The sequence below is a fragment of the Coregonus lavaretus genome, assembly GCF_964263955.1.
Source record: "Coregonus lavaretus genome assembly, chromosome: 22".
NCBI classification, from domain to species: Eukaryota; Metazoa; Chordata; class Actinopteri; order Salmoniformes; family Salmonidae; genus Coregonus; species Coregonus lavaretus.
In genome coordinates this window covers 3,132,916-3,205,004 of record NC_140009.1, presented here as the reverse complement: position 1 = coordinate 3,205,004, position 72,089 = coordinate 3,132,916, and the positions used below count along the sequence as shown (strand labels likewise).

The 72,089-nt window shown below is 44.9% G+C and overlaps 1 protein-coding gene and 1 long non-coding RNA gene across 5 annotated transcripts; one reads left to right on the top strand and one right to left on the bottom strand.

Moving 5' to 3' along the window:
- Positions 1–26,564: 26,564 nt before the first annotated feature.
- On the bottom strand, positions 26,565–68,267 carry LOC311149600 (transcription factor E3-like). 3 transcript variants are annotated; one of them, XM_084186775.1, is made up of 10 exons: positions 67,757–68,267; positions 57,051–57,164; positions 53,961–54,201; positions 53,402–53,626; positions 50,438–50,533; positions 42,287–42,410; positions 40,975–41,031; positions 40,782–40,857; positions 39,982–40,129; positions 26,565–32,616 (listed from the first exon to the last, which is right to left on the bottom strand). In XM_084186775.1, the coding sequence occupies exons 1-10, from the start codon at positions 67,903–67,905 to the stop codon at positions 32,158–32,160; spliced, it is 1,689 nt and encodes a 562-aa protein (XP_084042901.1). In that variant the 5' UTR covers positions 67,906–68,267; the 3' UTR covers positions 26,565–32,157. The 3 variants fall into 3 exon arrangements, with proteins under 3 accessions (XP_084042901.1, XP_084042902.1, XP_084042903.1); XM_084186776.1 differs by having other exon boundaries at positions 42,293–42,410; XM_084186777.1 differs by lacking the exon at positions 67,757–68,267 and adding an exon at positions 60,030–60,471.
- Positions 38,773–40,004, top strand: LOC311149604. 2 transcript variants are annotated; one of them, XR_014615024.1, is made up of 3 exons: positions 38,773–39,480; positions 39,580–39,929; positions 39,965–40,004. It is a non-coding gene; the product is annotated as an uncharacterized lncRNA (long non-coding RNA). The 2 variants fall into 2 exon arrangements; XR_014615025.1 differs by having other exon boundaries at positions 38,787–38,850; positions 38,886–39,929.
- Positions 68,268–72,089: the final 3,822 nt, after the last annotated feature.

Sequence of the window (72,089 nt, the reverse complement as noted above, 5' to 3'; positions counted from 1 at the left end):
AACACATTACAGCCTAGTAACACATTACAGCCTAGTAACACATTACAGCCTAGTAACACATTACAGCCTAGTAACACAGTACAGCCTAGTAACACATTACAGCCTAGTAACACATTACAGCCTAGTAACACATTACAGCCTAGTAACACATTACAGCCTAGTAACACATTACAGCCTAGTAACACATTACAGCCTAGTAACACATTACAGCCTAGTAACACAGTACAGCCTAGTAACACATTACAGCCTAGTAACACATTACAGCCTAGTAACACATTACAGCCTAGTAACACATTACAGCCTAGTAACACATTACAGCCTAGTAACACATTACAGCCTAGTAACACATTACAGCCTAGTAACCACATTACAGCCTAGTAACACATTACAGCCTAGTAACACATTACAGCCTAGTAACACATTACAGCCTAGTAACACATTGTCACGCCCTGGCTCTGGGGACTCTAGTATGTTGAGCCAGGGTGTGAGTTTTCATGTGTGTTGGTTCTAGTTGTTGTATATCTATGTTGGCCAGGGTGGCTCCCAATCGGAGACGGCTGTTGCTCGTTGTCTCTGATTGGGAGTCATACTTAGGTAGCCGTTAGGCATTCATTCATTGTGGTTTCTTGTTCCGTGTTGGTTTGTGTATGTAACCAGGGACGTCACATTTTCGTTTTGTTGTTTTGATCGTGTGATCATTATATAAATAAATATGTTCGCATTCAACGCTGCGCCTTGGTCCTCCTCTCTCACCGACGATCGTGACAGAAGAAACCACCAAGAATGGACCAAGCAGCGTGTCCAGGAGCCATCACCAGGGAGATCTCTAGCAGATCTCCTTCGCCTCCTCGACTGGGTCAAGCCGGGTGAGGAAGAGAAGGGCTTGACATGGAAGCAGAAGGGCGAAAGGCTGGCGAGGGACATGGAGACCTGGTCCACGGGTAGGAGAGACGCCCAGAATTTTTTTAGGGGGGGGCTAACGCCGTGGACGACGGGCCAGCAGGAGACCGCGGCAGAGCGGCCCAGCGGGTTGGCAGAGGAGGCCGCCAGGTTACGGGGGCCACTGGTCGAAGAGGGGATGGAAGGTGTAGAGGCACGGCGAGAGGTACTGGGGTGTGTTACCAGTCCGGTCCGGCCCATTTCAGATCCCTGCGTAGGACCAGTGGTGTGTGTCCCCAGTACGGTCCGGCCTGTTCCTGCTCCCCGTACCAGGCCAATGGTGTGCGTCGTCAGCCCGGCTCGGCCCATTCCTGCTCCCCGCACCAAGTCAGTGGTGCGCTTCGTCAGCCCGGCTCGGCCCGTTCCTGCTCCCCGCACCAAGTCAGTGGTGCGCTTCGTCAGCCCGGCTCGGCCTGTTCCTGCTCCCCGCACCAAGTCAGTGGTGCGCTTCGTCAGCCCGGCTCGGCCCGTTCCTGCTCCCCGCACCAAGTCAGTGGTGCGCTTCGTCAGCCCGGCTCGGCCCGTTCCTTCTCCCCGCACCAAGTCAGTGGTGCGCTTCGTCAGCCCGGCTCGGCCCGTTCCTGCTCCCCGCACCAAGTCAGTGGTGCGCTTCGTCAGCCCGGCTCGGCCCGTTCCTTCTCCCCGCACCAAGTCAGTGTTGCGCTTCGTCAGCCCGGCTCGGCCCGTTCCTGCTCCCCGCACCAAGTCAGTGGTGCGTTTCGTCAGCCCGGTTCGGCCCGCTCCTGCTCCCCGCACCAAGTCAGGGGTGCGTTTCGTCAGCCCGGCTCGGGCCGTTCATGCTCCCCACACCAAGCCAGTGGTGTGCGTCGTCAGTCCGGCACAGCCCGTGCCTGTTCCACTGGTGCCTGGTTCAGCACGGGTCAGCTGCTTCACGCCGGAGCTAGAGCAATCCGCTCCACCAGTGTGCAGTCCAGCTCCGGTCAGCAGGGCCAGACCGGACCAGGGGTACTTTGGGGGGTTAGAGAGCGAGTGGGGATCATGCCCGGAGCCGGATCCGCCGCCAAGGCGGAGTGCCCACCCGGTCCCTCCCCTGTGGTATTTGGTTGGCGCGGTCGGAGTCCGCGCCTTTAGGGGGGGGTACTGTCACGCCCTGGCTCTGGGGACTCTAGTATGTTGAGCCAGGGTGTGAGTTTTCATGTGTGTTGGTTCTAGTTGTTGTATATCTATGTTGGCCAGGGTGGCTCCCAATCGGAGACGGCTGTAGCTCGTTGTCTCTGATTGGGAGTCATACTTAGGTAGCCGTTAGGCATTCATTCATTGTGGTTTCTTGTTCCGTGTTGGTTTGTGTATGTAACCAGGGACGTCACGTTTTCGTTTTGTTGTTTTGATCGTGTGATCATTATATAAATAAATATGTTCGCATTCAACGCTGCGCCTTGGTCCTCCTCTCTCACCGACGATCGTGACACACATTTACCATTATATCAGACAGACACACTATCCTGGAAGATATTATATCAGACAGACACATCAGACAGACACAGACAGACTCATTATCCTGAAAGAGATTATATCAGACAGACACAGACAGACTCATTATCCTGGAAGAGATTATATCAGACAGACTCACTATCCTGGAAGAGATTATATCAGACAGACTCACTATCCTGGAAGAGATTATATCAGACAGACTCACTATCCTGGAAGAGATTATATCAGACAGACTCACTATCCTGGAAGAGATTATATCAGACAGACTCACTATCCTGGAAGAGATTATATCAGACAGACTCACTATCCTGGAAGATATTATATCAGACAGACTCACTATCCTGGAAGATATTATATCAGACAGACTCACTATCCTGGAAGATATTATATCAGACAGACTCACTATCCTGGAAGATATGATATCAGAATGACTCACTATCCTGGAAGAGATTATATCAGACAGACACAGACAGACTCATTATCCTGGAAGAGATTATATCAGACAGATTTACTATCCTGGAAAATATGATATCAGACAGACTCACTATCCTGGAAGAGGTTATTTCAGACAGACTCTGTAACACTCTGGCTCCAGGGACTCTGATTGTTGAGCCAGGGTTGTTATTTTCATTTAGGGTGTCTTTTGTTTTGGTGTTGTATTTCTAGGTTTGCCTTTCTGTTGGTTGTATTTCTAGGTGTCATTGACTCCCAATCGGAGGTAACGAGTGTCAGCTGTTCGGCTCGTTATCTCTGATTGGGAGCCATATTTATTTCTGTATGTTTTCCTGTGGGGTTGTGGGTTTTTGTTTCCGTTACGGTGAGTGCACCGTGGAACTTCATTGATCGTGGTTTATTGTTTTGTCGTGCTTTTTACTTAATAAAGTCTACGATGTTCACTCAACACGCTGCGCGTTGGTCTCATCCTTCACACGATCGTGACAGAAAAACCCACCATACCAAGACCAAGCAGCGTGTACAGGAGCAAAGAGACTGGACATGGGTGGAGGCGCCGGGTAAGGAGATCGAGAGGCTGGCGATGGCCCAGGTGGGCAAATCGTGGTCCTGGGAGGACATGCTCGGGGGCAAGGGACCTTGGGGGAAGATCAAGGCCCTGGCAAGAGAGGAGCATCGGCGGCAGCAGGTTTTTCGTCGGAAGGACGAGAGGCAACCCCAAGAAATTTTTGGGGGGGGGCACATGGCTTGGGCAGCTGGGCAGCAGGAGGCTGCCACAGGGAGTATAGGTGAGAGGGCTAACGGAGTACGGGAGCCATTGGCGAGAAGAGGCAGGGATGTGTGTGTGGCACGGCGTGAAGGACTGAGGTGTGTTGCCAGTCCGGTCCGGCCCGTTCCTGATCCTCGGTTGAAGCCAGTGGTGTGTGTTCCCGGTATGGACCGGCCTGTTCCTACTCCACGCACCAGGGATACGGTGCGCTTCGCCAGCCCGGCCCGGCCTGTTCCGGCCACTCGCACCAGGGATACGGTGTGCGTCGCCAGCTCAGCCCTGCCTGTTCCTACTCCACGCACCAGGGATACGGGGTGCGTCGCCAGCTCAGCCCTGCCTGTTCCTACTCCACGCACCAGGGATACGGTGCGCTTCGCCAGCTCAGCCCGGCCTGTTCCTACTCCACGCACCAGGGATACGGTGCGCGTCGCCAGCCCGGCTCGGCCTGTTCCGGCCACTCGCACCAGGGATACGGTGCGCGTCGCCAGCCCAGCCCGGCCTGTTCCTACTCCACGCACCAGGGAGACGGTGCGCTTCGCCAGCCCGGCTCGGCCTGTTCCGGCCACTCGCACCAGGGAGACGGTGCGCGTCGCCAGCCCAGCCCGGCCTGTTCCTGCTCTCCGCACTAGGCGTGAGGTGAGTCCCCAGGGTCCAGCATGCCCTGTTCCGGCTCCCCGCACTAGGCGTTATGGGAGTCCCCAGGGTCCAGCATGCCCTGTTCCGACTCCCCGCACTAGCCCTGAGATGCGTGTCCTCAGCCCGGTACCTCCAGTTCCGGCACCACGCATCAGGCCTACGGTGCGTCCCCAGGGCCAAGCATGCCCTGTTGCTTCTCCCCGCACTAGCCCTGTGAGGCGTGTCCTCAGCCCGGTACCTCCAGTTCCGGCACCACGCAACAGGCCTACGGTGCGCCTCAGACGGCCAGAGTCTGCCGTCTGCCCAACGGGGCCTGAACTGTCCGTCTGCCCAACGCCGTCTGAACGGCCCGTCTGCCTTACGCCGTCTGAACTGCCCGTCTGTCCAACGCCGTCTGAACTGCCCGTCTGCCCAACGCCGTTTGAACTGCCCGTCTGCCCAACGGCGCCTGAACTGCCTGTCGGCCCAACGCCGTCTGAACTGTCCGTCTGCCCAACGCCGTCTGAACTACCCGTCTGTACAGAGCCTACAAAGCCGCCCGTCTGCCATGAGCCTTCAGAGCCGTCCGCCAGATCGGAGCCGCTAGAGCTCTCCGCCAGACAGGATCAGCCAGAGCCTTCCGCCAGACAGGATCAGCCAGAGCCTTCCGCCAGACAGGATAAGCCAGAGCCTTCCGCCAGACAGGATCAGCCAGAGCCTTCTGTCAGACAGGATCAGCCAGAGCCTTCCGCCAGACAGGAGCAGCCAGAGCCTTCCGTCAGACCGGATCAGCCAGAGCCTTCCGCCAGACGGGATCAGCCAGAGCCTTCCGCCTGCCATGAGCAGCCAGATCCGTCAGCCAGCCATGAGCAGCAGGATCCGCCAGAGCCAGCCAGCCAGGATCCGCCATTCAGTCCGGAGCTGCCCCTCAGTCCGGTGCTGCCACTTAGTCAGGTACTGTTCCTTAGCCTGGTGCTGGTCCTTATCCCGGTGCTGGCTCTTAGCCCGGTGCTGCCCCTTAGCCCGGTGCTGCCCCTTATCCCGGTGCTGGTCCTTAGTCCGGTGCTGCCCCTTAGTCCGGTGCCGCCCCTTAACCCAGTGGGGTGTAGTTGGGGGGTGGTAATGTGTAGGAGGCTAAGTAAGTGGGTAATGACTATGGTGGGGTGGGGACCACGACCTGGGCCAGAGCCGCCACCTGGACAGACGCCCACCCAGACCCTCCCCTAGACGGTATGCTGGTGCGCCCGGAGTGCGCACCTTTAGGGGGGGGTACTGTAACACTCTGGCTCCAGGGACTCTGATTGTTGAGCCAGGGTTGTTATTTTCATTTAGGGTGTCTTTTGTTTTGGTGTTGTATTTCTAGGTTTGCCTTTCTGTTGGTTGTATTTCTAGGTGTCATTGACTCCCAATCGGAGGTAACGAGTGTCAGCTGTTCGGCTCGTTATCTCTGATTGGGAGCCATATTTATTTCTGTATGTTTTCCTGTGGGGTTGTGGGTTTTTGTTTCCGTTACGGTGAGTGCACCGTGGAACTTCATTGATCGTGGTTTATTGTTTTGTCGTGCTTTTTACTTAATAAAGTCTACGATGTTCACTCAACACGCTGCGCGTTGGTCTCATCCTTCACACGATCGTGACAGACTCACTATCTTGGAAGAGATTATATCAGACAGACACACTATTTGTCACGTTCGTTGAATGACGGGTCAGACCAAGGCGCAGCGTGATATATGTAGATGTTTATTAACTTATAAACACAACGACAAAACAACAACCGAAACGTGAAGTCCAAGGTAGAACACACAACATACCTTACACGGAACAAGATCCCACATCTACACAGTGCCAATAGGCTGCCTAAGTATGGTCCCCAATTAGAGACAACGAGCGACAGCTGCCTCTGATTGGGAACCACACCGGCCAACATAGATCTAGACATCCTAGAATACAACATAGAATATATACAACAAGGAATATACACACCCTGACTCAACATATAAGAGTCCCCTGAGTCAGGGCGTGACACTATCCTGGAAGAGATTTTTCAGACAGACTCACTATCCTGGAATATATTTTATCAGACAGGCTCACTATCTTGGAAGAGATTATATCAGACAGACTCACTATCCTGGAAGAGATTACAGTGGGGAAAAAAACGATTTAGTCAGCCACCAATTGTGCAAGTTCTCCCACTTAAAAAGATGAGAGAGGCCTGTAATTTTCATCATAGGTACATGTCAACTATGACAGACAAATTTAGAAAAAAAATCCAGAAAATCACATTGTAGGATTTTTAATGAATTTATTTGCAAATTATGGTGGAAAATAAGTATTTGGTCACCTACAAACAAGCAAGATTTCTGGCTCTCACAGACCTGTAACTTCTTCTTTAAGATGCTCCTCTGTCCTCCACTCTTAATGGCACCTGTTGAACTTGTTATCAGTATAAAATACACCTGTCCACAACCTCAAACAGTCACACTCCAAATTCCACTATGGCCAAGACCAAAGAGCTGTCAAAGGACACCAGAAACAAAATTGTAGACCTGCACCAGGCTGGGAAGACTGAATCTGCAATAGGTAAGCAGCTTGGTTTGAAGAAATCAACTGTGGGAGCAATTATTAGGAAATGGAAGACATACAAGACCACTGATAATCTCCCTCGATCTGGGGCTCCACGCAAGATCTCACCCCGTGGGGTCAAAATGATCACAAGAACGGTGAGCAAAAATCCCAGAACCACACGGGGGGACCTAGTGAATGACCTGCAGAGAGCTGGGACCAAAGTAACAAAGCCTAACATCAGTAACACACTACGCCGCCAGGGACTCAAATCCTGCAGTGCCAGACGTGTCCCCCTGCTTAAGCCAGTACATGTCCAGGCCCGTCTGAAGTTTGCTAGTGTGCATTTGGATGATCCAGAAGAGGATTGGGAGAATGTCATATGGTCAGATGAAACCAAAATATAACTTTTTGGTAAAAACTCAACTCGTCGTGTTTGGAGGACAAAGAATGCTGAGTTGCATCCAAAGAACACCATACCTACTGTGAAGCATGGGGTTGGAAACATCATGCTTTGGGGCTGTTTTTCTGCAAAGGGACCAGGACGACTGATCCGTGTAAAGGAAAGAATGAATGGGGTCATGTATCGTGAGATTTTGAGTGAAAACCTCCTTCCATCAGCAAGGGCATTGAATATGAAACGTGGCTGGGTCTTTAAGCATGACAATGATCCCAAACACACCGCCCGGGCAACGAAGGAGTGGATTCGTAAGAAGCATTTCAAGGTCCTGGAGAGGCCTAGCCAGTCTCCAGATCTCAACCCCATAGAAAATCTTTGGAGGGAGTTGAAAGTCCGTGTTGCCCAGCGACAGCCCTAAAACATCACTGCTCTAGAGGAGATCTGCATGGAGGAATGGGCCAAAATACCAGCAACAGTGTGTGAAAACCTTGTGAAGACTTACAGAAAACGTTTGACCTGTGTCATTGCCAACAAAGGGTATATAACAAAGTATTGAGAAACTTTTGTTATGGACCAAATACTTATTTTCCACCATAATTTGCAAATAAATTCATTAAAAATCCTACAATGTGATTTTCTGGATTTTCTTTTCTCATTTTGTCTGTCATAGTTGACGTGTACCTATGATGAAAATTACAGGCCTCTCTCATCTTTTTAAGTGGGAGAACATGCACAATTGGTGGCTGACTAAATACTTTTTTCCCCCACTGTATGTCATACAGACTCATTATTCTGGAAGAGGTTATGTCAGGCAGACTCACTATAATGGAAGAGATTAAATCAGACAGACACACTATCCTGGAAGAGATTATATCAGACAGACTCACTATCCTGGAAGAGGTTATTTCAGACAGGCTCACTATCTTGGAAGAGATCATATCAGACAGGCTCATTATCCTGGAAGACATTTTATCAGACAGACTCAGACAGACTCACTATCCTGGAAAAGTGATTATCTCAACAGTACACAGTATGGCTGCATTTATAGCTGTGGTAGTATGGCTGCATTTATAGCTGTGGTAGCATGGCTGCATTTATAGCTGTGGTAGCATGGCTGCATTTATAGCTGTGGTAGCATGGCTGCATTTATAGCTGTGGTAGCATGGCTGCATTTATAGCTGTGGTAGCATGGCTGCATTTATAGCTGTGGTAGCATGGCTGCATTTATAGCTGTGGTAGCATGGCTGCATTTATAGCTGTGGTAGCATGGCTGCATTTATAGCTGTGGTAGCATGGCTGTTGAAATCATTGAAAGCTTATAACTGTAATCACAATGTTACCATGGGGATATATTCAGTAGCCTAAATCCTCAAAATACATTGAATATGATAGTTGTAGATGACAAAGGTAGACAATAATGTGGTGGTCATTGAATCATTTCATTTCATTTGAGCTTGTGTTGTGAATATGAATAAAGGGACTTAATTAAATTATATTGACCTGTATACCTATGGGGAATCCTTTGAGTTTCATGGTAATTCTAATTAATTAGCCAGCGTTGAGTCTAACCTTTAAAATTGCACTTCTTTTAAAAGAGAGTGCATTCAGCATTGATTGGAATGTACTCGTACCATCTTACCGTAGTTGTAAGAAAAAATAACTAACTTTCTCCAGAAAACAACTTGTTGCCCTTCTAACCCGTCACAAATACCTTTCAAGGTATCAATAATTCCCTCCTTTCTGATAACAGAAAAGGTCTCCATGAAATCTGTCTGTAGGCCTACCTAAAACCTTGTTGGTCTGCCTTTATCATTTAGCCTATGTAAACATGGTCTCTCAACACGTTTTCAAACTGCTGTCACACTGCTGTCACACTGCTTTCACACTGCTTTCACACACGTTCAAGTTCATGTTGAGTGACTTTCATATTCGTCGAATTTTCATCATGTCTCTTCTACGAAAAAGAGGACAAATAACAACAGTCCAACGATATGCTTCTGCATCGTAGTAGCCCACAGGCCATTTATTTTGTATCTATCAGCAGCAGTACACATGTGGACCAACAGCGCCCCCTGCTGGCGTGGTCATATTATTACAGGAGAAAAGGTTCCTGCCAGGGTTAAGGAGAGCGGAACCATTGAGAGGTCCCTGCACAGGCAGGCCAGGGCTTATTTCCTGCACATACATACATATATATATTCATAAATAAGGTGACAGATGGGACACTATAGCGTTAGCTTTAGATAGACGGTTACAGTTAGGGTACATTTACCAAAATTCCCAGGTTTTCCAGATATTTCGGTTGGGAAATTGTTTAGTATCAGGAGGGAATAAACAGGAAACCTGGAAATCCTGGTTGGAGGATGCTGGTTGGAGGATGCTGGTTGGAGGATGCTGGTTGGAGGATGCTGGTTGGAAGATCACTGGTTGGAGGATGCTGGTTGGAGGATGCTGGTTGGAAGATCACTGGTTGGAGGATGCTGGTTGGAAGATCACTGGTTGGAGGATGCTGGTTGGAGGATGCTGGTTGGAAGATCACTGGTTGGAGGATGCTGGTTGGAAGATCACTGGTTGGAGGATGCTGGTTGGAGGATGCTGGTTGGAAGATCACTGGTTGGAGGATGCTGGTTGGGAGATCACTGGTTGGAGGATGCTGGTTGGAGGATGCTGGTTGGAAGATCACTGGTTGGAGGATGCTGGTTGGAAGATCACTGGTTGGAGGATGCTGGTTGGAAGATCACTGGTTGGAGGATGCTGGTTGGAAGATCACTGGTTGGAGGATGCTGGTTGGAAGATCACTGGTTGGAGGATGCTGGTTGGAAGATCACTGGTTGGAGGATGCTGGTTGGAAGATCACTGGTTGGAGGATGCTGGTTGGAAGATCACTGGTTGTAGGATGCTGGTTGGAAGATCACTGGTTGGAGGATGCTGGTTGGAAGATCACTGGTTGGAAGATCACTGGTTGGAGGATGCTGGTTGGAAGATCACTGGTTGGAGGATGCTGGTTGGAAGATCACTGGTTGGAGGATGCTGGTTGGAAGATCACTGGTTGGAAGATCACTGGTTGGAGGATGCTGGTTGGAAGATCACTGGTTGTAGGATGCTGGTTGGAAGATCACTGGTTGTAGGATGCTGGTTGGAAGATCACTGGTTGGAGGATGCTGGTTGGAAGATCACTGGTTGGAGGATGCTGGTTGGAAGATCACTGGTTGGAGGATGCTGGTTGGAAGATCACTGGTTGGAGGATGCTGGTTGGAAGATCACTGGTTGGAGGATGCTGGTTGGAAGATCACTGGTTGGAGGATGCTGGTTGGAAGATCACTGGTTGGAGGATGCTGGTTGGAAGATCACTGGTTGGGGGATGCTGGTTGGAAGATCACTGGTTGGAGGATGCTGGTTGGAAGATCACTGGTTGGAGGATGCTGGTTGGAAGATCACTGGTTGGAGGATGCTGGTTGGAAGATCACTGGTTGGAGGATGCTGGTTGGAAGATCCTGGTTGGAGGATGCTGGTTGGAAGATCCTGGTTGGAGGATGCTGTTTGGAGGATGCTGGTTGGAGGATCCTGGTTGGAGGATGCTGGTTGGAGGATCCTGGTTGGGGGATCCCGGTTGGAGGATTTCAGATTTCATGTATATTCCCTCCTGATACTCTGAATTTCCCAACCACAAAATATTTGGAAAACCTGGACATTTTGGGGAAATTGTTTTGCAAGCCAAGTTACAGAGCATTATGGGTACTGTAGTAGATCATTGCTACAATACCTAGGAGAAACAGTGCCACTGTGACCCCTTGCGACCCCAAGGCTTTTCAACATATGTCCCTGACATAAAGGTCCTCATCAGCTTTCACCACGGTGATGTTACCATGGGATTTTCTCGTCCCCACTGTCACACCGAGCCAGAGCAGAGGAAGTCCAGTCTCAAAGCCTCAGGAGGCAGCCCAAGTATAGCCTCTTGACCCAGCGGTTTGCGTAGTCCTCCTCCCTCACCGGGTCCAGCACCAGCCTGTCTAGCCTGGGGGAGATGTTCTGTTGTTGTTGTTGTTGTTTTTCATGTTTGTACGCTACCTAAACCTTATTTTTTTTGCACTGTACATGTTATTATTTATGCAATTAACTGTAATGTGATGTAATTGTTTCTTCTTATTTTCCACAGGCAAATAAATACATATTAAAATAATAATAATAATAATAATTAACCTGTTGGCATCCCAGTACAAAGTCATCTGAGGTCACCACCCTCAGGGTATAGCGCCAGGACACCTGGAAAGAGAAGCGACCCATGGCCTCCATCACCTCACCCAGACAGTCCAGCTCCACCCGCTGACCAGCCAGCGCCGTAACGGAGGAAGAGGAGGAGGGGGAGGAGGAGGAGGAGGAGGAGGAGGAGGAGGAGGAGGAGGAGGAGGAGAAGAAAGGTGAGGGTAGAGGTGGAGCGGAAGGGGAGAAGAATAATAAATAATTTAAGGGCAGAACCACAGGAGATAGCATCTACTATACTGATGAAAGCCTCTGGTTACCGATTAAACCCTCTGGAGAGTGATGAAACCCTCTGGAGACTGATGAAACCCTCTGGAGACGGATGAAACCCTCTGGAGACTGATGAAACCCTCTGGTTACTGATGAAACCCTCTGGAGACTGATGAAACCCTCTGGTTACTGATGAAACCCTCTGGAGACTGATGAAACCCTCTGGAGACTGATGAAACCCTCTGGTTACTGATGAAACCCTCTGGAGACTGATGAAACCCTCTGGAGACTGATGAAACCCTCTGGTTACTGATGAAACCCTCTGGTTACTGATGAAACCCTCTGATTACTGATGAAACCCTCTGGTTACTGATGAAACCCTCTGGTTACTGATGAAACCCTCTGGTTACCGATGAAACCCCTCTGGTTACCGATGAAACCCCTCTGGTTACCGATGAAACCCTCTGGTTACCGATGAAACCCTCTGGTTACCGATTAAACCCTCTGGAGACTGATGAAACCCTGTGGAGACTGATGAAACCCTCTGGTTACTGATGAAACCCTCTGGTTACTGATGAAACCCTCTGGTTACTGATGAAACCCTCTGGTTACTGATGAAACCCTCTGGTTACTGTTGAAACCCTCTGGAGACTGATGAAACCCTCTGGAGACTGATGAAACCCTCTGGAGACTGATGAAACCCTCTGGAGACTAATGAAACGCTCTGGAGACTGATAAAAACCCTCTGGTTACTGATGAAACCCTCTGGTTACTGATGAAACCCTCTGGTTACTGATGAAACCCTCTGGTTACTGATGAAACCCTCTGGTTACTGATGAAACCCTCTGGTTACTGATGAAATCCTCTGGTTACTGATGAAACCCTCTGGTTACTGATGAAACCCCTCTGGTTACTGATGAAACCCTCTGGTTACTGATGAAACCCTCTGGTTACTGATGAAATCCTCTGGTTACCGATTAAACCCTCTGGAGACTGATGAAACCCTCTGGTTACTGATGAAACCCTCTGGTTACTGATGAAACCCTCTGGTTACTGATGAAACCCTCTGGTTACTGATGAAACCCTCTGGTTACTGATGAAACCCTCTGGTTACTGATGAAACCCTCTGGTTACTGATGAAACCCTCTAGTTACTGATGAAACCCTCTAGTTACTGATGAAACCCTCTGGTTACTGATGAAACCCTCTGGTTACTGATGAAACCCTCTAGTTACTGATGAAACCCTCTGGTTACTGATGAAACCCTCTGGTTACTGATGAAACCCTCTGGTTACTGATGAAACCCTCTGGTTACTGATGAAACCCTCTGGTTACCGATTAAACCCTCTGGAGACTGATGAAACCCTCTGGTTACTGATGAAACCCTCTGGTTACTGATGAAACCCTCTGGTTACTGATGAAACCCTCTGGTTACTGATGAAACCCTCTGGAGACTGATGAAACCCTCTGGAGACTGATGAAACCCTCTGGAGACTGATGAAACCCTCTGGTTACTGATGAAACCCTCTGGTTACCGATTAAACTCTCTGGTTACTGATGAAACCCCTCTGGTTACCGATGAAACTCTCTGGTTACCGATGAAACTCTCTGGTTACCGATGAACCTCTCTGGTTACCGATTAAACTCTCTGGTTACTGATGAAACCCTCTGGTTACTGATGAAACCCTCTGGTTACCGATTAAACTCTCTGGTTACTGATGAAACCCCTCTGGTTACCGATGAAACTCTCTGGTTACCGATGAAACTCTCTGGTTACCGATTAAACTCTCTGGTTACTGATGAAACCCCTCTGGTTACTGATTAAACCCTCTGGTTACCGATGAAACCCTCTGGTTACTGATGAAACCCCTCTGGTTACAGATTCACAAAACCTTCTTAAGAAGAAATGTCTTCTTAACTGCCATTTTTTCCTTAACTATAGACTTAAAGAAGAAAGTTACAGTTTTTCTCGATTGCTAAGACACATTTCTTGAAAGCTGCTCTCCTTTTCTCTTAACTGTGAACACAAAACCCAATTTTCAAGCTACATTCACAAAACCTCAGACTCTTCTTGCAAAACCAAACTTTCACCTCAAAACAGTTCAATCTGTGCTCAAAACTGAACTATGTTGTCAAATCGTGCCCCGAGTCAATCAAAATAAAAAACACTACTGAACAGTCACTAAACACTACGTAGAAAAATAGAAAACACAATGCTCAGGACATGAAGCTGGAGAAATAAATGTTTATTGTTCACTGTAGCCTAAATGCATGTTGCAAAACAAAAAAAACTGCATTTAGCATTTGTACAAAAAGACAAAACAGAAATCTTGTGCATTTACATGTAGCACTTGTAAAAACAAACAGAAATCTTATGCGTTTGCCACTTGTGTACAGTAAGCCCATGTAAAAATTAAGTACAAAAATATACAAATAAGTGCATTAATCAGCCACAGCATCATGTCTCCGTACTGGGTCAGGCCACAGGACTTCATCCACATCACAGGCAACATTTTGTCTGGCCAGGCAACGGGGGAAAAAACACCTGGCATGCCGTATCCAGGCTTGGCATGCCTCCACACCTATGTCACCACAGGCAAGTCCCATGGCTTGCAGGAGATTTACCCTGGTGTAAAGTTGGCGTTCATATACCTTCCACCGCCATGAGGAGAAGAATTCCTCAATGGGGTTTAGGAAAGGGGAGTACGGTGGAAGGCAAAGATTGATAAAACCTTGGTTCATATTGTACCACTCTCTAACCTGGAGGGCTCTGTGAAAACTCACATTGTCCCAAACAACAACATAGATGGGATGCTCATCCTGCTGCCCTAACAAAGCATCTCGCATGTGATTGAGGTAAATGAGGAGCTGGTGAGTGTTGTAGGGCCCCAGGTTGGCATGATGGTGGACAACCCCATGATTGCTGATGGCAGCACATAATGTGACATTGCCACCACGCTGCCCAGGAACACCAACAATGGCCCGATGGCCAATCACATTACGGCCTCTCCTTCTCCTTTTGGTGAGATTAAACCCAGCTTCATCCATGTAGATGTATTGATGGGGTCTTTCCATTGCATCCAGTTGAAAAACCCTCTGTAGAAATAGATATAGTTTTGTAAGTGATACGGAAAAAGTGATTTAGGCCACTACAGTAAATCACTACTTAGAGTAATCAACATTGAATGTGTCTGGATATATGCCAACCTGTACATACTGGAATCTTTGCTCTTTGACTCTGTCTGAGTTGCGATCAAAGGGCACTCTGTATAGCTGTTTCATGCACAGTCTGTTGTGCTTGAGGACACGATCAACAGTAGAGAGGCTGACACTGTTGATACCCTCAAAATTTTAATGGTCCTCAATGATCTTCTGCTGAATTTTGCCCAGTTTAATGGCATTGTTCTCACGGACCATATCAACAATTAGGGTCTCTTGGTGTGGGGAGAACATACCTGTCCTCCCACCCCCATGTGGCAGTCTTTCAATTCTACAAAAAGAGAACATGGAGTTACAAAAAATATACATGGAATACTAGGCCTACAAACAGTTAGACCAACCCTCCATTACAATACTACAGTACATTGGTACAGTGATGTACTGAAACATATATTTACTTACAGTATACTGTGGTACAGTATATAGTATGTCATACAGTAATTGCTGTCAACATTTACATACTGTACTATAATGTCAAAAAAAGGTAATTACCTGTTCTCTTCTCTAAATCTTCGGATTATGGTGGACACAGTGAATCTACTGATGTTTGGTTGTACCCTTTGTCCAGCCTCCCTCATGCTCATACCATGGACAAGAACATGGTCAATCACAGTAGCTCTGATTTCATCAGATATTACTGTTCTTTGTCTTCGCTGACCACCTCGACCTCCTCTCACACGAACTCTTCCTCTCAGATTTCTATCCATTGTAGGGCCTCACAAACCAGTGCTCTCTGAACTGGCTTACTGTATATGTTCCCTCACATCATTAGCCACAAGTGTGATCAATTTTGAGTTGTTGTGTTCAAGTGGTGACACCTGTGCTCTAATTGTGTTTGACTTTTGTCACATGTGCTCACCATTATGCAGCACGGGTGCATCACAATGAAAATGTGTTGACAAGTTATGTCTAAACAGGTGAAAAGTGCTTATGGTTTTGCCAAAAGAGTGATTGATTCAATCAGTGGGTTCAGGCAACTGAGCATTTGGTTCAGACAATAGGGTTTAGTGTTTTAGCAATTGAGAAAAACTGTAAGCAAAGTTGCTTTTCCTCAAAAAGGTTATTGGACATTTTCTTGCTCTATTTCTTATGTTTCTCCTTAAGCAAAAAGTTAAGAAGAAGTTAGATTCCTGAAAATAAAGTTATTGGAAATGTTCTTAATTCCAAGATAGCTAAACCCTTGTCTTAAACTCAGGGCAGTGAGAAAAAAATAAGCTCATGAAAGCAATTGAACATGTTTAATTCCCTCACAAACTTCATCTGAAAGTTTCCGTATTGATTATTTTAAACCCAAGAACATGTTTTAGAACAGTAATCTCAGTAAGAAATATGCTACCATGATTGTCATTGTTAGCTAGATAGCTACCTAAAACAATTGCCTAGCAACAAACAGCTTAAGAAGATATTTCAGAAGTTCCTAAGAAAATCATACAATCTTAAGATATTGTTGAGGAATTGCACTTATGAACTTCTTTATTTATGTTTTCTTAAAATGCTTCTTACGTTTTTTTGCGTAACAGAGGGGCTTTCAATCTCCAAACTCTCCACTAGAGAGCAGCATTGTATAAAAGACTTCATAACACCTGAGCAGAACTGATGCATGTTCAGGGAATACGTCACATGTAAAAAAAAATAATAATAATGAATACAGATAAATGTAGCTGAATGAGATGTTTCATCTTGAATGAGGTATTCAGTACAGGCCTAATAATGGTTTAAACTGCCCACATAACACACATTGCGAAACACAAATATGTAAGCCTAGTCATAAGGAGTAGTTTTTATATGAAAAGTTATGTTCAAAGTTTTGGAAAATATAGGCTAAGCCTAATCAAATGCCAAGTGCATCAAATATTCAACAGCTGTCTAGAAAGACAAATCTCTTAGTTACCTTTAATGATTCGAACACATTGACTGTTATTCATTGTGTCTTCAGTAGTTTCAGTAGCGGTAGTTTCTCACTGTCGGAGAGAAAGCGAAGGTGCTCTTTCTGATGACGCTGGATCCGGTCCCCGGTCTCGTCTTTGCTGCCTTCTTGTGCTCGCGAGAAGACGGAAACTTCACAGTTTATGAGTCTTAAATCTGACATGAATGTGTTCAAGTGCTTTTGAAGTCGGATAATTTCTTCAACCAACCGAACGCTGCTGGCACCCGCCCACCCGACTAGAATCACTACTCTCGGCGGGTCTGACCTAGAGTATGTGGACAACTACAAATACCTAGGTGTCTGGTTAGACTGTAAACTCTCCTTCCAGACTCACATTAAGAATCTCCAATCCAAAGTTAAATCTAGAATCGGCTTCCTATTTCGCAACAAAGCCTCCTTCCCTCATGCTGCCAAACATGCCCTCGTAAAACTGACTATCCTACCGATCCTTGACTTCGGCGATGTCATTTACAAAATAGCCTCCAACACTCTACTCAGCAAATTGGATGTAGTCTATCACAGTGCCATCCGTTTTGTCTCCAAAGCCCCATATACTACCCACCACTGTGACCTGTACGCTCTTGTTGGCTGGTCCTCACTACATATTCGTCGCCAAACCCACTGGCTCCAGGCCATCTATAAATCACTGCTAGGCAAATCCCTGCCTTATCTTAGCTCATTGGTCACCATAGCAGCACCCACCCGTAGTATGCGCTCCAGCAGGTATATCTCACTGGTCATCCCCAAAGCCAACACCTCCTTTGGCCGCCATTCCTTCCAGTTCTCTGCTGCAAATGACTGGAACGAACTGCAAAAATCTCTGAAGCTGGAGACTCTTATCTCCCTCACTAACTTTAAGCATCAGTTGTCAGAGCAGCTTACCGATCACTGCACCTGTACACAGCCCATCTGAAATTAGCCCACCCAACTACCTCATCCCCATATTGGTATTTATTTTGCTCATTTGCACCCCAGTATCTCTATTTACACATTATCTTTTGCACATCTGTCATTCCAGTGTTAATACGAAATTGTAACTATTTTTCACTATAGCCTATTTATTGCCTTACCTCCATAATTTACTACATTCGCACACACTGTATATAGATTTTCTATTGTGTTATTGACTGTAGGTTTTGTTTACCCCATATGTAACTCTGTTGTTGTTGTTTTTATCGCACTGCTTTGCTTTATCTTGGCCAGGTCGCAGTTGTAAATGAGAACTTGTTCTCAACTGGCTTACCTGGTTAAATAAAGGTGAAATAAAATAAAAAATAAAAAAGATTTTAGCTAGTTTACCGTTGCTTATAATAAAGTTAGCTAGCTTGCTTAACATTGACAATACTGTAAGCCTAGTCATAAGGAGTATTTTTAATATAAAAAATTATGTCTGTAGGTAATTGTCAAAAACGGATTTGTTGTGGTTGGAAAGGTGAAAGGTCAGGTGATGAAACTTCACAACTCGGAACCTTGGGTATCAACATTTTCTCAGACTTTCACACTTGTAATTACCAGTTGGGGTGTTGTTCGAGTGAAACTTCCATGTTGGGAAACGAGTATCTACGATAATTCCGAAAGCACACGAAGGCACCAAAACTATTGCCCAGTCCGTTACAACGTCTCTGTCAGTCCAATCGCAGCTGGCTTTGGAACCAGCCTATTGTTACCGACAGAATGTAGAGGAACGTCAAATTTATCCGATAGTTGAAAAAAATAGAATAATCACCCTAAGGTCTAAGACTGGCACACTTCAAGTTCAGGTAAACACATTTCCTTTTTATTTTCAAATAATAGGTTAAGAATTGAATGGGCTTAGTTTCTGTAGTCTTTTTTTTTTTTTTTAGATGTTGAAATCAAACGCAATTTGTTTTTCATATCACCTTATCCATTGGCCCTAGTTCATAAAAACTAGGCTTTAACGATGTAATAAATTATAGCCCTAGATTACTTAATTTGTGCACTTCCATGAACAATTACAGCCTATAACGGTTTGTTAAAAAGTTAAGTTGATTTTCATTTTAGTAGCCTATTCAAGCAGACCTGTAGGCTATGAACAATAAACTGATTGTGGGGTTTTTTGGATTGATTCGGTGTCATGATCCAAGTCGGGAAGACAACATAGATAAAAAAAATTGCCTTTAAGTGAACATACAAGCTTAGAAAATAGGGAAAGACATTCCATATGACAAATGGAACATGTTAAATAAAAATCAGCCTATAGAAAACGTTGTTTAACACACACACACACACACACCTGTCAGTTCACAACGATTAAATATATTTAGATAATTTGAAGAGTTTATTTCCAAAACCCTATATCCACCAATTTTTCACATACATTCTGTTTGTTTGTTAGTTTTTTTCCATCTGAAATGATCGTTTATGGGTACCTTCATGTACGTTCATGTGTGTGTAAAATATGACTGTTCTAAGATGTTTTATTAATAGAGTTTAGATGTGTATGAAAATGTTTTTTTTTTGTGTGTGTGTGTGTGTGTGTGTGCAAATTGCTTTATATCCATTGTTAAGCTGAATGGAATGTTCATATCCCCTGAGTCAATGCATGTTAGAATCACCTTTGGCAGCGATTACAGCTGTGAGTCTTTCTAGGTAAGTCTCAGATTTTTTATTAATATAGTTTAGATGTGTATGAAAATGACTGTGATATGTGGTTGTCTCACCTAGCTATCTTAAGATTAGCTCAGCTGGTAGAGCACGGCGCTTGTAACGCCAAGGTAGTGGGTTCGATCCCCGGGACCACCCATACACAAAAATGTATGCACGCATGACTGTAAGTCGCTTTGGATAAAAGCGTCTGCTAAATGGCATATTATTATTATGAATGCACTAACTGTAAGTCGCTCTGGATAAGAGCATCTGCTAAATGACTAAAGTTTAAATGTTTTACATACAGATCTCATATTATTGTATTGAATTTCATTAAATTGTATATTTATATCACAAATGTATCATTTGTACAGTTACATTTCACTGTGTAAAACCTAGCAGTACTACTTATTTCTCTGAGAGTGAGACGGATATATAGCATTTAGCAAAAAAACGTGATTATTTGTCTCTCTGAAATGAAACCATCAAGCGATAGATATTAAACAAATACAAGTCTATCATTAACGAACCAACCCCATGTCATGATTAGATAGTGAAAAAACACACCAATCTCTTTCAGAATTTCTTTCAACAATAAAAAGCTAATTTACCAATATTTCTGAAAATGGATATACAGTGTCTTCAGAAAGTATTCATACCCATTCACTTATTCCACATTTTGTCAAGTTACACACAATACCCCATAATGACAAAGTGAAAACATGTTTTTAGACATTTTTGCAAATTTATTGAAAAATGAAATACAGAAATATATAATTTACATAACTATTCACACCCCTGAGTCAATACATGTTAGAATCACCTTTGGCAGCGATTACAGCTGTGAGTCTTTCTGGGTAACTCTCTTAAGAGCATTGCACACCTGAATTTTACAATATTTGCACATTCTTCTTTTTTAAATTTTTTCAAGCTCTGTCAAATTGGTTGTTGATCATTGCTAGACAGCCATTTCCAAGTCTTGCCATAGATTTTCAAGCCGATTTATGTCAAAACTGTAACTAGGCCACTCAGGAACATTCAACGTCGTCTTGGTAAGCAACTCCAGTGTATATTTAGCCTTGTTGTTTTAGGCTGTTGTCCTGCTGAAAGGTGAATTTGTCTCCCGGTGTCTGTTGGAAAGCAGACTGAACCAGGTTTTCCTCTTGGATTTTGACTGTGCTTCGCTCTATTCCATTTATTTTTATGCAAAAAAAACTCCCTGGTCTTTGCCGATGACAAGCATACCTATAACATGATGCAGCCACCACCATGATTGTCCCGTGTAGCTCAGTTGGTAGAGCATGTATGCACTAACTGTAAGTCGCTCTGGAAAAGAGCGTCTGCTAAAAATGACTAAAATGTAAAAAAATATGTATTGTGTAACCAGTGCTAGTAGCGTTTCAATCGGTGATGTCACTCGCTCTGAGACCTTGAAGCAGTTGTTTCCCTTTGCTCTGCAAGGACCGCCGCTTTTGTGGAGCGACGGGTAACGGTGCTTCGAGGGTGACTGTTGTCGATGTGTGCAGAGGGTCCCTGGTTCAAGCCCAGGTTGGGGCGAGGAGAGGGACGGAAGCAACACTATTACACTTGAAAATAGAAAGAGTGTTACTCAGTGATGTGTTGGATTTGCCCCAAACCTAACGCTTTTGTATTCAGGACATTTCTTGCCGTTTTACTTTCGTGCCTTATTGCAAACATAATGAATGTTTTGTACAGGCTTCCTTCTTTTCACTGTCATTTTAGTTAGTGTTGTGGAGTATCTACAATGCTGTTGATCCATCCTCAGTTTTCTCTTATCACAGCCATTCAACTCTGTAACTGTTTTAAAGTCACCGTTGGCCTCATGGTGAAATCCCTGAGCGGTTTCCTTCCTCTCCGGCAGCTGAGTTAGGAAGGACGCCTGTATCTTTATAGTGACTGTGTGTACCCATCTACCAATAGGTGCCCTTCTTTGCGAGGCATTGAAAAATCTCCCTGGTCTTAGTGGTTGAATGTGTTTGAAATTCACAGCTCGACTGAGGGACCTTACAGATAATTGTATGTGTGGGGTACAGAGATGAGGTAGTCATTTAAAAAATCATGTTAAACACTACTATTGCACACAGAGTGAGTCCTTGCAACTTATTATGTGATTTGTTAAGTACATTTTTACTCCTGAACTTATTTAGGTTTACCATCACAAAGGGGTTGAATACTTATTGACGCAAGACAATTTCAACTTTTCATTTTTATTAAATGTTTTAAAATGTCTAAAAACATAATTCCACTTTGACATTATGGGGTATTGTGTGTAGGCCAGTAAATGCAGGCAGGCTGTAACACAACAAAGTGTGGGAAAATTAAAGGGGTGTGAATACTTTCTGAAGGCACTGTACATATTTTGTACAATGGACTGTGTTTTAAAGACTCATGCACAGATACAGGAAAACTAATAAATTGTAATATTTATTCAAAATTACAAGTGTTGATATCTCCACGTGTTTCTGGTTTTTGAGGCTTGGGCATCTAGTGAATGCAGATCATCTGTCTAATCCCCTGCCAGGAGAGAGAAAGGTATAAATAATATTACAATGCTGTATTCATTTAATTGAATATATATTCCAGTTTGATATGCATTTATATCATTATATTGGAAAAATGATCATTTATCACATACCAGTATTTGTTTTGTATCCAATGCATTTAGTTTACATTAGGATTAAGTAGCCTAGGTGGCAGGGAGATGAAAATGACTAAACTTTAACAATATGCAAAGGTGTGATATTTGTATTAATTATTCAGTGCAAGCCAACTCATTAGAAGAAGGAAAAACAGCAGCTCTAACGCAATATTAGCTTCACTGTGAAACACCACTATTCTGGCCATTAATTGTTCTTAAACAGTCAGTAAAATAGCTCTCTCAAAAAATCTTAGCCTGTATGATATGTATCATGCATGCAAGCTTACCTGTCATGTCCACAACGGTGGAGCAGCAGACCAGCAATACGTGAGAGGAGGACCCTATACCGTAGGATCATTATTCTGGTTGGTGTCAACTTCATTCGTTAACAGGTACTAAGGAGATCGACTATGTTATTTGTTTACTTGTTACTCGTGTCAGATATTTTCCTTTTGGGATAGTTGTTCACTGAATTGCTGCCACTAGTTGCTGACGATAAGAGTTGTGAGGAGGAGCAGCTCCGTGGACGGGATCCTTGGGACGTCCCTATCCTGAACCCTACCAGTTGTATTTTTTTTTTATGTTTTAGTTGTACTAATAAAGTCCGATTTAATCAACATATACGATAGTCAGTAAAAAAAAAAAAAAGTTAAAGGTACAGGATTGGACATATCTGGCTCTGTTGACAAACTCATGATATATTCCATCGAGCCAAGCGGGGGAGGCTGCCCGTTGTCCCAGTTTCAAGACTAGTCCGAAACATCCAGCTAACCCATATCATTCACCACCGTTGTCTTACGAACCAGTCATGGCTATTAAACAAAACAATAAATCATTTCAAAGTTTATTTCGAGCAAATTTCTCAGTTACACGATTGTATAACTATCAAAATGAGTTTTGAAGTTGAGGATGCAGTATTTATGAAGTTTGACAAAGAGGATGAAAAACTAGCATAGTTCAGCTAGCCAGCTAGTTTAGGCTAATTCAGGACAGATTGTCGTTTTTATGCCCTGATATGAGAAACTGGTGGCGAACAGTTTGATTAAACAATTCAGAGACTGAAACGAATACATCAGATGACAAATATTTAAGGAGAGTGAATCCATACAATCCGGAAATCAGCTGTAACTGTCAATAGTAAAACAAAACTTAAAATGTAAATATATTTCTGTTGTATTTTTGACTTTGTTTTGTTTACCCCATATGTAACTCTGTGTTGTTGTTTTAATCGCACTGCTTTGCTTTATCTTGGCCAGGTCGCAGTTGTAAATGAGAACTTGTTCTCAACTGGCTTACCTGGTTAAATAAAGGTTAAATAAAATAAATGATGTTTGAGTGAACCTGAATCCAGAAAATGAATGGTGAAGTCGTTTCCGGACACGGTAGACTCCTCCTCCTCCTCACCACCACTAAGGGGCTAATTGGTGGAATGTGTTGTCACGTGATGCAGCCTTCGAATCCCGTCCCCAAAAGGCAGTAACCTACTGGAAAAGTGCTTCCTACTGAGGTAGGTAGGTCCCTTTTGGATTGGTTAAATAATAACAGTATGCTACACCGACGTTTATTTCTATTCATACAAAGTGTCAAAAAAAGATTGTCCAGCACTGGGCGTGAACTCATGATGCTCACAGTTGAAGTGTTCTGCTCAGACCACTTACCTTACGGAAGTTCACAATGCTCGTTCACAATGCTCTAGCAAGTCATGAAAATACTTGACGGTATGAGGTCGGGTTTGGTTTGCAGAGCCTTCTCCAAATCATAACCTCCTAGGTATGGTACTGCATTGTATAGCCTACAAAACACCGCTTCTAGCTGCCCCCTGGGCGGCAGTTATACATTTAAAATATTTATTTAAATCCTCCTGCTGCAGGATTATTTTCTTCCTGCGACGAAATGGGTCAGATTAGGATCCGACATCTGTAGTGCACTACCTTTGACCAGAGCCCTATCTGACCAGAGTAGTGCAGTACAGAGAGAATAAGGGGTCAAATGTGCTGAGGGGAACTAAACACACAGAAACAGCTGTTTGGGTTTTTATATAAAAAAATGTCATCATTATTTAACAAAGATTATTAAAAATGAAACGATGAACAGTCATTAGTATGTTTCTTATTTTTTCTAAGAGTTTAAAGAAAACAATATATAACTTAGACTACATGCAATATAACAATGATGTAGTTGAGTAAAACAACTGGTACAAAAATCCCTTTCATGATCCCATTTCTACAGAGAGTGACTTGTGTATCCTGATTTGATGGTGTGTGTTCTGATGAAGACCAATCATCAACAGTGGGTGGAGGGTTGAAGACCAATCATCAACAGAGGGTGGAGGGTTGAAGACCAATCATCAACAGTGGGGGGAGGGTTTGTGTTATTTGATACACATAACCTGACACTTTACATCCATACTGGTAGGTAACCAGACAGGTAGGTAACCAGACAGGTAGGTAACCAGACAGGTAGGTAACCAGACAGGTAGGTAACCTAGGTAACCAGACTGGTAGGTAACTAGACAGGTAGGTAACCTAGGTAACCAGACAGGTAGGTAACCAGACAGGTAGGTAACCAGACAGGTAGGTAACCAGACAGGTAGGTAACCAGACAGGTAGGTAACCAGACAGGTAGGTAACTAGACAGGTAGGTAACCAGACAGGTAGGTAACCAGACAGGTAGGTAACCAGACTGGTAGGTAACCAGACTGGTAGGTAACCTAGGTAACCAGACTGGTAGGTAACCTAGGTAACCAGACTGGTAGGTAACCTAGGTAACCAGACAGGTAGGTAACCAGACAGGTAGGTAACCAGACAGGTAGGTAACCAGACAGGTAGGTAACCAGACAGGTAGGTAACCAGACTGGTAGGTAACCAGACTGGTAGGTAACCAGACTGGTAGGTAACCAGACTGGTAGGTAACCAGACTGGTAGGTAACCAGACTGGTAGGTAACCAGACAGGTAGGTAACCAGACACAGGAAAACCAGTTATTGCTGTACACCTACAACCAAACATATCACATCGACAAACTGAAATGAGTAAAATAAAATAACTTAGAAAACAAAATGTAGAAAGACCGTTTTAACTGGATTTTTGTTTTGTTTTGAAAACCACAAAATACCTGACATGGAGGAGCCGTAAGACTGATTATACTTGTCATGATTGAGTGACATTGAACCTAGACACTTTTACATACACTGAGTATACAAAACATTAAGAACACCTGCTCTTTACATGACATTAACTGACCAGGTGAAAGCTATGATCCCTTATTGATGTCACTTGTTAAAACCACTTCAATCAGTGTAGATGAAGGGGGGGAGACAGGTTAAAGAAGGATTTTTAAGCTTTGAGACAATTGAGACATGGATTGTGTATGTGTGCCATTCAGAGGGTGAATGGGCAAGACAAAATATTTAAGTGCCTTTGAACGGGGTATGGTAGTAGGTGCCAGGCGCACCGGTTTGTCAAGAACTGCCTTATTGCTTAAGGCTCTGGTTACAAGTAGTGCACTATAAAAGGCAATATTTGGGATGTATCCATGCAGTCATATCCTCACAAAGAGCTGCAAGACTGTATTGAGCTGCTAGCCAGTCACTGAACAGTAAAAGTGACATGTGACCAGGAACTGACTATTGCTGAATGGCTATTGGCTACTGCATTGCTCTACCAGAAGAGATAGTCTAATATATAGTACCAGTCAAAGGGGTTGGACACACCTACTCATTCCAGGGTTTTTCTTTATTTTTACTGTTTTCTACATTGTAGAATAATAGTGAAGACATCAAAACTGTGAAATAAATCATGTTAAACTAATAAAAGCGTTAAACAAATCAAAATATATTTTATATTTGAGATGCTTCATAGTAGCCACCGTTTGCCTTGATGACAGCTTTGCACACTCTTGGCATTCTCTCAACCAGCTTCATGAGGTAGTCACCTGGAATGCATTTCAATTAACAGGTGTGCCTTCTTAAAATGTTAATTTGTGGAATTTCTTTCCTTACTGCGTTTGAGCCAATCTGTTGTGTTGTGACAAGGTAGTGGGGGTATACAGAAGATAGCCCTATTTGGTAAAAGACCAAGTCCATATTATGGCAAGAACAGCTCAAATAAGCAAAGAGAAACAACAGTCCATCATTACACACCTCCAGGCTGTTTAACACTTTTCTGGTTACTACATGATTCCATGTGTTATTTCATAGTTTTGATGTCTTCACTATCATTCTACAATGTAGAAAATAGTAAAAATAAAGAAAAACCCTTGAATGAGTAGGTGTGTCCAAACTTTTCACTGGTACTGCAGTTTGCTATCAGACAAAGAATCCCCTTGGTTGAAATGAGCAGCATGCACTCACACACGTGACAGAGTCACATATATTTAAAAGAGAAAATGATAAAAAGTATATATATATATTAAAACATTTTTTTCGAATTAAGGCCAAATATATGCAATATGTTTACATAATATATAGCATATAATGTGTACATTACACAGAAAATATTTGTAAATAAATGTATTGTTCCAGAACATTATGCTATATCGAGTTATTATACACTATTTATATTTACATACATAAACTAAACACAATACAGATTGAATATGCATATGACAGAACTTAAACCGCAGTTATAAAACATATTTCCTAACATTCCCTAATGCTTTATCCATATACTGTATCTTACAGGGCTGTAATGATAAGTGACTTTACTAAATTCTACTCGACCACCTATAGGTATATTGCTTTTCTATGAAAATAAATGACAGAGTAAAGTATGCACAGAAGTCAGAAATGACAGAGTAAAGTATGCACAGACGTCAGAAATGACAGTGTAAAGTATGCACAGAAGTCAGAAATGACAGAGTAAAGTATGCACAGAAGTCAGAAATGACAGAGTAAAGTATGCACAGACGTCAGAAATGACAGAGTAAAGTATGCACAGAAGTCAGAAATGACAGAGTAAAGTATGCACAGAAGTCAGAAATGACAGAGTAAAGTATGCACAGACGTCAGAAATGACAGAGTAAAGTATGCACAGAAGTCAGAAATGACAGAGTAAAGTATGCACAGAAGTCAGAAATGACAGTGTAAAGTATGCACAGACGTCAGAAATGACAGTGTAAAGTATGCACAGAAGTCAGAAATGACAGAGTAAAGTATGCACAGAAGTCGAAAGTTAGAACCAAAACAGAAGAGTACAAACAGTCAATAGCCTTCTAGAGTAAATGAGTTTGACACAGTAACCATTTGGCTGCATGTGGTTGTTAAATCTGTCTTTCTGTGCAAGGACAGAAAGAAAGACAGTCACTACTGTTTCCAACATGAATGTCTCATGTGCATAGTTGGAATACATGAAAGAGAATGAGTGTACTGAAATCAGAAAGGAATAGATCAATTAAAATCCCGGTAGGTACAGCTACAAGTAAAAATATATTACAGGTGAATTAAAAGTGTTATCTTGGTCAAATAAAAACAAAAATGATTCATCATGATATGTAGTAGTCGGCGTGGTCATCCAGCCAGTGGGCATATATATATATAAAACATCAGCCTGGACTCCAGACCGAACCCATGGTGAAACCATAGAGTTAGATAGATGACTCATCTTTGTGTCTGTGTTATTAAGGGTTATATCTAGCTAGAGTCCTCTATCTCTATGGGTGAAACGCAGCATATGAGGTTGGACATAGGCTAAACAAACATCACCAATGTGAAGGAAGTATCTGTCATGGTATGAATCAATGTAAAAGACTCAAAAACAGAAACTTAAGAATGGGAAGCATAGAAATAGCTCACATAGAACAGATATACCACTTCTTAAGAGTATGACAGATCTATAACTCAGATTTCTATGTGAATTTGGTCGGGTCACCCAAAAAGTTACATATTGCAGCTTTAATACATTCATTAAAAAAAACTATCTCATCACGTTCTGAGTTTTTCTTTAAATTGCTGAATTCCTGAACTAATTTGACCCAGGCAGGAACACAGAGAGGCTGGAACACAGAGAGGCAGGAATACAGAGAGGCAGGAACACAGAGAGGCAGGAATACAGAGAGGCAGGAACACAGAGAGGCTGGAACACAGAGAGGCAGGAACACAGAGAGGCAGGAACACAGAGAGGCAGGAATACAGAGAGGCAGGAATACAGAGAGGCAGGAACACAGAGAGGCAGGAATACAGAGAGGCTGGAACACAGAGAGGCAGGAACACAGAGAGGCTGGAACACAGAGAGGCTGGAACACAGAGAGGCAGGAATACAGAGAGGCAGGAATACAGAGAGGCTGGAACACAGAGAGGCAGGGAACACAGAGAGGCTGGAACACAGAGAGGCAGGAACACAGAGAGGCTGGAATACAGAGAGGCAGGAGCACAGAGAGGCTGGAACACAGAGAGGCTGGAACACAGAGAGGCTGGAATACAGAGAGGCTGGAACACAGAGATAAAACCTTGTAGATCAAGTTGAGAGCTACTCTTACCGGTCTTGCTATTGAGGACTACAGAACAACGTGCCTACAAACACAGCATTGTAACTGTTCCGTCTCCTGTACAGCTGGCTGCTCAGCCTAGTTTTCCTGAGTGACTCTTGACACACTTTAATAGCATACCAACACACAACGATCATCTAGATTATACAACATGTTTACCAATAAAAGGTGCTGCACTTTAATCGTCATAAATGGCACCCTACGTGAGAATGCTGTTCATTGACTACAGCTCAGCGTTCAACACCATTGTCCCCTCCAAGCTCGTCACCAAGCTTAGGACTCTGGGTCTGAACACCTCCCTCTGCAACTGGATCCTGGGCTTCCTGACGGGACGACCCTGAGGGTCGGCAACATCACCTCCGCCACGCTGACCCTCAACACGGGGGCCCCTCAGGGGTGTGTGCTCAGTCCCCTCCTGTACTCCCTGTTCACCCACGACGACATGGCCATGCACGACTCCCAACACCCATCATCAAGTTTGCTGACGACACGACGGTGGTAGGCCTGATCACCGGTCGACGATGACTCAGCCTATAGGGAGGAGGTCAGTGACCTGGCGGTGTGGTGCCGGAGCAACAACCTCTCCCTCAACGATGAGTCAGCCTACAGGGAGGAGGTCAGTGACCTGGCGGTGTGGTGCCGGAGCAACAACCTCTCCCTCAACGTCAGCAAGACCAAGGAGCTGATGGTGGACTATCAGGAAACGGGGGGGGCAAGCACCCCCCCCATCCACATCGACCGGGCAGCAGTGGGGTAGGTAGACAGCTTCAAGTTCCTCTGTGTCTAAATCACTAAAGACTTAAAATGGTTGAAAAAGTTTGCCATGGGGCCCTCAAATCCTCAAACAGTTCTACAGCTGTACGATTGAGAGCATATTGACTGGCTGCATCACCGCCTGGTATGGCAATAGCACCGCCCTCGATCGCATGGCGCTACAGAGGGTGGTGCGGACAGCCCAGTCCATCACTGGTGCCATCCAGGACCTCTATACCAGGCGGTGTGAAGAGAAGGCCCGGGAAATTGTCAAAGACACCAACCACCCAAGCCATAGTCTATTTCCTCTGCTGTCGCACAGTAAGAGGTACCGGTGCATCACGTCTGACACCAACAGGCTCCTGAACGGCTTCTATCCACAAGCAATACGACTGATGAATAGCTGACAAAATGGCTACAGACTGAGTTTACCTTGTATCTTTATTTACCTTTTATTTCAGTATTTGCACTGTCTCTATGCACACTCACAGGGCCCTACACACTCACACACACTGTCACTCCAACACTCACTCACTCCATCATCTGCTCACTCACACATAACATGCACATATACTTAAACTGACTCTATACACACGCACTCACACACACATACAAGCTGCTGTTACTCTGTTTATCTCATATCCTGTTGCCTAGTCACCTTACCCCTATACATATCTACCTCCATCACTCCAGTATCCCTGTCCCCTTACCCCTATACATATCTACCTCCATCACTCCAGTATCCCTGTCCCCTTACCCCATACATATCTACCTCCATCACTCCAGTATCCCTGTCCCCTTACCCCTATACATATCTACCTCCATCACTCCAGTATCCCTGTCCCCTTACCCCTATACATATCTACCTCCATCACTCCAGTATCCCTGTCCCCTTACCCCATACATATCTACCTCCATCACTCCAGTATCCCTGTCCCCTTACCCCTATACATATCTACCTCCATCACTCCAGTATCCCTGTCCCCTTACCCCTATACATATCTACCTCCATCACTCCAGTATCCCTGTCCCCTTACCCCTATACATATCTACCTCCATCACTCCAGTATCCCTGTCCCCTTAGCCCTATACATATCTACCTCCATCACTCCAGTATCCCTGTCCCCTTACCCCTATACATATCTACCTCCATCACTCCAGTATCCCTGTCCCCTTACCCCTATACATATCTACCTCCATCACTCCAGTATCCCTGTCCCCTTACCCCTATACATATCTACCTCCATCACTCCAGTATCCCTGTCCCCTTACCCCTAGACATATCTACCTCCATCACTCCAGTATCCCTGTCCCCTTACCCCATACATATCTACCTCCGTCACTCCAGTATCCCTGTCCCCTTACCCCATACATATCTACCTCCATCACTCCAGTATCCCTGTCCCCTTACCCCATACATATCTACCTCCATCACTCCAGTATCCCTGTCCCCTTACCCCTATACATATCTACCTCCATCACTCCAGTATCCCTGTCACCTTACCCCTATACATATCTACCTCCATCACTCCAGTATCCCTGTCCCCTTACCCCTATACATATCTACCTCCATCACTCCAGTATCCCTGTCCCCTTACCCCTATACATATCTACCTCCATCACTCCAGTATCCCTGTCCCCTGACCCCTATACATATCTACCTCCATCACTCCAGTATCCCTGTCCCCTTACCCCTATACATATCTACCTCCATCACTCCAGTATCCCTGTCCCCTTAGCCCTATACATATCTACCTCCATCACTCCAGTATCCCTGTCCCCTTACCCCTATACATATCTACCTCCATCACTCCAGTATCCCTGTCCCCTTAGCCCTATACATATCTACCTCCATCACTCCAGTATCCCTGTCCCCTTACCCCTATACATATCTACCTCCATCACTCCAGTATCCCTGTCCCCTTAGCCCTATACATATCTACCTCCATCACTCCAGTATCCCTGTCCCCTTACCCCTATACATATCTACCTCCATCACTCCAGTATCCCTGTCCCCTTACCCCTATACATATCTACCTCCATCACTCCAGTATCCCTGTCCCCTTACCCCTATACATATCTACCTCCATCCTCATTGCTATTCACAGAACTAGCCAATAACAACCAGACATACTAATAGGTTAATATCTATGTAAGGTGTATCTATCCTTTTAATGCTATAGAACAGCTCAACTCCATAGATGTATTCTATATTCCATTACAAGCATAGAGATAAAAATGGATTGCATCATCACCATAAGGGGTCAGGAATTATTTCTAGACATTCTAGTCTAAACTAAGACTAGGGTTGCAAAATTCCTTTAACTTTCCAAATACCCACGTTTTTTTCTCTCAGAAATCCCGGGTTGGAAGATTCCTAGAACCAGAAGACAATAGGCAGTAAACCCTACTGTTGGGATGGAAAGACTGGGCCATGCAGGGTGTGTGGAGGCCCCACCGCCAGTCTGCAGTCCTCTGGAAAGTTTAGAGCCTTCAGTCTCTCCTGCTGAATCCCAAATGGACTCCCTAGTTTAGAGCCTTCTGTCTCTCCTGCTGAATCCCAAATGGACTCCCTAGTTTAGAGCCTTCTGTCTCTCCTGCTGAATCCCAAATGGACTCCCTAGTTTAGAGCCTTCTGTCTCTCCTGCTGAATCCCAAATGGACTCCCTAGGCACTCCTGTAAATCTGAAAGGACGGAGGATTGATATAAGCACTCTGGTATGATTCTGCTGGCTGGAATGTTTTGCCATGATTACTCCTTTCCAATTCTCTCAGATCTACATTACGTTTCTAAGGGTGTAGGGTTTAGTCTAGGGTGTAGGGTCTAGGAGTCGGTTTGGGACTGAGCCCAGTCACAGGTCTTCCTCCATGCTGAAGCTGCTCCTGCGACTAGATGTCTTGGAGGCTCCTGGGGAGACGGAGGAGAGCAGCGGGTCTCTGCCCCCAACAGAGGACATCCCCACCCCCCTATCGTCCATCAGGATATCCCCCAGACCCATGTCCGGCAGCAGGGAGGCGTGGAAGGCTGCGGACGACGGGTCGTCCAGCTCAGAGAAGCTCAGAGAGTCCAGATCCAGGGGGCTGGCCATGGTCATCAGACCAACCGGGGAGGCCGAGGGGGGTGGAGACAGGAAGGAGGGGGAGGCGGCCTGGAGGCCTGGGCCACCACTCAGGGAGAGGAGGGTCCTGGAGAGGGCGTCGCCCGTGCTGGGGTCCAGGGACTGTGATAGGCTTAGGTGTGAGGAGGAGCTGCCCTGGGAGGAGGAGGCGGGGGTGGAGAGGCCGTGGAGGCGGGCCTGCAGCTCAAGCTCCTGTAGAGAGAATCAACAGACAACAATAGCCAACACAAAAAACAGCCCTTAGACATGCATTATTCACAGGTTTTCATTCCTTATTACCTTATTGCTTAATTATTGTACAGTAGAAATAGTAGAGGCCCTGGAACACTGCCCTGGGGGACGCCAGAGTTGATTGATTTTTCCCTGAGACAATTTACCATTTACCTTCCAAAGACCCTTCCCTCCCAGTCTCCAACCCCAACCCTTCCCTCTCAGTTTCCAACCCCAACCCTTCCCTCCCAGTCTCCAACCCCAACCCTTCCCTCTCAGTCTCCAACCCCAACCCTTCCCTCTCAGTCTCCAACCCCAACCCTTCCCTCCCAGTCTCCAACCCCAACCCTTCCCTCACAGTTTCCAACCCCAACCCTTCCCTCCCAGTCTCCAACCCCAACCCTTCCCTCTCAGTCTCCAACCCCAACCCTTCCCTCCCAGTCTCCAACCCCAACCCTTCCCTCCCAGTCTCCAACCCCAACCCTTCCCTCCCAGTCTCCAACCCTTCCCTCCCCTCCCAGTCTCCAACCCTTCCCGCCCCTCCCAGTCTCCAACCCTTCCCTCCCAATCTCCAACCCCAACCCTTCCCTCCCAGTCTCCAACCCAAACCTTTCCCTCCCAGTCTCCAACCCCAACCCTTCCCTCCCAGTCTCCAACCCCAACCCTTCCCTCTCATTCTCAAACCCTTCCCTCGCAGTCTCCAACCCCAACCCGTCCCTCCAAGTCTCCAAACCCAACCCTTCCCTCCCAGTCTCCAACCCCAACCCTTCCCTCCCAGTCTCCAACCCTTCCCTCCCCTCCCCTCCCAGTCTCCAACCCTTCCCTCCCCTCCCAGTCTCCAACCCTTCCCTCCCAGTCTCCAACCCCAACCCTTGCCTCCCAGTCTCCAACCCAAACCCTTCCCTCCCAGTCTCCAACCCCAACCCTTCCCTCTCATTCTCGAACCCTTCCCTCCCAGTCTCCAACCCCAACCCTTCCCTCAGTCTCCAGCCCCAACCCTTCCCTCCCAGTCTCCAACCCCAACCCTTCCCTCCCAGTCTCCAACCCCAACTCTTCCCTCAGTCTCCAACCCCAACCCTTCCCTCCCAGTTTCCAACCCCAACCCTTCCCTCCCAGTCTCCAACCCTTCCCTCTCAGTCTCCAACCCCAACCCTTCCCTCTCAGTCTCCAACCCCAACCCTTCCCTCCCAGTCTCCAACCCCAACCCTTCCCTCCCATTCTCCAACCCCAACCCTTCCCTCCCAGTATCCAACCCCAACTCTTCCCTCTCAGTCTCCAACCCCAACCCTTCCCTCCCAGTCTCCAACCCCAACCCTTCCCTCCCAGTCTCCAACCCTTCCCTCTCAGTCTCCAACCCTTCCCTCCCAATCTCCAACCCCAACCTTTCCCTCCCAATCTCCAACCCCAACCTTTCCCTCCCAATCTCCAACCCCAACCTTTCCCTCCCAGTCTCCAACCCCAACCCTTCCCTCCCAGTCTCCAACCCTTCCCTCTCAGTCTCCAACCCTTCCCTCTCAGTCTCCAACCCCAATCCTTCCCTGTCAGTCTCCAACCCTTCCCTCTCAGTCTCCAACCCCAACCCTTCCCTCCCAGTCTCCAACCCCAACCCTTCCCTCCCAGTCTCCAACCCCAACCCTTCCCTCCCAGTCTCCAACCCTTCCCTCCCCTCCCAGTCTCCAACCCTTCCCTACAAGTCTCCAACACCAACCCTTCCCTCCCAGTCTCCAACCCTTCCCTCCCAGTCTCCAACCCAAACCCTTCCCTCCCAGTCTCCAACTCCAACCCTTCCCTCTCATTCTCCAACCCTTCCCTCTCATTCTCCAACCCTTCCCTCCCAGTCTCCAACCCCAACCCTTCCCTCCCAGTCTCCAACCCCAACCCTTCCCTCCCAGTATCCAACCCCAACTCTTCCCTCTCAGTCTCCAACCCCAACCCTTCCCTCCCAGTCTCCAACCCCAACCCTTCCCTCCCAGTCTCCAACCCTTCCCTCTGTCTCCAACCCTTCCCTTTCAGTCTCCAACCCCAACCCTTCCCTCCCAGTCTCCAACCCCAACTCTTCCCTCTCAGTCTCCAACCCCAACCCTTCCCTCCCAGTCTCCAACCCCAACCCTTCCCTCCCAGTCTCCAACCCTTCCCTCCCAGTCTCCAACCCTTCCCTCCCAGTCTCCAACCCTTCCCTCTCAGTCTCCAACCCTTCCCTCTGTCTCCAACCCTTCCCTTTCAGTCTCCAACCCCAACCCTTCCCTCCCAGTCTCCAACCCCAACCCTTCCCTCCCATTCTCCAACCCCAACCCTTCCCTCTCAGTCTCCAACCCTTCCCTCTCAGTCTCCAACCCCAACCCTTCCCTCTCAGTCTCCAACCCCAACCCTTCCCTCCCAATCTCCAACCCCAACCTTTCCCTCCCAGTCTCCAACCCCAACCTTTCCCTCCCAGTCTCCAACCCCAACCCTTCCCTCCCAGTCTCCAACCCTTCCATCCCAGTCTCCAACCCTTCCCTCTCAGTCTCCAACCCTTCCCTCCCAGTCTCCAACCCTTCCCTACCCTCCCAGTCTCCAACCCTTCCCTCCCAGTCTCCAACACCAACCCTTCCCTCCCAGTCTCCAACCCTTCCCTCCCAGTCTCCAACCCTTCCCTCCCAGTCTCCAACCCCAACCCTTCCCTCCCAGTCTCCAACCCAAACCCTTCCCTCCCAGTCTCCAACTCCAACCCTTCCCTCTCATTCTCCAACCCTTCCCTCTCATTCTCCAACCCTTCCCTCCCAGTCTCCAACCCCAACCCTTCCCTCCCAGTCTCCAACCCCAACACTTCCCTCCCAGTATCCAACCCCAACTCTTCCCTCTCAGTCTCCAACCCCAACCCTTCCCTCCCAGTCTCCAACCCCAACCCTTCCCTCCCAGTCTCCAACCCTTCCCTCTCAGTCTCCAACCCTTCCCTCTGTCTCCAACCCTTCCCTTTCAGTCTCCAACCCCAACCCTTCCCTCTCAGTTTCCAACCCCAACCCTTCCCTCTGTCTCCAACCCCAACCCTTCCCTCCCAGTCTCCAACCCCAACTCTTCCCTCTCAGTCTCCAACCCCAACCCTTCCCTCCCAGTCTCCAACCCTTCCCTCCCAGTCTCCAACCCTTCCCTCTCAGTCTCCAACCCTTCCCTCTGTCTCCAACCCTTCCCTTTCAGTCTCCAACCCCAACCCTTCCCTCCCAGTCTCCAACCCCAACCCTTCCCTCCCATTCTCCAACCCCAACCCTTCCCTCTCAGTCTCCAACCCTTCCCTCCCAATCTCCAACCCCAACCCTTCCCTCTCAGTCTCCAACCCCAACCCTTCCCTCCCAGTCTCCAACCCCAACCCTTCCCTCCCAGTCTCCAACCCTTCCCTCCCAGTCTCCAACCCTTCCCTCTCAGTCTCCAACCCTTCCCTCCCAGTCTCCAACCCCAACCCTTCCCTCCCAGTCTCCAACCCTTCCCTCTCAGTCTCCAACCCTTCCCTCCCAGTCTCCAACCCCAACCCTTCCCTCTCAGTCTCCAACCCTTCCCTCTCAGTCTCCAACCCCAACCCTTCCCTCTGTCTCCAACCCCAACCCTTCCCTCTCAGTCTCCAACCCCAACCCTTCCCTCTCAGTCTCCAACCCCAACCCTTCCCTCTCAGTCTCCAACCCCAACCCTTCCCTCCCAGCCTCCAACCCCAACCCTTCCCTCCCAGTCTCCAACCCCAACCCTTCCCTCCCAGTCTCCAACCCTTCCCTCCCAGTCTCCAACCCTTCCCTCCCAGTCTCCGACCCCAACCCTTCCCTCCCAGTATCCAACCCTTCCCTCCCAGTCTCCAACCCCAACCCTTCCCTCCCAGTCTCCAACCCAAACCCTTCCCTCCCAGTCTCCAACTCTAACCCTTCCCTCTCATTCTCAACCCTTCCCTCCCAGTCTCCAACCCCAACCCTTCCCTCCCAGTCTCCAACCCCAACCCTTCCCTCCCAGTCTCCAACCCTAACCCTTCCCTCTCAGTCTCCAACCCCAACCCTTCCCTCCCAGTCTCCAACCCTTCCCTCTCAGTCTCCAACCCTTCCCTCTCAGTCTCCAACCCTTCCCTCTCAGTCTCCAACCCTTCCCTCTGTCTCCAACCCTTCCCTTTCAGTCTCCAACCCCAACCCTTCCCTCCCAGTCTCCAACCCTAACCCTTCCCTCTCAGTCTCCAACCCCAACCCTTCCCTCCCAGTCTCCAACCCTTCCCTCTCAGTCTCCAACCCTTCCCTCTCAGTCTCCAACCCTTCCCTCTCAGTCTCCAACCCTTCCCTCTGTCTCCAACCCTTCCCTCTCAGTTTCCAACCCCAACCCTTCCCCCTCAGTCTCCAACCCCAACCCTTCCCTCCCAGTCTCCAACCCCAACCCTTCCCTCCCAGTCTCCAACCCCAACCCTTCCCTCCCATTCTCCAACCCCAACCCTTCCCTCTCAGTCTCCAACCCTTCCCTCTCAGTCTCCAACCCCAACCCTTCCCTCCCAATCTCCAACCCCAACCTTTCCCTCCCAGTCTCCAACCCCAACCCTTCCCTCCCAGTCTCCAACCCCAACCCTTCTCTCCCAGTCTCCAACCCCAACCCTTCCCTCCCAGTCTCCAACTCCAACCCTTCCCTCCCAGTCTCCAACCCTTCCCTCCCAGTCTCCAACCCCAACCCTTCCCCACCAGTCTCCAACCCTTCCCTCCCAGTCTCCAACCCCAACCCTTCCCTCCCAGTCTCCAACCCCAACCCTTCCCTCTCATTCTCCAACCCTTCCCTCCCAGTTTCCAACCCCAACCCTTCCCTCCCAGTCTCCAACCACAACCCTTCCCGCTCATTCTCCAACCCTTCCCTCCCAGTCTCCAACCCCAACCCTTCCCTCCCAATCTCCAACCCCAACCCTTCCCTCTCAGTCTCCAGCCCAACCCTTCCCTCCCAGTCTCCAACCCTTCCCTCCCAGTCTCCAACCCCAACCCTTCCCTCCCAGTCTCCAACCCCAACCCTTCCCTCTCAGTCTCCAACCCCAACCCTTCCCTCTCAGTCTCCAACCCCAACCCTTCCCTCTCAGTCTACCTAGGTGTCAGTATTACCTGTATACGTAGCAGTAGGTTACGGTCAGTATTACCTATATACGTAGCAGTAGGTTACGGTCAGTATTACCTATATACGTAGCAGTAGGTTACGGTCAGTATTACCTGTATACGTAGCAGTAGATTACAGTCAGTATTACCTGTATACGTAGCAGTAGATTACAGTCAGTATTACCTGTATACGTAGCAGTAGGTTACAGTCAGTATTACCTGTATACGTAGCAGTAGATTACAGTCAGTATTACCTGTATACGTAGCAGTAGGTTAGAGTCAGTATTACCTGTATACGTAGCAGTAGGTTACAGTCAGTATTACCTGTATACGTAGCAGTAGGTTACAGTCAGTATTACCTGTATACGTAGCAGTAGGTTACGGTCAGTATTACCTGTATACGTAGCAGTAGGTTAGAGTCAGTATTACCTGTATACGTAGCAGTAGGTTACGGTCAGTATTACCTGTATACGTAGCAGTAGGTTACAGTCAGTATTACCTGTATACGTAGCAGTAGGTTACGGTCAGTATTACCTGTATACGTAGCAGTAGATTACAGTCAGTATTACCTGTATACGTAGCAGTAGGTTACTGTCAGTATTACCTGTATACGTAGCAGTAGGTTACGGTCAGTATTACCTGTATACGTAGCAGTAGATTACAGTCAGTATTACCTGTATACGTAGCAGTAGGTTACAGTCAGTATTACCTGTATACGTAGCAGTAGGTTACAGTCAGTATTACCTGTATACGTAGCAGTAGGTTACGGTCAGTATTACCTGTATACGTAGCAGTAGATTACGGTCAGTATTACCTGTATACGTAGCAGTAGGTTACAGTCAGTATTACCTGTATACGTAGCAGTAGGTTACAGTCAGTATTACCTGTATACGTAGCAGTAGGTTACAGTCAGTATTACCTGTATACGTAGCAGTAGATTACGGTCAGTATTACCTGTATACGTAGCAGTAGGTTACAGTCAGTATTACCTGTATACGTAGCAGTAGGTTACAGTCAGTATTACCTGTATACGTAGCAGTAGGTTACGGTCAGTATTACCTGTATACGTAGTAGTAGGTTACTGTCAGTATTACCTGTATACGTAGCAGTAGGTTACAGTCAGTATTACCTGTATACGTAGCAGTAGGTTACGGTCAGTATTACCTGTATACGTAGCAGTAGGTTACAGTCAGTATTACCTGTATACGTAGCAGTAGGTTACGGTCAGTATTACCTGTATACGTAGCAGTAGGTTACAGTCAGTATTACCTGTATACGTAGCAGTAGGTTACAGTCAGTATTACCTGTATACGTAGCAGTAGGTTACGGTCAGTATTACCTGTATACGTAGCAGTAGGTTACGGTCAGTATTACCTGTATACGTAGCAGTAGGTTACAGTCAGTATTACCTGTATACGTAGCAGTAGGTTACGGTCAGTATTACCTGTATACGTAGCAGTAGGTTACAGTCAGTATTACCTGTATACGTAGCAGTAGGTTACAGTCAGTATTACCTGTATACGTAGCAGTAGGTTACGGTCAGTATTACCTGTATACGTAGCAGTAGGTTACAGTCAGTATTACCTGTATACGTAGCAGTAGGTTACAGTCAGTATTACCTGTATACGTAGCAGTAGGTTACGGTCAGTATTACCTGTATACGTAGCAGTAGGTTACGGTCAGTATTACCTGTATACGTAGCAGTAGGTTACGGTCAGTATTACCTGTATACGTAGCAGTAGGTTACAGTCAGTATTACCTGTATACGTAGCAGTAGGTCAGTATTACCTGTATACGTAGCAGTAGGTTACGGTCAGTATTACCTGTATACGTAGCAGTAGATTACAGTCAGTATTACCTGTATACGTAGCAGTAGGTTACAGTCAGTATTACCTGTATACGTAGCAGTAGGTTACGGTCAGTATTACCTGTATACGTAGCAGTAGGTTACAGTCAGTATTACCTGTATACGTAGCAGTAGGTTACAGTCAGTATTACCTGTATACGTAGCAGTAGGTTACGGTCAGTATTACCTGTATACGTAGCAGTAGGTTACGGTCAGTATTACCTGTATACGTAGCAGTAGGTTACAGTCAGTATTACCTGTATACGTAGCAGTAGGTTACAGTCAGTATTACCTGTATACGTAGCAGTAGGTTACAGTCAGTATTACCTGTATACGTAGCAGTAGGTTACGGTCAGTATTACCTGTATACGTAGCAGTAGGTTAAGGTCAGTATTACCTGTATACGTAGCAGTAGGTTACAGTCAGTATTACCTGTATACGTAGCAGTAGGTTACGGTTGCTGTGCTCCAGTTTCCTCTGCCTGTTCTCCATCTCCTTGGCTCTCTGCTGCTCCTTCTGCAGCCTCCTGATGTAGTCCACAGACGCCTTCAGGATGGTTCCCTTGTTCCAACGCGTCTCCCTGTCTCCGTAGCAGGGGGGTCAGTGAGGAGAAAGGAACAGTGGCATGATTAGATACTATGTTGTAGCAGGGGGGGTCAGTGAGGGGAAAGGAACAGTGGCATGATTAGATACTATGTTGTAGCAGGGGGGGTCAGTGAGGGGAAAGGAACAGTGGTATGATTAGATACTATGTTGTAGCAGGGGGGGTCAGTGAGGGGAAAGGAACAGTGGCATGATTAGATACTATGTTGTAGCAGGGGGTGTCAGTGAGGGGAAAGGAACAGTGGCATGATTAGATACTATGTTGTAGCAGGGGGGGTCAGTGAGGGGAAAGGAACAGTGGTATGATTAGATACTATGTTGTAGCAGGGGGTGTCAGTGAGGGGAAAGGAACAGTGGCATGATTAGATACTATGTTGTAGCAGGGGGGGTCAGTGAGGGGAAAGGAACAGTGGCATGATTAGATACTATGTTGTAGCAGGGGGGGTCAGTGAGGGGAAAGGAACAGTGGCATGATTAGATACTATGTTGTAGCAGGGGGGGTCAGTGAGGGGAAAGGAACAGTGGCATGATTAGATACTATGTTGTAGCAGGGGGGGTCAGTGAGGGGAAAGGAACAGTGAGATGGTGAAATATGTACAGTAGCACTTTAGCAGGGGGGGGCTACTCACGGGTCACTCGATTTGGGGATGAGAGCTCCCAGTTCCTTGATGCGATCGTTGATGTTGAACCTCCTCCGTCTCTCAACTAGGAACAACCGTAACATGTCAACATTATCACCAAGCTGGTGACCAACTGTTAGACCTAATGAAATACATTTCAAATATGGTTTCCGTTGGCAGTAAAGTATTGATCTATACTCACTCTGGTTATGGTTGTCCTTTTTCTGTCGCTCCTTCGTCATAGCTTTAACCTCCACCTCTAGAAGGAGACAATATCAAATCAACATTTCGCACTCCAATATCAGTACAGTGTGGGTTGCTAAAGACTGCTTGAAACGTAAATAAAACATAGATTTAAAAAACAGTATATGCATATGTTCAGAATGTCAAAAGACGCTAAAAGTCATAAGACACATAACGGATGGTGAGTATGCCGTAGAGATGAAACGGAAACATGACTGCAGGTCTACTGAAGGCTGAGGCAGAGGAACAGGGTGGGACTGACTGACTGGACAAGGGAAGTTGAGCAATGCTGAGTAAGAACTTTAAAAAGAAAAGAGAGGGGAGGAAAGAGAGGGGGAGGAGAGAGAGAGGGGGAGGTGAGAGAGTGGGGGAGGAGAGAGAGGGGGAGGAGAGAGTGGGGGAGGAGAGAGAGGGAGGGAGGGAAGAGAGAGGGGGAGGAGAGCGAGGGGGAGAGGAGAGAGAGAGGGGGGAGGAGAGAAGGGGGGAAGAGAGAGGGGGGAGGAGAGAGAGGGAGGGAGGGAGAGAGAGGGAGGGAGAGAGAGGGGAGGAGAGAGAGGGGGAGGAGAGAGAGGGAGGGAGAGAGAGAAGTCAGAGAGAGAAAGAGAGAGACAGACACAGAAACAGGGACAGAGTAAGAGAGAGATCGACAGACAGGAAGTTGAGATAGAGAGGATTGGGAGATGACAGAGAGAGATAGACAGACAGGTGTTATTGAGTGTTATTTAGAGAGGAACTTTTTACAGACAGAAAGAGAGACGGAGAGATAGAGAGAGAGGGGGGGAAGAGAGAGGGGGGAGGAGAGAGGGAGGGAAGAGAGACGGAGAGAGAGAGAGAGAGAGGGGGGGAAGAGAGAGGGGGGAGGAGAGAGGGAGGGAAGAGAGACGGAGAGAGAGAGAGAGAGGGGGGGAAGAGAGAGGGGGGAGGAGAGAGGGAGGGAAGAGAGACGGAGAGAGAGAGATAAGAGCTAGAGGGGGTTATATAAGCAATAAGGCCCGAGGGGGTGTGGTATATGGCCAATATACCACGGCTAAGGGCTGTTCTTATGCACGACGCAACGTGGAGTACCTGGATACAGCCCTTAGCCGTGGTATATTGGCCATATACCACAAACCCCTGAGGTGCCTTATTGCTATTATAAACTAGTTACCAACGTAATTAGAGCAGTAAAAATAATATAATATACCATGGCTATCAGCCAATCAGCATTTCAGGGACTCGAACCACCCAGTTTATAATGAGTGTTAAGTGTGTTTTAGAGAGGAACTCTTTACCAGTACCGGTTAACTCAGTCTTGACGTTGTGCAGGTCAGCAGGACAGGAGTTTGAGACGGCGATGGTAGGAGCAGCCATCCCTCCACTGCTGTACACATCCAGCATGTTGCCTGACACTGGCAGCTGCATTCACACAACAACAACAACAAGTCACAAGGTGTAAACAACAACAACAACAACATCATCATCATCATAAAACACACACAACAGCTTTCAGAGGTCATCATTCAAGCAGAAGCCGTTGAAAATGCAGTAAAAGAAGAACATGTTGTGATATCGGAGGTCTAAGAGCTACATTGACTATTGGTAAGTCTGAACAAACCAGGAGACGACTCCACTGATAACCTCCCTGGAACATTGATAATGTGAATTCCAGACTTTTTCTAATGTCTACAAAACAGACAAGATGAGGGTTGCAAAACTCCAATATCTTTTCCCAAATTCCCTGCTGGTTCTCCAGATATCCTGGTTGAAGAGTCCTGGAATGAGGAGGGAATAAAACACAAACTCTGGAATACTCCAACCAGGATATATTAAAAAGCTGGTCATTTGGGGAAATTACTGGGATTTTGCAATTCTAGCCAAGGTCTATCTGCTACTGCCACGGTCTAACTTCTACTGCCACGGTCTAACTGCTACTGCCACGGTCTAACTGCTACTGCCACGGTCTAACTGCTACTGCCACGGTCTAACTGCTACTGCCAAGGTCTGACTGCTACTGCCAAGGTCTAACTGCTACTGCCACGGTCTAACTTCTACTGCCACGGTCTAACTGCTACTGCCACGGTCTAACTGCTACTGCCACGGTCTAACTGCTACTGCCAAGGTCTAACTGCTACTGCCACGGTCTAACTGCTACTGCCACGGTCTAACTGCTACTGCCAAGGTCTAACTGCTACTGCCACGGTCTAACTGCTACTGCCACGGTCTAACTGCTACTGCCATGGTCTAACTTCTACTGCCACGGTCTAACTGCTACTGCCATTGTGGGCTACTAGTCACTCTCACCTCTCTCTTCCCAATGAACAGGATTCAACCTCTAACCAAATAGACACTGTATATTATTTTCATTCAAACACCACAACCAAAACGGACTGTTGTATATCATGAAATGTAATCAAGTAATAAACAGACTGTTGTATATCATGAAATGTAATCAAGTAATAAACAGACTGTTGTATATCATGAAATGTAATCAAGTAATAAACGGACTGTTGTATATCATTAAATGTAATCAAGTAATAAACGGACTGTTGTATATCATGAAATGTAATCAAGTAATAAACGGACTGTTGTATATCATGAAATGTAATCAAGTAATAAACGGACTGTTGTATATCATGAAATGTAATCAAGTAATAAACGGACTGTTGTATATCATGTAATGTAATCAAGTAATAAACGGACTGTTGTATATCATGTAATGTAATCAAGTAATAAACGGACTGTTGTATATCATTAAATGTAATCAAGTAATCGCTCAACGGTCAATATGACAAACACTATCTACTATTCACAACTGGAGCCTCAGTTTCATTAACAGAATACAGTAATAAACATGTTAGCATGTCTACATATCAGTTTCATTAACAGAATACAGTAATAAACATGTTAGCATGTCTACATATCAGTTTCATTAACAGAATACAGTAATAAACATGTTGTTAGCATGTCTACATATCAGTTTCATTAACATAATACAGTAATAAACATGTTGTTAGCATGTCTACATATCAGTTTCATTAACAGAATACTGTAATAAACATGTTGTTAGCATGTCTACATATCAGTTTCATTAACAGAATAAAGTAATAAACATGTTGTTAGCATGTCTACATATCAGTTTCATTAACATCAGAATACAGTAATAAACATGTTAGCATGTCTACATATCAGTTTCATTAACAGAATACAGTAATAAACATGTTGTTAGCATGTCTACATATCAGTTTCATTAACATCAGAATACAGTAATAAACATGTTAGCATGTCTACATATCAGTTTCATTAACAGAATACAGTAATAAACATGTTGTTAGCATGTCTACATATCAGTTTCATTAACAGAATACAGTAATAAACATGTTGTTAGCATGTCTATATATCAGTTTCATTAACATAATACAGTAATAAACATGTTGTTAGCATGTCTACATATCAGTTTCATTAACAGAATACAGTAATAAACATGTTAGCATGTCTACATATCAGTTTCATTAACAGAATACAGTAATACACATGTTGTTAGCATGTCTACATATCAGTTTCATTAACAGAATACAGTAATAAACATGTTGTTAGCATGTCTACATATCAGTTTCATTAACAGAATACAGTAATAAACATGTTGTTAGCATGTCTACATATCAGTTTCATTAACAGAATACAGTAATAAACATGTTAGCATGTCTACATATCAGTTTCATTAACAGAATACAGTAATAAACATGTTGTTAGCATGTCTACATATCAGTTTCATTAACAGAATACAGTAATAAACATGTTGTTAGCATTTCTACATATCAGTTTCATTAACAGAATACAGTAATGAACATGTTGTTAGCATGTCTACATATCAGTTTCATTAACAGAATACAGTAATAAACATGTTGTTAGCATGTCTACATATCAGTTTCATTAACATAATACAGTAATAAACATGTTAGCATGTCTACATATCAGTTTCATTAACATAATACACTAATAAACATGTTAGCATGTCTACATATCAGTTTCATTAACATCAGAATACAGTAATAAACATGTTGTTAGCATGTCTACATATCAGTTTCATTAACAGAATACAGTAATAAACATGTTAGCATGTCTACATATCAGTTTCATTAACAGAATACAGTAATAAACATGTTAGCATGTCTACATATCAGTTTCATTAACATAATACAGTAATAAACATGTTGTTAGCATGTCTACATATCAGTTTCATTAACAGAATACAGTAATACACATGTTGTTAGCATGTCTACATATCAGTTTCATTAACAGAATACAGTAATAAACATGTTGTTAGCATGTCTACATATCAGTTTCATTAACAGAATACAGTAATAAACATGTTGTTAGCATGTCTACATATCAGTTTCATTAACAGAATACAGTAATAAACATGTTGTTAGCATGTCTACATATCAGTTTCATTAACAGAATACAGTAATAAACATGTTAGCATGTCTACATATCAGTTTCATTAACAGAATACAGTAATAAACATGTTAGCATGTCTACATACCAGTTTCATTAACAGAATACAGTAATAAACATGTTGTTAGCATGTCTACATATCAGTTTCATTAACAGAATACAGTAATAAACATGTTAGCATGTCTACATATCAGTTTCATTAACAGAATACAGTAATAAACATGTTGTTAGCATGTCTACATATCAGTTTCATTAACAGAATACAGTAATAAACATGTTGTTAGCATGTCTACATATCAGTTTCATTAACAGAATACAGTAATAAACATGTTGTTAGCATGTCTACATATCAGTTTCATTAACAGAATACAGTAATAAACATGTTGTTAGCATGTCTACATATCAGTTTCATTAACAGAATACAGTAATAAACATGTTAGCATGTCTACATATCAGTTTCATTAACATCAGAATACAGTAATAAACATGTTAGCATGTCTACATATCAGTTTCATTAACAGAATACAGTAATAAACATGTTGTTAGCATGTCTACATATCAGTTTCATTAACAGAATACAGTAATAAACATGTTGTTAGCATGTCTATATATCAGTTTCATTAACATAATACAGTAATAAACATGTTGTTAGCATGTCTACATATCAGTTTCATTAACAGAATACAGTAATAAACATGTTAGCATGTCTACATATCAGTTTCATTAACATCAGAATACAGTAATAAACATGTTGTTAGCATGTCTACATATCAGTTTCATTAACATAATACACTAATAAACATGTTAGCATGTCTACATATCAGTTTCATTAACATCAGAATACAGTAATAAACATGTTGTTAGCATGTCTACATATCAGTTTCATTTACAGAATACAGTAATAAACATGTTAGCATGTCTACATATCAGTTTCATTAACAGAATACAGTAATAAACATGTTGTTAGCATGTCTACATATCAGTTTCATTAACAGAATACAGTAATAAACATGTTGTTAGCATGTCTACATATCAGTTTCATTAACAGAATACAGTAATAAACATGTTAGCATGTCTACATATCAGTTTCATTAACAGAATACAGTAATAAACATGTTGTTAGCATGTCTACATATCAGTTTCATTAACATCAGAATACAGTAATAAACATGTTAGCATGTCTACATATCAGTTTCATTAACATAATACAGTAATAAACATGTTGTTAGCATGTCTACATATCAGTTTCATTAACAGAATACAGTAATAAACATGTTAGCATGTCTACATATCAGTTTCATTAACAGAATACAGTAATAAACATGTTGTTAGCATGTCTACATATCAGTTTCATTAACAGAATACAGTAATACACATGTTGTTAGCATGTCTACATATCAGTTTCATTAACAGAATACAGTAATAAACATGTTAGCATGTCTACATATCAGTTTCATTAACAGAATACAGTAATAAACATGTTGTTAGCATGTCTACATATCAGTTTCATTAACAGAATACAGTAATAAACATGTTAGCATGTCTACATATCAGTTTCATTAACGTCAGAATACAGTAATAAACATGTTAGCATGTCTACATATCAGTTTCATTAACAGAATACAGTAATAAACATGTTAGCATGTCTACATATCAGTTTCATTAACATCAGAATACAGTAATAAACATGTTAGCATGTCTACATATCAGTTTCATTAACAGAATACAGTAATAAACATGTTGTTAGCATGTCTACATATCAGTTTCATTAACAGAATACAGTAATAAACATGTTAGCATGTCTACATATCAGTTTCATTAACAGAATACAGTAATAAACATGTTAGCATGTCTACATATCAGTTTCATTAACATCAGAATACAGTAATAAACATGTTAGCATGTCTACATATCAGTTTCAAGATAAACCTGAGCCTGTAGACAGATACAACGTCAAAATCAATTCAGTGAGAAACCTAAACAAATCCAGACGAACTCAAAACCCAAATTCTTATCTCAACTAACCTCTTCAAAACACAAACGACTCTAATTCATTTCATAGAAACTCCACAGAACAACATTTATTTTACCTGGATCATCTTATTTATGGTGTTATGCTGCTGCTCCAGAACAACCAGAATCCTCATCTTTCTCCTGCCAAACCAAACCGCTCTCACTTCCCCTTTCTCTCTGAACCGACGGTTGAGAAATGGCCAAACGTCGTCAGGGGGGGGGAAAGAAACACCTCTCTCTCTCTCTCTCTCTCTCCGGTCCACGGTTAGCTAACCCTTAGTCTCCACAGTTAAGCGATCAGCGTTCTACACACAGGTTGACTGACCACACCCCACCCTGCTCTAGCCTACTCTGGCCTGTCCTGTCCTGTCCTGGCCACTGTTAGCCATGTGTCAGAACAGTATGTTTACTCTCACCGCCAGGCTGGATTCCACCGTCTCTGACTTGACATCCAACCGCCCTGCTCCAAAAAAATCAATTATCTCTGACAACACAAAGCAGCATGGACACTCACTGAGACACAAAGACATGGCTATCAATGTGTTGATAAGCCAGTAAGACCCAGGGGCAACTTTCAGTGACTGGCCTCTGGAGAAGATTCCATAATCAACCGCTTGCAGCAGTATCAAGCCACAAAAGGCATGCATGAGTTTCATTTGAAGAAGCAGGCTTACAGATGATTCATTTATCTCCAGGAGTGAATGCATAGTCACATGTTCTTGGTATGATGTCTTACTACATACCGTGTTGGCTAGATGTAGGCCAGAGTATGTAAGGTTTAGTTAATGTATGTCTTACTGCATACCGTGCTGGCTAGATGTAGGCCAGAGTATGTAAGGTTTGGTTAATGTATGTCTTACTGCATACCGTGTTGGCTAGATGTAGGCCAGAGTATGTAAGGTTTAGTTAATGTATGTCTTACTACATACCGTGTTGGCTAGATGTAGGCCAGAGTATGTAAGGTTTGGTTAATGTATGTCTTACTGCATACCGTGTTGGCTAGATGTAGGCCAGAGTATGTAAGGTTTAGTTAATGTATGTCTTACTGCATACCGTGTTGGCTAGATGTAGGCCAGAGTATGTAAGGTTTAGTTAATGTATGTCTTACTGCATACCGTGTTGGCTAGATGTAGGCCAGAGTATGTAAGGTTTAGTTAATGTATGTCTTACTACATACCGTGTTGGCTAGATGTAGGCCAGAGTATGTAAGGTTTAGTTAATGTATGTCTTACTACATACCGTGTTGGCTAGATGTAGGCCAGAGTATGTAAGGTTTAGTTAATGTATGTCTCACTACATACCGTGTTGGCTAGATGTAGGCCAGAGTATGTAAGGTTTAGTTAATGTATGTCTCACTACATACCGTGTTGGCTAGATGTAGGCCAGAGTATGTAAGGTTTGGTTAATGTATGTCTTACTGCATACCGTGTTGGCTAGATGTAGGCCAGAGTATGTAAGGTTTAGTTAATGTATGTCTTACTGCATACCGTGTTGGCTAGATGTAGGCCAGAGTATGTAAGGTTTGGTTAATGTATGTCTTACTGCATACCGTGTTGGCTAGATGTAGGCCAGAGTATGTAAGGTTTGGTTAATGTATGTCTTACTGCATACCGTGTTGGCTAGATGTAGGCCAGAGTATGTAAGGTTTAGTTAATGTATGTCTTACTACATACCGTGTTGGCTAGATGTAGGCCAGAGTATGTAAGGTTTAGTTAATGTATGTCTTACTACATACCGTGTTGGCTAGATGTAGGCCAGAGTATGTAAGGTTTAGTTAATGTATGTCTTACTACATACCGTGTTGGCTAGATGTAGGCCAGAGTATGTAAGGTTTAGTTAATGTATGTCTTACTGCATACCGTGTTGGCTAGATGTAGGCCAGAGTATGTAAGGTTTAGTTAATGTATGTCTTACTGCATACCGTGTTGGCTAGATGTAGGCCAGAGTATGTAAGGTTTAGTTAATGTATGTCTTACTGCATACCGTGTTGGCTAGATGTAGGCCAGAGTATGTAAGGTTTAGTTAATGTATGTCTTACTGCATACCGTGTTGGCTAGATGTAGGCCAGAGTATGTAAGGTTTGGTTAATGTATGTCTTACTGCATACCGTGTTGGCTAGATGTAGGCCAGAGTATGTAAGGTTTGGTTAATGTATGTCTTACTGCATACCGTGTTGGCTAGATGTAGGCCAGAGTATGTAAGGTTTAGTTAATGTATGTCTTACTACATACCGTGTTGGCTAGATGTAGGCCAGAGTATGTAAGGTTTAGTTAATGTATGTCTTACTGCATACCGTGTTGGCTAGATGTAGGCCAGAGTATGTAAGGTTTGGTTAATGTATGTCTTACTGCATACCGTGTTGGCTAGATGTAGGCCAGAGTATGTAAGGTTTGGTTAATGTATGTCTTACTGCATACCGTGTTGGCTAGATGTAGGCCAGAGTATGTAAGGTTTAGTTAATGTATGTCTTACTACATACCGTGTTGGCTAGATGTAGGCCAGAGTATGTAAGGTTTAGTTAATGTATGTCTTACTGCATACCGTGTTGGCTAGATGTAGGCCAGAGTATGTAAGGTTTGGTTAATGTATGTCTTACTGCATACCGTGTTGGCTAGATGTAGGCCAGAGTATGTAAGGTTTGGTTAATGTATGTCTTACTGCATACCGTGTTGGCTAGATGTAGGCCAGAGTATGTAAGGTTTAGTTAATGTATGTCTTACTGCATACCGTGTTGGCTAGATGTAGGCCAGAGTATGTAAGGTTTGGTTAATGTATGTCTTACTGCATACCGTGTTGGCTAGATGTAGGCCAGAGTATGTAAGGTTTAGTTAATGTATGTCTTACTGCATACCGTGTTGGCTAGATGTAGGCCAGAGTATGTAAGGTTTGGTTAATGTATGTCTCACTACATACCGTGTTGGCTAGATGTAGGCCAGAGTATGTAAGGTTTGGTTAATGTATGTCTTACTGCATACCGTGTTGGCTAGATGTAGGCCAGAGTCGATCAACGTAAAGAACTCATCGTTGAGACTGGATTCAAGACTGATGATGTCATCGATCACATCTTCCATCTGAAATACAAACGGCTCTGGGGTCAGTAGAGGAAGAGGTGACATTATACACATCTACCCTCCCTCCCTCCCTCCCACCCACCCAGTCCCTCCCTCCCTCCCACCCTCCCTCCCTCCCAGTCCCTCCCTCCCTCCCACCCACCCACCCACCCTCCCTCCCACCCTCCCACCCACCCTCCCACACAGTCCCTCCCTCCCTCCCTCCCTCCCACCCTCCCTCCCTCCCTCACACACAGTCCCTCCCTCCCACCCACCCACCCTCCCTCCCTCCCTCTCTCCCTCCCTCCCTCCCTCCCTCCCTCCCTCCCACCCACCCACCCTCCCTCCCTCCCTCTCTCCCTCCCAGTCCCTCCCTCCCTCCCACCCACCCACCCACCCACCCACCCTCCCTCCCACCCTCCCACCCACCCTCCCACACAGTCCCTCCCTCCCTCCCTCCCTCCCACCCACCCACCCACCCACCCTCCCTCCCTCCCTCCCTCACACACAGTCCCTCCCTCCCACCCACCCACCCTCCCTCCCTCTCTCCCTCCCTCCCTCCCTCCCTCCCTCCCTCATCTAGTGTCTCAGATAAGGAGTGCTGATCCAGGATTAGTTTAGCCTTTTAGATCATAATGAATAAGATTAAATGGACAGGAGAAACCTGATCCTAGATCAGTGCTCATAGTCTGAGGTGCTTTATACATACGGTCCCTGCACCTTGGGTCAGACATACAGCCAGATTGAGCTAGCGCGTTAGACCGGGTGAGTCATCCATAGGAAACTTCACTGGAACACTCCACACGGCACTTTATGAATGAGGCACCATTTCACAAGCCACAATGAAATGGACTCACACTCTTCCTATGAAATAGCTTCTTCACACTTTCTATGAAATGGCTTCTTCACACTCTATGAAATGGCTTCTTCAGACTATTTCATTATTTGCTGCAAGTCAACCCCTCCTTTAGGACCATAGCAGTCTGAGTAAGAGCTTTATCAACACAGTGACTTTAAATTCCAGTTAAAATACGTTTCAATTAAACTTTATTAATCCCCTCAGGGGCAAATGAACGAGGTTTTTCTCCAAAAGCGACTGACACAGACTGACAAAAACAACAGGCAGCGGAGTACACCTTTAATTGAAGTCTCTGTGGTGTGAAGCGGAGTACACCTTTAATTGAAGTCTCTGTGGTGTGAAGCGGAGTACACCTTTAATTGAAGTCTCTGTGGTGTGAAGCGGAGTACACCTTTAATTGAAGTCTCTGTGGTGTGAAGCGGAGTACACCTTTAATTGAAGTCTCTGTGGTGTGAATTGTGAAGCGTGCAGAGATTATTAGGCTGGCCAACGTTGGATTTAACAGAACAATGTGGTGCCAAAAGAGCAAGGTGCAGGAGACGGACAGACAGACAGGACAGCTAGTCCTGTGGTATTTGACAGCACAATGTGGTGCCAAACACACAGAGCCACAGAGCAAGGTGCAGGAGACAGACAGACCCACTCCAGACAGACAGACAGACACACCGACAGACAGACACACCGACAGACAGACACACCGACAGACAGACACACCGACAGACAGACAGACACACCGACAGACAGACAGACAGACCGACAGACAGACAGACACAGACAGGACAGACACACCGACAGACAGAAACACCGACAGACAGACACACCGACAGACAGACAGACAGAGACACCGACACACAGACAGACAGACACACCGACAGACACACCGACAGACAGACAGACAGACAGACACACCGACAGACCCGCGACAGACAGACAGACAGACAGACAGACACAGACAGGACAGACAGACAGGACAGCTAGCTAGCAAGGTGCAGGAGACAGACACACCGACAGACAGACACACCGACAGACAGACAGACACAGACAGGACAGACACAGACAGACAGACAGGACAGCTAGCTAGCAAGGTGCAGGAGACAGACAGACACACCGACAGACAGACACACCGACAGACAGACAGACACAGACAGGACAGACACAGACAGACAGACAGGACAGCTAGCTAGCAAGGTGCAGGAGACAGACAGACACACCGACAGACAGACAGGACAGACAGACAGACCCGGCACAAAGTGAGGCTACAACAGAATTCTATGTGTTATTACAGGGGGTAATAACTCCTGTTGAATTTAAAGGAACTGGAAGACCAAGACAATGTAGAATACATTAGGAGGAACATTTACATTTACGTCATTTAGCAGACGCTCTTATCCAGAGCGACTTACATTATTTTTTTTCATATCCCCCTGTGGGAAACGAACCCACAACCCTGGCGTTGCAAACGCCATGCTCTACCAACTGAGCTACATCCCTGCCGGCCATTCCCTCCCCTACCCTGGACGACGATGGGCCAATTGCGCGCCGCCCCATGGGTCTCCCGGTCACGGCCTGCTACGACAGAGCCTGGATTCGAACCAGGATCTCTAGTGGCACAGCGATGCAGTGCCTTAGACCACTGCGCCACTCAGGAGACCGGAACACCCAAAGAAACTCATAATAACGTCTACAACTGGTACAATAACACTTATTTAGCAGACGTGCTTATCCAGAGCCACTTACAATAAGGTCTATACAACGTAGACCAACCTAATATTTAGGAAACGGCACCTCACGGAAGCCTGCTGTTGTTTAAGTGTAAAGGTGATTGAAGCGGCTGAATAGAAGTGGGATATTAGAGGCTATTATTTTCCCTCATCATGGCAGCTGCACGGGCATTATTCCCAGATTTTTCAAGGGTTAAAATCAACCCAAGCTCCCATGTACTTCCTAGACTGGGTTGCAGAGATGTGAGACCACAGAATGAAACAGAACAGTATTCGTTTTGTATCTCTATGTTTACAACGGTGACGTACCTCCTCCTTGTTGGCGCTCAGGCTGAGCACAGCCAGTGGGCTGCTGGGAGTGCTGCTGGCTGCAGGCTGGAGAGAAGGGGCGGATCCGGACTGAGGCGAGGGGGAGGCGCCCAGTGTCTGATTGGTCAGTTTGTTCCCCAGGGTGGAGGAGAGGTAGTGTTTCACCTGCTGTCTCTGAGAGGCCTGGATGTGGTACTTAGTGGGGTTCTCCAGGTGGGTCTGAACCTAGAGGAGAGAGAGAGAGACAGAGACAGAGACAGAGACAGAGACAGAGACAGAGACAGAGAGAGAGAGAGAGAGAGAGAGAGAGAGAGAGAGAGAGAGAGAGAGAGAGAGAGAGAGAGAGAGAGAGAGAGAGAGAGAGACAGAGAGAGAGAGAGAGAGAGAGAGAGAGAGAGAGGGGAGATTAGTCAATTAACAAATGCAGGTATAATGCATTATAATGCACTGTAAGACTTCCATTTAATAAGCACGAACAGATAAGACGTTTGTTGTCACAAGCAGGTGCAGTCCTCCCCAAACCCAGTCGTCAGAGTGCTCCAGGCGGTGCATGATGTACCTTGAGGACCTCCACAGGGACCTGAGCAGGGGGAGGTCTGGCCCCGGCGTGCGCTGGGGCCATGGAGATGGCTGGGGAGGAGTCGGCGGTGCGTAGCTGGGCTGAGGAGACCTGCTGCTGGGCCTCTCTCCTCTCCTGGTCCCTGGCCTGCTGGCGCATCAGCTCCTGCCTCATCAACACCCGGGACGTCATCACTGGGCCGGAGGAGGGAGACGCCGTGTCAGATGGGGGCTGGGACACGCTGCAGAGAGAGGGAGGGGGACAGAGTCACGGTTGGGACACGCTGCAGAGAGAGGGAGGGGGACAGAGTCACGGTTGGGACACGCTGCAGAGAGAGGGAGGGGGACAGAGTCACGGTTGGGACACGCTGCAGAGAGAGGGAGGGGGACAGAGTCACGGTTGGGACACGCTGCAGAGAGAGGGAGGGGGACAGAGTCACGGTTGGGACACGCTGCAGAGAGAGGGAGGGGGACAGAGTCACGGTTGGGACACGCTGCAGAGAGAGGGAGGGGGACAGAGTCACGGTTGGGACACGCTGCAGAGAGAGGGAGGGGGACAGAGTCACGGTTGGGACACGCTGCAGAGAGAGGGAGGGGGACAGAGTCACGGTTGGGACACGCTGCAGAGATAGGGAGGGGGACAGAGTCACGGTTGGGACACGCTGCAGAGAGAGGGAGGGGGACAGAGTCACGGTTGGGACACGCTGCAGAGAGAGGGAGGGGGACAGAGTCACGGTTGGGACACGCTGCAGAGAGAGGGAGGGGGACAGAGTCACGGTTGGGACACGCTGCAGAGAGAGGGAGGGGGACAGAGTCACGGTTGGGACACGCTGCAGAGAGAGGGAGGGGGACAGAGTCACGGTTGGGACACGCTGCAGAGAGAGGGAGGGGGACAGAGTCACGGTTGGGACACGCTGCAGAGAGAGGGAGGGGGACAGAGTCACGGTTGGGACACGCTGCAGAGAGAGGGAGGGGGACAGAGTCACGGTTGGGACACACTGCAGAGAGAGGGAGGGGGACAGAGTCACGGTTGGGACACGCTGCAGAGAGAGGGAGGGGGACAGAGTCACGGTTGGGACACGCTGCAGAGAGAGGGAGGGGGACAGAGTCACGGTTGGGACACGCTGCAGAGAGAGGGAGGGGGACAGAGTCACGTCAGTATGTTTATTGTAGCGTCCCAATTCGATTGGGGGCAGAGACGGGCTGCAGGCGGGACAGGGTCAGTATAAAAACTGTATACAATGTAAAACAGAAATTAAACAAACGTATACATTGAGAATACATCAATGCAGTCAAATGAGCAGGAAAACAGCAGCAGGAGACACAGCGGAGGCCTGAAGATACAGAGAGGCAGACCTCACTGAGAAATAGAAGTGATGATATTATGTAGATACTACAATATGTAGCAGTTAAGGTCAGTGAGTTCAGACTGCTGTGCAGTGCACCAGTCAGTTACATTAGAAGTCCGTTTACACGAGGAAAACTGAAAGTACAGAACACTATTTCACAAGACTCTGCAGTTACATGGCGATACAGTACATTTCCATTCAGAGAAATAGCAGATCCTGCTGAGTCACTCACTTGGAAGCCCCTGGATCTGAACTAAAACCCAACACCCTAAACCCTACACCCTAAACCCTACACCCTAGTACCCTATACCCTAATACCCTACACCCTAGTACCCTATACCCTAACACCCTAAACCCTACACCCTAGTACCTAACACCCTAAACCCTACACCCTAGTACCCTATACCCTAACACCCTAAACCCTACACCCTTGTACCTAACACCCTAAACCCTACACCCTAAACCCTAGTACCCTATACCCTAATACCCTACACCCTAATACCCTACACCCTAACACAGGGAGTCTCTCTGCTGTAAACATAATCTTCCTAGTAGCCATACCAAATCCTGACAAATCACTCACTGGGAAGTCCCTGGATCTCAACTAAAACCCACCCTCCATAACCCTAACCCTCCGCTGTTAACATCTTCCTCAGTCACACAATGGAAAGCCCCTGGATAAATCAAAACTACAAACCAAGTTACCCTACACCTACCTTCACCCTGGGAGGGCTTTCCCAGTCAGAAGTTCCCACAACATGATCACGCTTGAACTAACATGACTATCTAAGGTTTTGTGGGTCTAAGTTATAAATCAACATGACTAAGGTTGTGTGGAGTTACTACTGTTACCTTAAGCAATGTACACAACCTCTCCAAAGTGGAAATGAAGATGTATAATCGTTGTCTCTCTAGCATTGTAATGTTCCCCAACACTGTTACTATCCACATTACAATCAACTCAAACACAAATACTACTATTACTACACCATTACTGGACAGTGTCCTAACAGCTTGTCTAATCCAAACACCTTCTCTCTCACTGTGTTGTTTTTAAAAAAAGAGACTAATAACATTGACATCAACTCTCATCCTCCTAGATGTGGTTGTGTATTCTTGCTGAGTCACTGTGAATACACTGTGGGAATTCCCTGGGGTATAGACAGAGCAGAGAGAGACAGAGAGAGACAGACAGACAGAGAGAGACACAGAAACAGAGAGACAGACAGATAGAGAGACAGACAGACAGAGAGAGAGACAGACAGAGAGACAGACAGAGGGAGACAGAAACAGAGAGACAGACAGACAGAGACAGAGAGAGAGACAGAAACAGAGAGACAGACAGATAGAGAGAGAGACAGAGAGAGACAGACAGAGACAGAGACAGAGAGAGAGAGAGAGAGAGAGAGAGAGACAGAAACAGAGAGAGACAGAGAGAGAGACAGAGAGAGACAGAGAGAGAGAGAGAGAGAGAGAGAGAGAGAGAGAGAGAGAGAGACAGATCCTTTCCTTTTCCTCTATTTTGATGTCATTTTTTTACTCTGCATCATTGGGCTCGTAAACATTTCACGGTTAAGTCTACACCCGTTTTATTCGGTGCATGTGACAAATAAAATGTGATTGGATTTGAGCAAGACATGCACAGACCAGTTATGGTAAACAGTTCCATGTACATAATGGAACGGGAGAAAAGACAGATGAAGGTTGTGTCTGATCTGACCTGGAACAGCGTGTGTGCTCACCTCAGGGTGATGGGCTGGCTCTTCAGCTGGTAGAAGGTATCAGACTCTGACGGGAGGACGCTCTCCACCTCGATATCTGCTACTATCCCCGACTCAGGCAGGAGAGGCTCCAGACTGGAAACACATTACAACTACAGGTCAGGAACATACAGGCAGATATGATAAGAATATGCATTCCGGGAAAGTATTCAGACCCTTTGACTTTTTTTTCCACATATTGTTGAGTTACAGGCTTATTATAAAATGAAATAGATTTTTTTTTCCCTCATCAATCTACACACAATAACCCATAATGAAAAAGCGAAACCATTTTCTTTTTGTTGAACTTTTAGCTAAATGTATTACAAATATTTACATAAGTGAATACTTATGTAAATGTGATATTTCAGGTTATTTTTGTAACTGTTTTTGCTTTGTCATTATGGGGTATTGTGTGTAGATTGAAGGAAAAAAACTATGTAATACATTTTAGAATAAGGCTGTAACGTAACAAAATGTGGAAAAAAAAAAAAAATCCTCATCAATCTACACACAATACCCCATATTGAAAAAGCGAAACCATTTTCTTTTTGTTGAACTTTTAGCTAAATGTATTACAAATATTTACATAAGTATTCAGACCCTTTGCTATGAGACTCGTTATGGAGCTCAGGTGCATCCTGTTTCCATTGATCTTGTGATGTTTCTACAACTTGATTGGAGTCCACCTGTGGTAAATTCAATTGATTGGACATGATTTGGAAAGGAACACACCTGTCTATATAAGGTCCCACAGTTGACAGTGCATGTCTGAGCAAAAACCAAGCCATGAGGTTGAAGGAATTGCCCATAGAGCTCTGAGACAGGATTGTGTCGAGGCACAGATCTGGGGAAGGGTACCAAAAAATGGCTGCAGCATTGAAGTTCCCCAAGAACACAGTGGCCTCCATCGTTCTTAAAATGGAAGAAGTTTGGAACCACCAAGACTCTTCCTAGAGCTGGCTGCCCGGCCAAACTGAGCAATCGGGGGAGAAGGGCTTTGGTCAGGGAGGTGACCAAGAACTCAATGGTCACTCTGACAGAGCTCCAGAGTTCCTCTGTAGAGATGGGAGAACCTACCAGAAAGACAACCATCTTTGCAGCACTCCACCAATCAGGCCTTTATGGTAGAGTGGCCAGACGGAAGCCACTCCTCAGTAAAAGGCACATGACAGCCCGCTTGGAGTTTGCCAAAAGGCACCTAATGGACTCTCAGAACATGAGAAACAAGATTCTCTGGTCTGATCAAACCAAGATTTGAACTATTTGGCCTGAATGCCAAGCGTCACGTCTGGAGGAAACCTGGCACCATCCCTACGGTGAAGCATGGGGGTGGCAGCATCATGCTGTGGGTATGTTTTTCAGCGGCAGGGACTGGGAGACTAGTCAGGATCGAGGGAAAGATGAAGTACAGAGAGATCCTTGATGAAAACCTGCTCCAGAGCACTCAGGACCTCAGACTGGGGCAAAGGTTCACCTTCCAACAGGACAACGATCCTAAGCACACAGCCAAGACAACGCAGGAGTGGCTTTCGGGACAAGTCTCTGAATGTCCTTGAGTGGCCCAGCCAGAGCCTGAAGTTGAACCCAATCGAACATCTCTGGAGAGACCTGAAAATAGCTGTGCAGCGATGCTCCCCATCCAACATGACAGAGCTTGAGAGGATCTGCAGAGAAGAATGGGAGAAACTCCCCAAATACAGGTGTGCCAAGCTTGTAACGTCATACCCAAGAAGACTAGAGGCTGTAATCGCTGCCAAAGGTGCTTCAACAAAGTACTGAGTAAAGGGTCTGAATACTTATGTAAATGTGATATTTCAGGTTTTTATTCTAAATAACACATTTTTTTTGTAACTGTTTTTGCTTTGTCATTATGGGGTATTGTGTGTAGATTGAAGGAAAAAAACAATGTAATACATTTTATAATAAGGCTATAACGTAACAAAATGTGGAAAAAGTCAAGGGGTATGAATACTTTCCAAATGCACTGTATAAACTGAACAAAAATATAAATGCAACATGTAAAGTGTTTCATGAGCTGAAATAAAAGATCCCAGAAATGTTCCACATGCACAAAAAGCTTATTTCTCTCATTTTGTGCACAATTATTTTTACATCAGTTAGTGAGCATTTCTCCTTTGCCAAAATAATCCATCCACCTGACAGGTGTGGCATATCAAGAAGCTGATTAATCAGCATGATCATTACACAGGTGCACCTTGTGCTGGGGACAATAAAAGGCCATTCTAAAATGTGCTGTTCTGTCACACAACACAATGCCACAGATGTCTCAAGTTTTGAAGGAGCACGCAAATGGCATGCTTACTGCAGCAATGTCCACCAGAGCTGTTGACAGAGAATTTAATGTTTAATTTGGAGGCCAATGTCGTTTTAGAGAATTTGGCAGTACGTCCAACTGGACTAAAAACCACAGACCACAAGTAACTACGCCAGCCCAGGACCTCCACATCCGGCTTCTTTCACCTGCGGGATCGTCTGAGACCAGCCACCTGGACAGCGGATGAAACTGAGGAGTATTTCTGTCTGTAATAAAGCCCTTTTGTGGGGAAAAACTAATTATGATTGGCTGGGCCTGGCTCCCCAGTGGGTGGGCCTATGCCCTCCCAGGCCCACCCATGGCTGCGCCCCTGCCCAGTCATGTAAAATCAATACATTAGGGCCTTATGAATTTATTTCAATTGACTGATTTCCTAACTGTAATTCAGTAAAATCTTGGAATTGTTGCATTGATATTTTTGTTCATCAGGTCTCGTCAGTAGCCTAGGCTGAGGGAACACACACCCCGGATGCCAAGCAGACATCCACAGAATGTAAACACAGAAACCCCGCCAAGATGCCTCGTTCTACAATTACCACAGACGCGACGACAGAACCAAACATGAGCATATTAGTCTTTAGGACTATAATCATGATCCGAAAACAATCATATATCCAACTCACCAATAAATGAATAAATAGTCCCGTTGCCTTCAGGAGAAAAATAACTGAAACCGAGCAATGGAATTCCATAATCGGTCCTTGGTGGGAAAATATTCCAGTCTCACAATTAGGTTTATGCATAAATCAATGACGAATAGAAAACTCGATTGAGTTTGTCAAAAACAAAAATGTCGTTGTTTTTATAATGTTGTAGAACAGGAAGCCATGTTGTCATCATAAAGAGGAGGACGTAGCCTACTTCTCCGCTCACCGGTTAAACCGAGATCATTTATATAAAACCTCATCAACATTCAACTAGGGTCCATAAAAAAATGTGTTTTGCCTCAGCGATCAAACGACCGTTAGACAATAAAATGTAAGAATGGCCTTTGTATCCTAGGAAATTGTCTTGTTACGTCGTGTTAGTTGCTCAGGCTACAGCCAGAGAGAGAGAGGGAGAGAGAGAGAGAGAGAGGCATCCGTAGAGTTGCTAAAAATAGGAAGCTTGTGAACTAAACCCATTACTACCTGGAGTAGTCGCGCACAACCTTTCTGTCAAATGAAACAGTGTAGTATTGGAGCCTAACAGTAGTGTGGACGGGAGAACAGTGTAGTGTCAACATTGTAACAGCACAGTAGGCAGGGGAAACATTGCATCAATATTACTGTTATTAGACACCGCGGCAGATTAAACATTATAACATGTTCTCATCCAAATAGCCTAACCTTAGCGAAATCCTACCAAATGGAGACTAGAGTCAAAGATTTTTATAACTAAACCGAGATAGACCACAGCCTGTCGTTTCAAATGGGAACAAATGAGTCATAGTGGGCAGAACAAGCAAGCGAGATCCTATTGGCGCGTTCTAGCATATATTTGCATATTTCCATTAGGAAACGCCTACTCTATGAAATGCCTCTATGTCTCTAATCTGTACCAACCTGGTCATTTAGCTATGTCTCTAATCTGTACCATTATATAAAATGCTACAACAAAAACAATAGGCCTAAAGGCATTAGAGAAAGAGAAACAACAATGTGTTAAACCAGCTGCTAGTACAGTAGACTACAGTCAACACGAGTACAGTAGACTACAGTCAACACGAGTACAGTAGACCACAGTCAACACGAGTACAGTAGACCACAGTCAACACGAGTACAGTAGACCACAGTCAACACGAGTACAGTAGACTACAGTCAACACTAGTACAGTAGACCACAGTCAACACGAGTACAGTAGACCACAGTCAACACGAGTACAGTAGACCACAGTCAACACGAGTACAGTAGACAACGGTCAACACGAGTACAGTAGACAACGGTCAACACGAGTACAGTAGACAACGGTCAACACGAATACAGTAGACTACAGTCAACACGAGTACAGTAGACTACAGTCAACACGAGTACAGTAGACCACAGTCAACACGAGTACAGTAGACTACAGTCAACACGAGTACAGTAGACTACAGTCAACACGAGTACAGTAGACGACAGTCAACACGAGTACAGTAGACTACAGTTAACACGAGTATAGTAGACTACAGTCAACATGAGTACAGTAGACCACAGTCAACACGAGTTCAGTAGATTACAGTCAACACGAGTACAGTAGACTACAGTCAACACTAGTACAGTAGAAGACAGTCAACACGAGTACAGTAGACTACGGTCAACACGAGTACCAGTAGACTACAGTCAACACGAATACAGTAGACTACAGTCAACATTAGTACAGTAGACGACAGTCAACACGAGTACAGTAGACTACGGTCAACACGAGTACAGTCAACACGAGTACAGTAGACCACAGTCAACACGAGTACAGTAGACAACGGTCAACACGAGTACAGTAGACAACGGTCAACACGAGTACAGTAGACTACAGTCAACACGAGTACAGTAGATTAGTCAACACGAGTACAGTAGTCTACAGTCAACACGAGTACAGTAGACTACAGTCAACACGAGTACAGTAGACTACAGTCAACACGAGTACAGTAGACCACAGTCAACACGAGTACAGTAGACTACAGTCAACACTAGTACAGTAGAAGACAGTCAACACGAGTACAGTAGACTACGGTCAACACGAGTACAGTAGACTACGGTCAACACGAATACAGTAGACTACAGTCAACATTAGTACAGTAGACTACAGTCAACACGAGTACAGTAGACCACAGTCAACACGAGTACAGTAGACTACAGTCAACACGAGTACAGTAGACTACAGTCAACACGAGTACAGTAGACAACAGTCAACACGAGTACAGTAGACTACAGTTAACACGAGTATAGTAGACTACAGTCAACACGAGTACAGTAGACTACAGTCAACACGAGTTCAGTAGATTACAGTCAACACGAGTACAGTAGACTACAGTCAACACTAGTACAGTAGACTACAGTCAACACTAGTACAGTAGACCACAGTCAACACGAGTACAGTAGACCACAGTCAACACGAGTACAGTAGACCACAGTCAACACGAGTACAGTAGACTACAGTCAACATTAGTACAGTAGACTACGGTCAACACGAGTACAGTCAACACGAGTACAGTAGACCACAGTCAACACGAGTACAGTAGACAACGGTCAACACGAGTACAGTAGACAACGGTCAACACGAGTACAGTAGACTACAGTCAACACGAGTACAGTAGATTAGTCAACACGAGTACAGTAGTCTACAGTCAACACGAGTACAGTAGACTACAGTCAACACGAGTACAGTAGACTACAGTCAACACGAGTACAGTAGACCACAGTCAACACGAGTACAGTAGACTACAGTCAACACTAGTACAGTAGAAGACAGTCAACACGAGTACAGTAGACTACGGTCAACACGAGTACAGTCAACACGAGTACAGTAGACCACAGTCAACACGAGTACAGTAGACAACGGTCAACACGAGTACAGTAGACAACGGTCAACACGAGTACAGTAGACTACAGTCAACACGAGTACAGTAGATTAGTCAACACGAGTACAGTAGTCTACAGTCAACACGAGTACAGTAGACTACAGTCAACACGAGTACAGTAGACCACAGTCAACACGAGTACAGTAGACCACAGTCAACACGAGTACAGTAGACTACAGTCAACACTAGTACAGTAGAAGACAGTCAACACGAGTACAGTAGACTACGGTCAACACGAGTACAGTAGACTACGGTCAACACGAATACAGTAGACTACAGTCAACATTAGTACAGTAGACTACAGTCAACACGAGTACAGTAGACCACAGTCAACACGAGTACAGTAGACTACAGTCAACACGAGTACAGTAGACTACAGTCAACACGAGTACAGTAGACAACAGTCAACACGAGTACAGTAGACTACAGTTAACACGAGTATAGTAGACTACAGTCAACACGAGTACAGTAGACTACAGTCAACACGAGTTCAGTAGATTACAGTCAACACGAGTACAGTAGACTACAGTCAACACTAGTACAGTAGACTACAGTCAACACTAGTACAGTAGACCACAGTCAACACGAGTACAGTAGACCACAGTCAACACGAGTACAGTAGACCACAGTCAACACGAGTACAGTAGACTACAGTCAACATTAGTACAGTAGACGACAGTCAACACGAGTACAGTAGACTACGGTCAACACGAGTACAGTCAACACGAGTACAGTAGACTCCAGTCAACACGAGTACAGTAGACTCCAGTCAACACGAGTACAGTAGACGACTGTAAACACGAGTACAGTAGACTGAAGTCAACATTCCAAAGGGATAAAAGAAAGTAAAGGAAGTAGGAATAGTCCACTCAACATGCTGTAAGTGTAATGTTCTAGTAGGAATAGTCCACTCAACATGCTGTAAGTGTAACGTTCTAGTAGGAATAGTCCACTCAACATGCTGTAAGTGTAATGTTCTAGTAGGAATAGTCCACTCAACATGCTGTAAGTGTAACATTCTAGTAGGAATAGTCCACTCAACATGCTGTAAGTGTAATGTTCTAGTAGGAATAGTCCACTCAACATGCTGTAAGTGTAATGTTCTAGTAGGAATAGTCCACTCAACATGCTGTAAGTGTAACATTCTAGTAGGAATAGTCCACTCAACATACTGTAAGTGTAACGTTCTAGTAGGAATAGTCCACTCAACATGCTGTAACTGTAACGTTCTAGTAGGAATAGTCCACTCAACATGCTGTAAGTGTAACGTTCTAGTAGGAATAGTCCACTCAACATGCTGTAAGTGTAATGTTCTAGTAGGAATAGTCCACTCAACATGCTGTAAGTGTAACATTCTAGTAGGAATAGTCCACTCAACATGCTGTAAGTGTAATGTTCTAGTAGGAATAGTCCACTCAACATGCTGTAAGTGTAACGTTCTAGTAGGAATAGTCCACTCAACATGCTGTAAGTGTAACGTTCTAGTAGGAATAGTCCACTCAACATGCTGTAAGTGTAATGTTCTAGTAGGAATAGTCCACTCAACATGCTGTAAGTGTAACGTTCTAGTAGGAATAGTCCACTCAACATGCTGTAAGTGTAATGTTCTAGTAGGAATAGTCCACTCAACATGCTGTAAGTGTAATGTTCTAGTAGGAATAGTCCACTCAACATGCTGTAAGTGTAACGTTCTAGTAGGAATAGTCCACTCAACATGCTGTAAGTGTAACGTTCTAGTAGGAATAGTCCACTCAACATGCTGTAAGTGTAATGTTCTAGTAGGAATAGTCCACTCAACATGCTGTAAGTGTAATGTTCTAGTAGGAATAGTCCACTCAACATGCTGTAAGTGTAACATTCTAGTAGGAATAGTCCACTCAACATGCTGTAAGTGTAATGTTCTAGTAGGAATAGTCCACTCAACATGCTGTAAGTGTAACATTCTAGTAGGAATAGTCCACTCAACATGCTGTAAGTGTAATGTTCTAGTAGGAATAGTCCACTCAACATGCTGTAAGTGTAACATTCTAGTAGGAATAGTCCACTCAACATGCTGTAAGTGTAATGTTCTAGTAGGAATAGTCCACTCAACATGCTGTAAGTGTAACATTCTAGTAGGAATAGTCCACTCAACATGCTGTAACTGTAACGTTCTAGTAGGAATAGTCCACTCAACATGCTGTAAGTGTAACATTCTAGTAGGAATAGTCCACTCAACATGCTGTAAGTGTAATGTTCTAGTAGGAATAGTCCACTCAACATGCTGTAAGTGTAACATTCTAGTAGGAATAGTCCACTCAACATGCTGTAAGTGTAATGTTCTAGTAGGAATAGTCCACTCAACATGCTGTAAGTGTAATGTTCTAGTAGGAATAGTCCACTCAACATGCTGTAAGTGTAACGTTCTAGTAGGAATAGTCCACTCAACATGCTGTAAGTGTAACGTTCTAGTAGGAATAGTCCACTCAACATGCTGTAAGTGTAACGTTCTAGTAGGAATAGTCCACTCAACATGCTGTAAGTGTAATGTTCTAGTAGGAATAGTCCACTCAACATGCTGTAAGTGTAACGTTCTAGTAGGAATAGTCCACTCAACATGCTGTAAGTGTAACATTCTAGTAGGAATAGTCCACTCAACATGCTGTAAGTGTAACGTTCTAGTAGGAATAGTCCACTCAACATGCTGTAAGTGTAACATTCTAGTAGGAATAGTCCACTCAACATGCTGTAAGTGTAACATTCTAGTAGGAATAGTCCACTCAACATGCTGTAAGTGTAATGTTCTAGTAGGAATAGTCCACTCAACATGCTGTAAGTGTAATGTTCTAGTAGGAATAGTCCACTCAACATGCTGTAAGTGTAACGTTCTAGTAGGAATAGTCCACTCAACATGCTGTAAGTGTAACGTTCTAGTAGGAATAGTCCACTCAACATGCTGTAAGTGTAATGTTCTAGTAGGAATAGTCCACTCAACATGCTGTAAGTGTAACGTTCTAGTAGGAATAGTCCACTCAACATGCTATAAGTGTAACATTCTAGTAGGAATAGTCCACTCAACATGCTGTAAGTGTAACGTTCTAGTAGGAATAGTCCACTCAACATGCTGTAAGTGTAATGTTCTAGTAGGAATAGTCCACTCAACATGCTGTAAGTGTAACGTTCTAGTAGGAATAGTCCACTCAACATGCTGTAAGTGTAACATTCTAGTAGGAATAGTCCACTCAACATGCTGTAAGTGTAACATTCTAGTAGGAATAGTCCACTCAACATGCTGTAAGTGTAATGTTCTAGTAGGAATAGTCCACTCAACATGCTGTAAGTGTAACATTCTAGTAGGAATAGTCCACTCAACATGCTGTAAGTGTAATGTTCTAGTAGGAATAGTCCACTCAACATGCTGTAAGTGTAACGTTCTAGTAGGAATAGTCCACTCAACATGCTGTAAGTGTAACATTCTAGTAGGAATAGTCCACTCAACATGCTGTAAGTGTAACATTCTAGTAGGAATAGTCCACTCAACATGCTGTAAGTGTAACGTTCTAGTAGGAATAGTCCACTCAACATGCTGTAAGTGTAACGTTCTAGTAGGAATAGTCCACTCAACATGCTGTAAGTGTAACATTCTAGTAGGAATAGTCCACTCAACATGCTGTAAGTGTAATGTTATTGGGGAGTTGTGTTTTCATTTTGTTGGTCAGACAGTGCAAAATAACAACCCCTCAGCAGCTCTACATTCATCCCAGACCAGGCTGTAGGGCAAGTCCCAAATGGCACCCTATTCCCTATATAGTGCACTACTTTAGATCAGGGACTATCAAAAGTAGTGCACTATAAAGGAAATCGGGTGCCATTTGGAATGTATCCTACAGGAAGCCATGAAAAGGATCTGAGAGCTGAGGGGGAGATTTCTGCTGAGTCATTTCCACCCAGATACAAGGTCCACACGCATGGCAGACACACACACACACACAACCAGGAGGAGAGAGTATGAACAGCCAGCCAGGGTATGAACAGCCAGCCAGGGTATGAACAGCCAGCCATGGATCCTATGTTATAACAGCCAGCCAGGGATTTAAAACCCCATTCAAAACATAAAATACAGATTGGGTTACTTTCAAGAAGTGTTACAGTTCACTGGATTACACCGAAAGTTATAGTCCAGTAAAGTAAATCATCATAATTCAAATCACTCAGCATTATGCAACTTCCCTTTTTATACAACAACATGTGGACGTTGAAAGTGTTACAAAATACAATATATTCAATCCCAAGTTTAGTAGGTCAGTTTAAACTATAACATGAACAGTTTAGTAAGTCAGTTTAAACTATAATAACTTAATAGCTGTGGAATCAAATGCACTTTGGCTTTTCATTTCAGTTCAAGGTAGCTAGTTGGTACACACACACATCCCCCCCCCCCCCCTCTCCCTCCTCCCTCCCTCCCTCCCTCCCTCCTCCCATGACTCAGTTGTGATGATAGCATGTCATTCCATCACAGATACATGGCATGCTGTCTAGTAGATAACAGATAAGCCCAATGCTGAAGGTGATGACTCACCCTACACGTCTCAGCAGAATTAGCGACCCCTGTGTGTGTGTGTGTGTGTGTGTGTGTGTGTGTGTGTGTGTGTGTTTTAATTACCCTGCTTAGACAGAGAGCTTTCTGTCTGAGAGAGTGATGCCATGACAGGTCAAAATGCCCCAGTAGTGCCTTTCTTCAAGTTCTTCTGCTTTTATGAGTAGACCAGTGGATGGGAACACTATATCCAACTGAATAGAATAGTTGTTCCCTATATAGCTGTATCTTTGACTCACCTAATCAAATTCAGAGTTTCGGCCGTGTCTAGAATGACGAACACAGTCTGCGGTTGCTCGTGAGGCGCTCGCTGTAACAGAATGTGATTTTGATATGAATCAAATGTTCCCGTTTCCTCGCTGTTCTGCCCCTGGTTAAAGGTAGACATTTCTCTACCAAGTCGGTTCCTGAGTTGCTACAAAGATAGTAGCTTCTATCCAGAGAGAGAGAGAGAGAGACTATCACCACGCAAACACCGCAATGAATGAGAAGTATTCGTTCCGTGTAGCAGCGGGCTCGACTTGGGGGGAGTCGTGATCAAATCATTCCGCTAAACCTTCTATTACGGGAAGTGGAGTGAAAGTAGGGGAAATCCTCGCTGACGTCAATCTTGGAGAGGCTATAAGGACACTGCTGACCTGTAAAACGATTCTTACCTTAACCCTAACCCTTACCCTAACTCTAACCTTAACCTAATTTTAACAAATTCTAAAATTAAATATCGGCTTGCAGGTTAGTAGTGTCCGTATAGCTTTTTCCGTCAACCCTGAACGAAGGAGCGTTCGAGCTTTGACGGACAAGCCAGGGGTCCAATGAACGGGCCTGGTGGGCAGGGCTAAAGTGTTCTTCAGCCAATAGGATTGCTTAAAGAGAACCAAGAAATGACATAGGGCAGTCTGGAGGTTGTTTTTCACTTAACAAATATTTCATCCTCTAGTCACAAAGCTGAACCAGAAGCGAAATCAAATCAAATCAATTTTTATTTTCACATGCGCAGAATACAACAGGTGTAGACCTTACCGTGAAATGCTTACTTACAGCCCTTAACCAACAATGCAGTTTTAAGAAAATAGATTTAAGAAAATATTTACTAAATGAACTAAAGTAAAAAAAAAAAAAAAAGTTACACAACAAAATAACAATAACGAGGCTATATACAGGGGGTACCGGTACCGAGTCAATGTGCGGGGGTATAGGTTAGTCGAGGTAATTTGTACATGTAGGTAGGTGTAAAGTGACTATGCATAGATAATAAACAGCGAGTAGCAGCAGTGTAAAAGAGGGGGTGGGGTGGGGTGGGGTGGGGACAATGCAAATAGTCCGGGTGGCCATTTGATTACAGTTTTTTACAATCACTTTGGCACTAATTTTAGAACCTTGACGTCATTTTTCAAAACTCTAGACACAAAACTCACAACCAAAGTGATCAAAATGCACATTTTTCAAAACTCTAACACTTTTTTCAATTGCTTGGATACAATACACATAAAACTAAGATCATTTGTTCATTTAACAAAAATCACCTGTTCAATATGACACAACTTAACATCAAAGTACTACTATTTCAAAAGGCAATTCACACATTACATTTCAGATGAGTGTCTATTCATTTCATTACAATTATCCAACTATCAAGTGATACAACTGCTCAAAATGATAAGTAACTGTTGCATTACTCTTAATTCATAGTTGTATGGAAACAGACAAACAATATTCCATGTTAAGATCATGAAAGTTTCAAGATAACGAGATTCATTGTCACCAATTAGCGTGGAGCATGAAGCAATTAGACTACATTATCTATGGGATGTAATATTTCATCATCATTCTTTATCAGACACCGTTTCTATGGTCCTATGTACCACCTTTTCAGACTATTTACAGTATTGACAATACTGCACTGTATGAATGCAGGCCCTTGTAATTGCTTGTCCAATTCTGCCAACTCGTTACTGATGATTGAGTTCACATTGTGGAACGAGTATATAAAGAATTGATTGGGATCCACTTGCAACAACATAGCGATATACGTACTGTAACATGGAGCCGGCAGGTGATCCAGGTCACAATAGAGGTCAAGCAGTAGTGGGAGGAAGACGAGGAAGACGTGTTGGTCAAAGGAATGGCAGGGGACAAGCACCCCTTCTGAGAGGTGGTCGTGGGCCTCGTTTGAGAGGTGTGGGGGGAACGTGGTAGAGGACAAGGCCACGGACCAAGACAGCGGCAGCAACAGCAAAGAGTGACCAATGAAATCCGAGCAATAGTTGTAGACCATGTCATAAATCATGGCATGACAATGACTGAGGCGGCTACAATGATACAACCAAACCTCAGAAGGTCAACCGTGGCCTCAATAATCAGAACTTTCCGCAATGAGAACCGGTAAGTCGTCAGCATGCACTAAACATTATGCTACTCTCAAATGTCAAATGACTGCATACCAATGTGTATCACAGAGTAGGTGATGTGACCAAGTGTCTTCTTACTGTAATGTTTACATTTAAGTCATTTAGCAGACGCTCTTATCCAGAGCGACTTACAGTTAGTGAGTGCACACATTATTTTTTTATACAGGCCCCCCGTGGGAATCAAACCCACAACCCTGGCATTGCAAACGTCATGCTCTACCAACTGAGCTACTTCCCTGCCGGCCATTCCCTCCCCTACCCTGGACGACGCTTGGCCAATTGTGCGCCGCCCCATGTTCCCTGTAGAATTGAGACTAAGCCAAATAGGGGAGGCAGAGGCAAAATTCTGACTGACCAACAAGAGCAGGCTGTAGTCGATTTGGTTCGGGCCAGAAATGATATTCGCCTTACAGAAATTCGCCAGCATATCTTGGACAATGAAGACATGTTTAACAATGTGGAATCCATAAGTTTGCCGACTATTGCACGCATGCTGGAAAGGCACCAGGTGTCTTTAAAACAACTATACCGTGTGCCTTTTGAAAGAAATGCAGACAGAGTGAAGCAAATGAGGACTGAGTATGTTCAGGTATGTTCAGTTTCAAGATGGCTGTTGTAATAAAATACCCTAATAATTCTACATTGTACAGTAATCAGTAAATCTCTTTCCAAAATGTATTTTTAGAGGGTGATGGAGCTGGATGCTGATGACAACCATCACAAATTCATATATTTGGATGAGGCAGGCTTTAACCTGGCCAAGACAAGGAGGAGAGGTCGGAATTTCATTGGCCAGCGGGCAACCATCCAAGTACCTGGACAACGTGGGGCCAACATTACCATGTGTGCGGCTATATCAGAAGATGGTGTGGTGGGACGCAGACCTCGTATTGGATCATATAATGCAGCTCTCCTTGTAACCTTCCTTGATGAGCTTGATCAGGTTTGTAGAGCTGATGGCGTGACCTATGTCATTGTGTGGGATAATGTCAGGTTCCACCATGCTCATATGGTGCAAGCATGGTTTCAGGCCCATGCACAATTTACCACCCAGTATTTACCCCCATACTCTCCTTTCCTTAACCTGATTGAGGAATTTTTCTCCACATGGAGATGGAAGGTTTATGATCGGCGCCCTCATGAACAAGTCACTCTTCTCCAGGCCATGGATGACGCATGCAATGACATCACGGCAGACCAGTATCGGGCCTGGATTCGCCATGCCCAAAGGTTTTTTCCAAGATGTTTGACTAATGAAAACATCCATTGTGATGTAGATGAGAACCTGTGGCCAAATCCACAAGACAGAGTTGATGAAAATGTAGAAGTACAGTAATCACTCCTATGTTTTGCTTTTTACAGTACAAGCAAGCAAGTTGAGGAACACTGCATTTGATGTTTTACAGTACTGTATTGTTTTTCAGCAATATATTTCAGATTTTGTTCAATGATTCCACTGTGTCTGTAGTATTCTCTCTACTACTGCAGTACTTTTACAGGGATGTATTTACATGTAGTACCATAATGAAACATGTATCACCTATTTTGTACTACAATATTTAATGATTGTACGAACAATGACACAGTGAAACTATCGGTTGCTTGTGTGTGGGTGATCTAAATGAACGTTTCATTGGTTTTTCAAAATAAATTTGTTTTTTGAACCAATGATTGTACAAGTGCAAGATTTCTTTCAAGATATGAATGCACAATGCAATGTTTTGAACATTGGACAGCCTGTGTTACAAGTGATGACCGTTTTGAGTTTTGTGTCTAGAGTTTTGAAAAATGACGTCAAGGTTCTGAAATTAGTGCCAAAGTGATTGTAAAAAACTGTAATTGTTCAGCAGCGTTTTGGACCTAGACTTGGCGCTCCGGTACCGCTTGCCGTGCGGTAGCAGAGAGAACAGTCTATGACTAGGGTGGCTGGAGTCTTTGACAATTTATTGGGCCTTCCTCTGACATTGCCTATTATATAGGTCCTGGATGGCAGGAAGCTTGTCCTCTTATTTGTGGTCCTCTGTAGCTCAGCTGGTAGAGCACGGCGCTTGTAACGGCAAGGTAGTGGGTTCGATCCCCAGGACCACCCATACACAAAAAAATGTATGCACACATGACTAAGTCGCTTTGGATAAAAGCGTCTGCTAAATGGCATATTATTATT

Coding starts and splice junctions, on each gene's coding strand:
- LOC311149600 (XM_084186775.1), bottom strand. CDS start 67,905: ATGTCTACCTTTAACCAGGGGCAGAACAGCGAGGAAACGGGAACATTT. Junction 50,534..53,401: donor TGAGCGCCAACAAGGAGGAG/GTACGTCACCGT, acceptor TTTGTATTTCAG/ATGGAAGATGTGATCGATGA. Junction 32,617..39,981: donor ACCTACTGCTACGTATACAG/GTAATACTGACT, acceptor TTCTCTCTACAG/GAGCTTGAGCTGCAGGCCCG.